Source organism: Brachyistius frenatus, unplaced genomic scaffold, assembly GCF_029030835.1.
Source record: "Brachyistius frenatus isolate BFR_SWC_R1_liver_20210118 unplaced genomic scaffold, ASM2903083v1 Contig_16, whole genome shotgun sequence".
Lineage (NCBI taxonomy): Eukaryota > Metazoa > Chordata > Actinopteri > Embiotocidae > Brachyistius > Brachyistius frenatus.
In genome coordinates, this window is record NW_027210615.1 from 5,276,963 (window position 1) to 5,349,051 (window position 72,089).

At 43.6% G+C, this 72,089-nt stretch overlaps 2 protein-coding genes across 10 annotated transcripts; one reads left to right on the top strand and one right to left on the bottom strand.

Annotated features, from left to right (window-relative positions):
- Positions 1-5,737: 5,737 nt before the first annotated feature.
- LOC138618370 (carbohydrate sulfotransferase 11-like) lies at positions 5,738-20,730 on the top strand. Of its 2 annotated transcripts, none has more exons than XM_069694093.1 (4): positions 5,738-6,285; positions 16,196-16,272; positions 17,115-17,279; positions 18,226-20,730. In XM_069694093.1, exons 1-4 carry the CDS (start codon positions 6,120-6,122, stop codon positions 18,907-18,909), a joined length of 1,092 nt encoding a protein of 363 aa, XP_069550194.1. In that variant the 5' UTR covers positions 5,738-6,119; the 3' UTR covers positions 18,910-20,730. The 2 variants fall into 2 exon arrangements, with proteins under 2 accessions (XP_069550194.1, XP_069550196.1); XM_069694095.1 differs by having other exon boundaries at positions 17,118-17,279.
- Positions 20,731-25,712: 4,982 nt separating this feature from the next.
- LOC138618365 (solute carrier family 41 member 3-like) lies at positions 25,713-57,312 on the bottom strand. 8 transcript variants are annotated; one of them, XM_069694086.1, is made up of 12 exons: positions 50,965-51,049; positions 50,264-50,269; positions 49,270-49,619; positions 39,044-39,151; positions 37,559-37,630; positions 36,611-36,755; positions 35,777-35,923; positions 33,920-34,064; positions 33,511-33,590; positions 29,677-29,811; positions 28,241-28,389; positions 25,713-26,977 (listed from the first exon to the last, which is right to left on the bottom strand). In XM_069694086.1, exons 1-12 carry the CDS (start codon positions 51,032-51,034, stop codon positions 26,804-26,806), a joined length of 1,581 nt encoding a protein of 526 aa, XP_069550187.1. In that variant the 5' UTR covers positions 51,035-51,049; the 3' UTR covers positions 25,713-26,803. The 8 variants fall into 8 exon arrangements, with proteins under 8 accessions (XP_069550187.1, XP_069550179.1, XP_069550184.1 ...); XM_069694078.1 differs by lacking the exons at positions 50,264-50,269; positions 50,965-51,049 and adding an exon at positions 57,215-57,312; XM_069694083.1 differs by lacking the exons at positions 50,264-50,269; positions 50,965-51,049 and adding an exon at positions 56,537-56,555.
- Positions 57,313-72,089: the final 14,777 nt, after the last annotated feature.

Consider the following 72,089-nt stretch of genomic DNA (forward strand, 5'->3'; position numbering starts at 1 on the left):
ATGGTGTTGTTCACCTGAGAAGCTATCTTTCCAGTGCTGAGAGTTCCTCCATCAGTGTACTTCTGCAGCCTCTCCAGCTCCCTCTGTTTATTTTCCCTCGTTGATCTCTTTCAGTGATTTTTGTTTGTCCAACTGTATTTTTGTTTCCTTCAAATCGTTATACAATTGGGTTGCTTTGGATTTTTCAGCCAAGCTGTTGGCCCTCTCCATTTCCAACAGCTCATTCAGTCTTTGGATTTCTTCAAGAAACATAGTGTGCTCCATGAAGTAGTCCTGCTTCTCCTCTCTCATGCCAAACCTGTCAAACCCTGGCTTTGGACTGCTAATTTTTTCTGAGTGAAATCATAGCAATCTTGTTTAGAATTGTAGTTTGTCTCTGGTTTGTATCAGTGGTGGTACTTTTCCACCCAGTGGTGTCACTCACAAGATTGTAGTGATCTGACTGCCTGATCAGCTGAGGCCTTAAAGACCTGGTGATGTCACAGTGCCAATAGAAAGCTCCAGTGCTCCAAAGTTCCTTTTCTTCTTCTTTTCCTTTTTTTGTGTGTGTGCGTTTACATTTAAAATCACCATAGAGGAAGAGAGCAGGCGGGAAACATCAAATTCTCTGGTTGGGTTTAAACCCGGGTCATCAGGCTCACATGTGCAGCAGTGCTGGTTGTATTGATGTTGCCTAGATTAGTGGGTTGTATGGTGAAGCGCTTGAAGACAGGAGATGTGATTATGCGTTATAGGAAACCTGATTTGGACTAAGTATCAAATAACAGCATGCAGTAGGCATTAACAGAGAAGCACAATTGATTGGCAGACAGTGTACAGAGCTGAATGAGGACTGCACTACAAAGTGTCTTTTTTTGCAGTTTATCTAGGCCTACTTGCCTAAATCAAGTATTATAGGCTGGTCTCAGGCTTTTGATTAAATCTTTCAGATTTAAAAACTGACTGAAAATCATGTTGAAGAAATTGTGCCCACATGTTGTGCCGTGTGTTCTAAGGCCCTATTATTGTCTTTCAGTTTTACAGGGGATGTCTCCACACGAGACCAGTCATCCCAGCCCATCCCAATACCACAAACAGAAAACCATACGACGGGATCAAAGGCTGGTAATGACGCTAACCGCTAACTGCAGGTCTTAAAGCACATGCTAGAGGGACAACTGCAAACGTTTACTTTCTTGAACTCCCATCAGTCACTAATTAAATAAATTGTACGACTGTGATTCCTTCCAGCCCGAATGGATTTACCTGCAGTCAGTGCTCTTGCATGTCAAAATCAGCCTTTTTATACAGTTTAATTTCTACTTAAAGATTTCTAAGTGATACAAAAGGTTTGGGCATTTTCTCCGCTCTGATTGAATTTGGAAAAGTGCAAAAAAATGTTACACTATCTTGTTGGCTAAGATGTATTCACATTGTAAGTAAAACAGGATGAAAAAACATGCCGCTATGAAAAGGCTTTCACCTGGAGAAATCTTCATTTCATTTACTGCAGGTCTGTACATGCTGCTGGTGTGACGAATGATACAAAAATGTGAAATACACGCTGGTGAATATTTCACATCACAACAATTCCTACTGGCAGCAAAGCAAATTTGAAACAGTTGTTAAAGACAGGTATAACTATATTTGTGACAGCTAATTCTTCAGAAAAAATGATGAATGCAAAATGGCAAGAACACCTTTTTAAAATCAGAGCAGGTGGTATTAAGGTATTAAGGCGTACCGCTGCAGGTGAAAAACACTGTTGCGAACATATGCTCCTTTTTCTTTTAAACTGACACACAGATGTTTCAACATGATGTACTGTAGTGCATAACAGTCAGTCATGATACTGGCAGCTGGACAAACCAGCAGACAGACGATCTGAGGAAGATATTTTTAGCCAGCCAACACAGATGAAGCTGTGTGCTCTATCTGCTCAATGCGAGCTGTTGAGGTGGCCAACGAATGCTTCCGCATGCCAGCTTCAAGCGCAGCATCTGAAATAATATTCTCCACAGAGGAAACTAGAGCTGTCAAAATAATTGAAATGCAGAATGGTTGATGGGTTTCCTTTATTTGCAGTGCAAAAGTTTCAAATAATCAATCTCCTTACAAAAAAATGAAATGTTGCTTTTTCGCCACAAAATATTTGCATTCTGTGTGAAAGTACTCATGACAAAAACAACTGGTTGAAAACATACATTGACGTGCTAATTGATCACGCAAAAAAGCCCTCCCCGTCGCGTAAAACCCTTCATGTGTGTAACAGCCACAAGTGTATTTATTAGTTCATTTGAATTTTGGGAATATTAGTAATTTAATTTCTGAATTATGCTCATTGTGCAGGAACTAAGATATGTAAAATATATTGAAAGACATTTATGTTAATGATTGACGTTGCCTTTTTTGTGTGATTTAATGGCGTCATGACGGCAGCAGGTGCCAAACAGAGAGCTGCACCGGGCACGGGAGCATATAGTTTTTCTACCGTGACAGAGTATATTATTTTGTGCTTTCAGTTAACGCTTTGCTGCGTAAAATAAAGATAAAAGGAAAAGAGTTCAAAGATCTCTTATCATTCGCGTAAGGAAAGGAAGTTATTTCTGTTATAGAGTTATATTGACAAGACAATTCCAAGCGAAGAAAAATATGAGTTTTAGAAGTTTTGTGAATAATTCATTTTTTTGAAACTCTGAGGTACAGTCTGCAGCAGCGGTTTCTAATCTGTCAATCATGACCCCCCCTTTAGAAACTCAAAATAAAACTTGCTACCCTGAATTGTGATGGCTTGCCTGCATTCAAACAATCTTGTTTCTTCATCACTCTCCATTACATTCACAGCCCTTTTTTCACACCACAGTTTAACTTAAGCACAGGTGGAATGAATTAGATTAACAATGGCTCCATTCAAGCAATTCATGTGGTGCAGCAATTCCATATAATAATGTTATTGGTTAGACCTGTGTTAGAAATGTCAAAACATGTATTTAATGTTAATTTGACTCAACATTTCCCTTGTGGTCAGTTTTGCACTTTTAGACACTAATTTCTCTGCCATATATGAATATGTACAAGCATACAAATTGGATAGCTACAATTTCTGTCTTCTCTAAAGCTTACTAATTAATATCTCCTTTTACGCACATTTGTACACTAGTATAAAAGTACAAAGTACATGTTTCTTACATTTGGATAGAGCCTGGCTAATTGTTTCCCCTGGTTTCAATCTTGTTATCATGTTAAAGTAAACTAGTTGACTAATGTATCTTTCATAATGGAAAATGCAAACTTGCAGTGATTTATATACTATACATGAAATCAACTCGCCAAAATGAATCTGCGTGTGAACACAATCAAAGTACTTTGCAAAATCATGCAAAATGCTAACCAGGCTATTAGCATAAGATAACTGTTTATCTGTTAATCTGTTAATAGCTACATCAACACGGGTAATAAAGAAGAACAATTGTCAATGCATGTGTTACATTTGGTTTAGTAGCACTAGGTAATTGCAAGCTAGGAAAAGCACGAGTTGCAGAGGAAATTTTTGGCCGCTTAGTCACTCTTGAATGAAATCAAAATGAAGGTTCAATGGTTTCCGCAGCACGCAAACAGGCAAAACGCTAACTGGCTATAAGCATCAGGAAGCCTATGACTCAGATATCTGGTAACCTATATATATAGTATATACACTGCCTGTTTGCAAGCATTAGCCTTTGCCCAAAGTACTAGTGAGTGTGCAGGTGATTCGACTCCAACATGTCTAGCTACGAAGAACTCGTCAGTGCCAAGTAGGGAATAGATGGAGCTGTGTGGGTGGTCAATAAACCATGTGCTGGTGACAGTTGTGTGGTAAAAGCTAACATTGGCCCAAACAACCACATAATTTGCCAAGTCGTCCCTAACCATGCCTCTCTCATTCTCAGGTTTGAGATCTGTGTCAAGTGTTTCCAAGGTCTAATGATGGGCATGCGTGTAATTATAGCATTCTCAGATATGGCAGCAAGAGTGGTTATTTTGCTCACACACTGACCTGGCACTTCCTCGGTGTCTCAGTCTCTGCCACGTCTTTAGATAGGTTCAATCCTGCCTTGGAGGTATGCAGTTTTGACTGTATTTTGGAAGAAAAATCCAATGCTGATAATGACATTCAGTAGTAAATGTCATGTTCGTGCACTTCTTTAAAGAAGAAAATAACTGAAGTAGATGGAAACTTTTGATAAAACCATCATGTTCAGTGGCCTCAAGCTCAGTGTTCTGTTTCTTGATAAATTTGCCATCTTCCATTTTAACACGTTCAAATTTGTCTTGTCGTGATTCAAAGCAGCCCAAGAATTCATTGCTGCATTAAAGGAAATAAAGTATTCTCTTGATTCAGTTCAAATTCATTTATATTTTTAAGTCCTTGGGAATCCAATGATCACTGAAGTGCCATGTCATGCAACAGAGCCAAGAAAAACAATTGGAATTGTCAATGTTTTCATATTGACATTTAATGTGTATTTAAGCTTTATCTCGGTCCACTACCAGCTGCCCTGTCAGAGTTACCAAATTACATGTCAATAAAATACAACACTTTCTCTGTTTCACATTAAAGGCCCTTTTACGTTTCAGTAGACAGAAACCCTTTATTTCTGAACAAGGCTTTTATTGTGAAACATTTGCACAGGCGTTGTGCGACTGAAATTGGATAATACAACTTTATATTATCAATCCAGAACAACTGTTGAAAAAGAAAACACCACAGTGGTTACACAATCTTAAAAACAAGCCACATAACCGTCCGGACACCGACATGTGCACTTGTGTGCTTCAACAAATGTGCTACACCCCTGGACCTGGCAGTCATAGTAATCATGTTTCAGAAAAGACTGTAGGGAGAAACTGGGATAAATCTGCATATTGTAGGCTGAAAGTTAAGAAGTCCAGATGGCGAAGTTTGACAATATAATCAATCAAAGAAAGAAAACTCTAATGTAAAGCAGGTGTAAAGGTACTGATCCTTTACATTTTCTGGAATTAATTCACCCATAGCTATCTTTAAGGCTGATGAATTGTTGTGTGTGGGCCCACGTTCTCTCATATCGCATGGCAGTGTACAAAGCAAGAAGAAACTGGGTCAGTACTGCTGCCACATACAGTGACACAACAGAAGCACAATGCTTAATTTCCCTGCAGCTTCTGTGTTTGCAATCTTAAAATTAATATGGGACTGAAAATAAAAAGAGGGACTACAGATATTTGACATTCACAGCAGGCAGCCAAAGCTATTCACATTAGTGTACACACTGTTTGTTTTATATTATTTTGTACTTTCTGGCTCTTTGTGGTAAATGTTTATTCGTCTGGAAGTAGAATGAGACAAAACATATTTATATTTTTCCACCCACCTATTTCATAAAACGTTTTGCCAGCGTCACGTTGTTGTCAGTTGATGTAGGAGATACGCTGTGACTGAATGCTGCCTTAAAGTGCTGCTCGTAAATGCATCTTGTACAGACTGTTATTGAATAAAGTGAATAAAGAGTGGACGCACACACATTTTTGATTTAATGATGTCAAAACATCTTGCTCCTACTGTTTATGCCATAAAGGATACCGGACTAGTAGGCATACATCAAATTGAAAATGCGACTTTTCAGTCGGGCTTTAAATATGCCAGCAGGTTTTGAACGCACCATCACAGTATGGGGGGAGAGGGCGCGTGAGAGAGGAGTGGGTTTGACGTCATGACACGGTGCCCCGTCCATGTTTGGCGAAGAAGTTTGTGTAGCATCGACAAACTCTCGACGCCATACGTGCGGGTAACAAGTAGCGCTCAGACGAAAGCGAGACTTTTAATTCTTTCGTTTTTCGTTTGCTTTCAGACCTGTCACATCAACGTGACAATATTTAATGTTTTACGTAAGGTGCCATTAATATTATAAAGTTAACGTTGTATATTAAAAAAAAAAAAAAAAAAACCCGGTAAAGACCAGAGCGAGCGGTTCTGGATTTGTGCCCCATTAACGTTACATCTGTACTGAGCCGTTGAATAGACCAGCTGTCGTTATCCCTGGATGGACTTTTAGGTCTTTTCGTATGCCGCAATTAATAAATAAGTTCTTTTATTCGGAGTGTCTGGCACCCTCCGCCGGATGGTTTCGTATGAACCGTGTCGAGGCAGCGACGAGGGGTCGGGGGCTCCGCCAGCAGAGCCGGGCTTCAGGATGAAGATGCCCCGAGGAGGACGCCTGTTCTTGGCGACGTGCCTCGGCTCGCTCTTCGTTCTCGTGCTTTACTTTCAGACCATCACCAAACCAGGTAAGACGCCACGCGTATTCTAGATTTCGGAAGAAAGGACAACACGAGCTCAATTGTGATATTATCTAAAAAAAAAAGCTGTTTTGACGTATGCATTGAACAGACACACGGCTATACGTGTACGTCTACAGCTCCGTATTTGGTGGTGGGACTTCTATCACGAATGCTGATAACTTCCTTTAAAAATCTAATTTGTATTTGGGGGGTAATCCAAAATTAAGTAGCCATAAGAATATGACAGAATAAAGGGTATTTCATGACATGAATGTGGCATGGCTGCCGTATATACCTTGACGGTAATAGGTAGGGTGCAGGGGGGGGTCTGGCATGCACTTTGAATCCAACTTTCAGCCTTTCATGTGTTTCATGTACATTTATTGGGCAAACAGTCGTATTCACACACGTTGCAACACTTGCACTGAGCGTCAATGTGCTTGCGTAAAACAGATGGCATGATGAAATGTGAATCGAAAGGAAGTATGAATAAGCTCACTGTGAAAACTGGAGTGTTTTGAAAGCTCCCCCCCCCCCACACACACACCTTTTGGAGACCCCCCACAGTCCTCCTGCTGTAAACCCTCCTCTTACCTCTGCTCTCCTCTGCCTTTTGTTTCCGGACACTGAAAGATAGATTGGCTCCCAGGGGACCGCAGACTCTCAGGAGGAGGGAGTCCGAGGGAAAATATATATAAATAAAAAAAAGAGAAGAGAAGGTGGAGATGATTGATTTGTGCTCACCGCACACACTGAAGCCAAGGGTGGACGAGCATTCGATACGAAAGAATTGCTTTAAATGCGGTTAGTCGAGAGGAGAAGAAGATGGAGAACGAACGTGGCGAAGAGCGGAGGCTGTTGGGTATGAGGAGCAACATCAATCAGTGTCGATTTTTGTTTTGGTTCCAAAAGTATCGAGCTCACCGCCGCCGCACATCTGGCTCCGGATAACGTTGTGCTGCTTTGATGAGATAACGTGTCCGGGCACATCGTCAATCACACCCCAGTTGTTACGTTTTATGGCTTAGGCGTAAAAGATAATGATGGAGAAATAGTTAACAATTAAAAAAGCAACCTTTTTTGGAAATATGAACGTTTTAACAAAAATAATGCACTTGAAATGTCGCCATAACTTAAACCGTTTCGGGGAAGAAAAAAAAAAACCAAACCAAAACTTAAATCACCTTTTATAGCGCTGTCAGTGGCAGACACACAAACCACATGTTGCCAAACCTATAAAGCAGCACACTTCAGCACTCTCGTTGCCCCCCCCCCCACACACACACACACCCCTCCCTCCAACACACACACACACACACACACACACACACACACACACACACACACACACACTCAACTCGCTGCATGTAGCTGTCGCTGCCCGACCGGTTTAGGCTCGTGTGCTTTGAAGCACCAGTAAGCAGCACAAGCCACATGAAAAGTGCTTTGGAGCCACATTAGAGGCGACTAATTCACAGGATGTCAACAAAGACTCGGGGCTTCCTTGATTACTGCGTCTAGTTAATGTGGGTTTCAAACCGACACCAAAGTCTTGTTTCGTTCTTGCGTTGTCCTGACCATTCCCATCTTTTTCTAATTTCTCACTTGTACTGGTTTTTTTTGTTGTTGTTGCTGTTATGGACTGGAAGTGAAAGAAGAAAGAAGGAGTCGGCCCCTGAGAATAACCAGCCGTCCTCCTGGAGTTATCAGATCAGGTGGAACTATATTCTCCGCTAATGTGGCAGACGAGGCAGGAAGATTTCCATTTCGCATGTGTCCAGGAGAAATATCTTGACCATGACCTGATGTCACACCTCAGCCTGGAGGACTATTCAAACTGAGTCGAGAAGGCTTTTTACTTTTAGGTTTAAAACGGTTGTATTTTTTGAACAATTCGTTTTTCCGTCGTGTCTTTTCTTTCATCATTTGCCAGATTTTCATATTTCAGGATATCTGCGCAGATGTTGTCAAAATGAAGTAGCGTGCCGGAGGCGCTTCTGCTTTGTTGCGGGGTTTGAAAACACTCAAATATAAACACATCTGCCGGCTGATCTCTTTGTTTTCTTTGAAACGTCGGCGGGCGTTTACCAGCTTCTGATTATGGCTCCTCAAAGCTTTGCGATCTATGACTTCTTACGCTGTTATCAACTGAAATACATCATTTTATGACCGATGTTCCCGCGCAACTGGAATATCAAGTCAGGAGACATCCTCAAATTAAAATAAATACCAAAAAAAATGCAACATAACGGCTCTCTTCGGTCCCACGTCTACACGTTTGTTAAAACGGGACATTTAATTGAAATATTTCGATCGTAACCTTTTATATAAATGACGTGTTTTATTTGGCTTTTCCACTGATGCTACAGATGTCGCAGCAAAAGGTGCCAAGCGTTATTTTACAAGATGTGTATTTCCCTTCACGTGTGTTTCTGCCCATTTTCGACTCTCACACCAAAGATCAAATGGATACGTGGAAACGCCAAAATAAATATAGAGATCAGACACCCCCCCCCCCCCCCAGAGATGGGATCTACACAGCCGTGTGTTTTGAACACCCGCTCGCCCCGCCGTGCCACATCTGCCAATTAAAGAGCCCGGTTTAAACACTGGACAGGAAGCACGGCGTGCGTTATTGTGAGTGCCTCCATTGTCTGACTTCCTGTGGCAACACCCTGGGTTTGGCGCTCAGGCAAGGAAATACGAGCCTGCCGTTATGAAGCCGTTACTTAAGTCGCGTGCGTCGCTCTATTAGCTGCTAATTCACTTGAGGAATTTCTGGTCGGCGGCACGGAGACGCGTCACCTCACACTTGGTTCGGCGACGCGGGTATTTTAGTCCCGCCCGCACACTTGTCACCAGCGCGGAGCGACGGATCCATTTAGGCCCAAGAGGGAGTTCACCAGACAGCCGGCACCAGTTATTTCCTCCGGCTGACGTTGACATGTGATCATTTACGTGTCGGCTTAATGCCGTGTTTGAGAGCGATTCATAAAACGACGGCGACGACAGCCGGGTTGGAATTGCGGCTTTCGTGCTGTTGAGTTTTAGTCGATTCATTTGAAGTAATCCAGATCTTCGGGTGTGCAAAACCGGACTTTAGGAGACGGTCGCTGCTCGTGGATTGAGAGCGTGAAGTTTTGTAGGATTTCACAAACCGCCACCCAGTAAAGGATCAGTCCATTTCTATTCATGCATCGGTTTACGGTGATTGAATGCAGATCAGTGCGACGTGCCGTGGGTCCAGTTACAGCTGATGGACAAGAGGAAGTCGGCCCCGTAATCACCTCCCCTCTGTTTAGGATTAGACTCAGAACCGCTTCATTTGAACACGGAGTTTGTTTCCAGGAAACTTTTATGCGAGTTTATTTATTAATTTTTGTGTGTGCAATTTATCAACCAAATATGAATTCAATTCCAGAAGTGTGTCCCCATCACTACTTCTCTGGGATTTTGTCCATTTAAAAAAAAAAAAAAAAAAAAAAAAACAACCTCCAGCCAGTGTCAAACCAATTTTTCACGTCCTGTTGAAATTTCCCCGACGTGCTATTTCCAGTCAACCTCTCTCATCAGAAACATCATAATTTGAACGAAAATAGAGACGAACGCTCGGTTCCTTTTTCCTCTCAGACTGTTTTCTTTCATGTGGTTGTATTGACTCAGCAGGGCTGCAGCGCTGTGTGTGTGTGTGTGTGTGTGTGTGTGTGTGTGTGTGTGTGTGTGTGTGTGTGTGTGTGTGTGTGTGTGTGTGTGTGTGTGAGTGTGTGTCACTATGCCAGGTATCTCAGTGTAGAGTGGTGGTGCGTAATGTGGGTAGTTGTCAAGTGCGAACTTGTCAGCATTTAACCCTCTCGAACCCCGAGCAGTTTCTGGCCTCTTTTCTTTTTTTGTCTGCTCCCGTCACAGTTTTACTGACCTCATTTTTCAACGCAGCAGCGAAGTCCCGCACCTCTGTGGAAACACTACAGCCTCCTCGTTTGTGCTCCGGCCGGCGGTTCGGTCAAAAAGCCGTCGAGTTTTTGTCACGTCGGGCGTCTCGGCCGTTCAAAGCTTCCCAACTTGCCCTGAGGAGTGCAGCATTTTGGATTCTTTTTTTTTTTTACAGAATTGTGCTGGGCCGTGCTGAACACTTTATTCTTGGGGGGGGGGGGGATTCGGACAAGTGTTCAGTTGGTGTGATTGGATCTAGGACCGTAGAACATTTGAAAACCCAATTGTTTCTGTTCTTAGTTTCCGGCGACGCTGAGCGGTGCAATTTTGGCAAACGGAGAAAACTCGAGAGAGAGAGAGAGAGAGAGAGAGAGAGGGCGACGCAGCACCTGCCGACACCTGCTGGCTATTTACATCGCCTCTTTCATCGGGACAAATCAAACGTGTAATTGTTTAACGGCGTTCTGTCTTGTAAATCATTAAAGCCTTCTGGCTTCTGCTCCTTCTTGTTTTTTTTTTTTTTTTAAACCGTGAAGATCACAGACTATTTTTGGAAGAAAAGGAAAGAGGAAAAAAAAAAAAAAAAAAGAAGAAGCCCGAAAGCACGAGTGGATTTATGTGCCAAGACGACAGCTCGTCTCTTCTGTACTTCAAGACTCTTCCTCTGACCTTCCTCCCTTCCTTCCTTCCTTCCTTCCTTCCTTCCTTCGTCAGCTGGCAGCGTCACGCTTTCTGCTCCGGGATGAATCGATGCGTTATGAAATCATTTTCACCGGAAGATCGTGAACAATAGAAACGCCGATCACCGGAGAGAGAGAGAGACTTCCAACGCGTTCTGGATTAGTGGCGTTGACGGAGCTGAAGATTCACGAGGTCCGAACGTCCTCGTGCCGAATCACCACCGCAAGAAACACACAAAAAAACAGACCAACCCATGAATTGGACGTGCCGTTTCTAATTATTTGATGTGTGGACGAGCGGAACAGATTGACTCGCGTCAATGTTTTTTTTGTCACGAGGTAGTCGTGTTGAAGACGTTCAGGAAGGACTCCAACCGGTCGAGGCAGATGGCTCCGCCCACCTCTGAGGCAGATGGCTCCGCCCACCTCTGAGGCAGATGGCTCCGCCCACCTCTGAGCCTGGTCCTGTGGGAGGTTTCTTCCTGTTAAGAGGGAGTTTTTCCTTCCCTCTGTTGGAGGTTTTTCTCCCTTAAAGAGGAGTTTTTTTTTTTCCCTCCTAGTTTATGTGGGACTTGTTGAATTGTCGGGTTTCTCTGTATAATATTGTAACGTCTTGCTGTAAGGACTTTAATGTGTTAAGTGTTGTGATTTGGCGCGATATAAATAAAGTTGAATCGAATTGAGTAAAATGCAGCAAAGGTCACCGGACCATCAAGGTCGCCGCATTCATCTTCAACTTCACGTATTTAAGCCCGCGTGAACTCCCCCGCCGGTCGTCCCGAAGCCGTCGGATCCTTCAGGAGACCCAGAGGAGGCGGCGGATACATTTCAGCTCGGCCTCAACTAAGACCTCCCATTTAAAAAAAAAAAAAACGTTTTTTTCACTTTGCGACTCTTTTCCAGTGAAAACGGAGCCGGTGCGTTTCAATGCGTTTCATTTGTAACATCCCCATTTTTCACTTTCGCCGTGAAACCGACTTTTCTGCAGCTCCATCGAAGAGCATCGCCGAGCGCTTTTTCTTCCCACTCGTGGAAACTTCCATCACGTGGAACCTCGTAAAGACAAGACTTTCTCTTCAAGTGTAATTAAGTGCAGTTAAACCGCTTTTGAGTTTTTTTTTTTTTTTTTTTTTTTGCCTTATTAATGCCACGTAATCCTTTGTGCTGGCTCAGTCACAGAGGGGAAGAGGCTCTTCAGAAAGAAAAAAAGGGAAGCTCACTGCCATCACAGATTTGTCAAAATGAAAGAAAAAAAAAAAAAAAAAGAAGGTTCTTTTGGACGTATTGGGACCTCGCAAACATTTTTTGTTTCTAGGAAGCCGTATCTCCGAGGAGTCATGAGACAGCGCGGTCGAGTTGTGACGCTGCAGACTCGTCCAGGCCGACTAGAGAGACTCGTTCGGTGCTCGGCTTCAGGTTGAACACGGCTCTGGTCGCGTGTAAATAACACCGCGGCCTCGTCTGCTCTTCAACCGTCACTTCCTGTCTCTTAAGAGGAAGTGGCGGTTATCTGGCGCATGTGATGATAACACGCTACACAGGAAAAGATGCGGTTGGTGACGACCCCCCCCCCCCCCCCCCTCCCCCGGTGTGTACTTTTCCACTAACGAGAGACGAACGTTGCAGAAGCTCGGAGGAGCGTTCCTCCGTTCTGCTTCGAAGACGGATTCAATTAAAGGAATTAAAAGAGGACTTCTAGATCGGCTGCTGCTGCTGCTGGTGCGATGCCGGCAGACGTGGAGCCGTTTCTATATATTTGAGGTTCTTGTCGATCTACAAAATCAAAATCGCGTGTCGGAGGAACATTTTCATAAAACGGAGCGAGACGCAAACCAAACTCTCCAAACCAAAGCGGACACAATTCACAGCAAATGAAACGCTCGCGTGTTCGGAGACGGTGTCCAGACAACACATAATACATGTCGTACATGTCTACATACGTTCTAACGCCTCGAAGGCCGGGTCGAGGTTGGAACCAAGACTGAAGGGCTTCGCCGGCCTCCTCCTCCTCCTCCTCCTCCTCCTCCTCGGTGTGCTTCGGTACGGTGGCGCGTCGATTATTCTGCTGAAAGTAGAACCGAGGCTGATGGGAATATTATCCGTTCTTCCGACGTTTGGTCAAAGTTTCTAACGGTGGCAGATGTTGACAGATGTGGCATTTCATGCATCGGTGTCTAGTTCACTGGTCCGGTGAAACGTCGGATGGAAGGAAAGAAGGAAGTCGGTAAGATTCATGAACATTTGAAGGTAATTAAGCTTCTGGTTGTTGACGCTTCCTGGACCGGTCCGATGCGGCAGACGGGCTGACCCAAGCGTTAGTCTGGCTAAGATAGTAAATCATTGGACCCGACAGAAGAACTTTTTTTGAATTCCAAAGCGATTTGTTGAATCGAGCACGCAGGCCGAAGAGGGTCAAGGGATGTTCTTCAAAAGTGCTCCAAAAATAGAAACTACTTCTTTGTTCTTTTACGAAATCTCCACATAAGGGAAGTCATTCCCCAGATAGGGACGTGAAACCAAGAAACGTCCTGCGCTTTCGGGCCGAGAGGGTTCCCGGCGTGCCGCTGAGGATGAAGCGGACGTAGATAGCGGAGAGATGGATGGACGGACGGACGGACGTGTCGTCTCGGGTGAAGCCCCCACTGGATATTAAATGGTTTGTTGGATGTAGCTTTAAATGGATCAACACGGTGTAACTCGGCCTTAAAGCAGAAAGAAAATGAAGAAATTCAAGTAGCGGCTGCTTTTTGTTCATCTAACGGCCTCTTTTGAATCTGCTGACTAATCAAAAAAAAAAAAAAATATATATATATATATATCTATATATTTCTGCAAGGAACGTTCCAGAGAAACAGAAAGTGATTCACAAGATCATGAGTGTGAAGGGAGAAGGAACCAGGGCGCGGTTTCTACCTCACCAGTTCCCCTTTCCGTCCATTTGCAGCTGGAGCGTGTGAATCATTACAAGCCGGTTGAAGAAAACGTCTCCTCGGAGCTTTTAAACAGGCCGCCCGTCGCTCGCAGCCTCGACACGCCTTTCGGGTTTCAGGGCTGAAAACGGCGACGCCCCTTGCCGTTGACACCTCCTCCTCCCGCTTCCCGTCGTCCTCCCCGTGATAGCGGCGCGACTGAAACGCTCTTAATGGTTCCGCTCCGTCGCGTCGCTTGGAGCGCTTACGAACGAGCCCATAAACCGATACTGTTATCGGAGTGTTTCCTGTCCCGCTTCCCGGCTTCCTGAGGACGTGTCCTGTGTTTGCAAGAGAGCTCATCTGCTCCCAGAGCTTCCACGCACCACTCATTATGTTCACCGACACTCAGGCGGCCTCGCGTCGACGCCTGCGTTGCTGTCGGGGTGGCCGTTTCAAGCGCGAGCAGTATTCCAAATGCGCGCGTAGCTACTCGATTATCATAATTCATATGAATTATTCATAATTATTTGACGTGCCGGCTTGCGTGTCGCCCGCAGAGTTTGAACTGCAGCTCCTCTTCATTTGTGCGAGGGGAAGAGTTCCGATCAGAACTTCTACGGTCGCACGGACTAATTATTTGTAATTTTTTTAATATTACAACGACTATTTGAATATTCCAAAATCATGTCCCATCCCTTTGTATGTTTCAGACATGTGGGCCGCCAGCTGTTTCTGTGCCCCCCCCCCCCCCCACCACCACCTCTACAGGAACTCATTGCAACTCTGGTTCAGCGCGAGCTGCACAAAACGTTGTTGCCATACGCACGCATGTACTTTATTACACAAACAAGCATACGTAAGATGATGTGAGTTTTGTTCGGGGGCCCGAAGACGTCGCGTCTAAATGGACACAGTAAAGCTTTCACGCCAGACTGAGATGCCGGTCTGCCGTGTGCAGATGACTCTCCCAGAGGAAGTCTGGGATTTGGATGACTCATGTGAGCTCACGCAGAGACGAGGGAACAGGGAGAGGCTGCATCACCGCCGTCTCTCTCTGTCTCACCGTGCGTCTCCGTCTCACCGTCCGTCCGTCCCAGGTCCTCCCCGCTACATGCACGCTAACTGCACACTCACCAACTGCTACTAACTACTTCTCCTTTTTTGCGGGGTTTTTTTTCTGCTTCCTCAAAATGGCAGGAAACCGTTCTGATTCGCATCTTTATTTTCATCTGTATTATTGTTCACCAGCAGTTTGTACGTTTCTGATAATACTGAAGTCCCAAGCTGAGATTCATTAAATACGGCTGCTGTTTTAGAGCAGCGCAAGCTCCGTTTTATTTGGCTGTTGACGTGAATTCAGCAGGAGAGGAATTGCTGACTGATATTCTTCCCACACGACGGTACATGAGGTTTTTTTGTTTTTTTTGTGTGTCATGGATCCGTAGGTCGTTCTTTCGAGCGGTTTCCCTCGTGCTAATCTACGTTGGACCGCACTCGTCTCTCCGTCCCACTGTGCAGCAGCCCCGCGCGTCGTTTAGCAAACCGGTGGGACGGGGAGGGGGAAAGGGGGGGGGGCGGAAAGAGAAGACAGATGTGTCGCCGGAGGAGGAAGGAGCGACGGCAACGAGGTCTCCGCGCTCACATTTCAACTTTGAACTGCCTCCGGCGGTTCTGTCGCCGCCGAGCAGCGTTCAAACCGACGGCGAGTCGAACGTCTGCCGGTTCGGTGTCCGGTCGCGGCGCGGCGCGTCGGGCGTTCTCCGAATCAGCTCCGTTTCGTTCCGTCCAGTAAATTGGCAGCGGAGACGATAAGCGCCTTCCTTGAAGAGTGAAAGCAGAAAAGGGGCGAGAGGTCGGAGAACAATGCTGGAGTAGAAGAGACTGAACGAGGAGTTGCACAAGAGTTCCAGGCAGAGTTTGGAGGGAACACGCTGTTCTTATGGAATCCATAAATGAAAGGAGGGAACCCGTCACCACTCAACCAGACCACAGCAGCGCTGCAAAAGTTGGCTCCGGATGACTTTCCTCTATAACTCCGTTTGGACATCTTTTAAAGTGTAATTTACACCTCTGCAAATATCAGAGGCGTTATAAAAACAACAACAACAACAACAACAACAACAGTCGTGACCTACATACAGACTTTATTAGAAATAACAGAGTGCTGCGGCTCGACTTAAATCAGCGTTGACAAAGTCAACAAAGCACACGCGGTGGAAAGTTATAGGACATGTAACACGCAACATGTTACAGATTTACATTTGTGTGTGTGTGTGTGTGTGTGTGTGTGTGTGTGTGTGTGTGTTGTCCATTTCACCGTGGAAAGGTGGGGACATAACAGGAAGGTCTTTTTTGAATCATGTGGATTTCAATTGTTTCTCTGTCGATCTGCAGAAGCTGGTTTGAAGACGGGCAGCCAGCCGGGGAAAAGCAGGAGGAGTCCTCTGCAGACGCTCTACAATGGAGACCAGGTGAGGACACACACACACACACACACACACACACACACACACACACACACACACACACACACACACACACACAGACACAGACACAGCTGCAGAGATAATAGCATATTGCCTCTCAATTCTTGCGACATCAACCTTTAACTTAATGTGTCTTTTGTTCGGAGATGTTTGGTTGGTAATGTTCGTACCTCTGCGGACGCGTCCTGCTGCTCAACACCACGTTTACTTCAAGGTGTAGTTTGATCATTGACATGATGTTGCAGCATCTCTCCAGTAAAAGACGCGGGACGTTAAATGTAAAGTGTTATTCTCGCATTCCTCAGGAAACCGTGCCTCCCGTTTACCGCACTCAGTGAACGCACCGCACCCGGTTTCTTCCGTCTGAACAGCTGCAGTGAGAAAAGAGAGCACTTTTTGGCAGGTGTTCAGGAACAAGCTGCAGCTTCCTCAGACACCTTCATTTGGAAAATCCTGTGACGCCGGTTGCCCCGCCCCCTTTCCTCCACGTAGCCAAGATGGCGACCGTTTAGGGTGGAAAGCGTCCGATGTTTCGCGCTTCTTTTCTGGGGCGTTCTGAACCTGATCACCGGCTGTCTTCACGACGCTCACTGTCACATTCATAATATTAACGCCGTCGAACAGCTCTTTTTGTAAACCAGAAAAAAAGAAAATCTGAACTTTTAAACGCGTTTTTTTTAAGTGAAATATTTGACAGGCGACATTAAAAGCTTTTCAGAACAGCTTCAGCTTTGCCCAGCGGCGCTGTTTAAGAAAACAAACAAACAAACGTGTTTACGTTTCTTCTTTCGTCTGGTCCTTTTCAATCCGTCGTCCTCGTCCCAAAGCAGCCGGAGCTGCTGGCAGCTCAGAGTTCCCTCCGAGGCCGCCGGGAGCTGCTGGAGGAGGCGTGTCTGAGCCACACCAAGAAGCGCCGCGTGCTGTCGCCCGACGACCTCAAACACCTCATCGTGGACGACAAACACAGCCTCATCTACTGCTACGTACCAAAGGTGGGTCAGCTGGAAACTCCAGAGCGCAGGGTGGGATGTGTGTGTGTGTGTGTCAGGTTGAGGTGAACTAGAGGGGTAATAATAATACACTTTATTTGTACAGCACACCTTTCATACAAGAAGTGCAGCTCAAAGAGCTTCACAGCAGAAGAATTACATGCAGCGTTTCACATAAAAAACGAAATCAAGGAACATTTAAAACCATAGAAAATAAATGACATAAAAAGCATGAAAAGAAACCCGGATGAAATGCGTAAGAAAGAGATAAATCGCATAAAACCAAGGAACTTGATTTGGGTCGTTCTAAAAGCGACGGTTGCAGCTAAAAGCGAATTCGGTTGATTTCAACGGAGCCGACGTGTCAAAACGTGACAAACGCCGTCGTTCACCATCAGAGTCGGAACGGTTCCTTTTCAAACGCGAGACGTGAACGGAACCATTTAAATGGCTTCGTCAAATCAATGGAACTCGTTTACGTTCCATCACTTTTTGCTGACTTTTCAGATTTTTTTTTTTTTTTTTTTTTTTTTAAACCGAGCGATAACGCAGAACAGTTGTGACGTTTACAGACGTGAGCAGGTGTTTACAGATGTGAGCTCGGCAGTGCGAACCTCCCAACAGCTGGCCGGGCGATACGACGGGCCGGAGGAGAATCCAAAACAAAGCTCGCTGCAAAAAATGAATGTCCGGACGTTATTCTGTACGGAGGCTGTTTATTGAAAAGACGACATTCAGATGTAAACTGCTTTGATCGCCACCTGTTTTGAATAGATTCTGATTTTCAGCAGCAGCGCGGCTGAAAGAAGACGTATTTCCTCCAGAACCAGAATCTCACTCCTGTCGAGAAACGAGACGATTCGGTCAGTCCGGGTCGAAACTGTTTTCTTTTACCCTCCTCATTCCACGTGCCTGTGCTTCACCCCCCACCCCCCCTCCTCCCCCGCAGGTCGCCTGCACCAACTGGAAGCGCGTCCTCATGGTGCTGACCGGCGACGGCCGCTACACCGACCCGCTCTCCATCCCGGCCAACGAGGCCCACGTGGCGGGGAACCTCCGGGCGCTCTCCGAGCTCTCCGTCCCCGAGATCAACCGCCGCCTCCGCGGCTACCTCAAGTTCGTGTTCGTGCGGGAGCCCTTCGAGCGCCTGGTGTCGGCCTACCGCAACAAGTTCACGCGCAGCTACAACACCGCCTTCCACAAGCGCTACGGCACCAAGATCGTCCGCCGGCACCGGGCCGACCCCGAGCCCGAGGCCCTGGAGAAGGGCGACGACGTGTCCTTCCAGGAGTTCGTCCAGTACCTGGTGGACCCGCGGACGCAGCGCGAGGAGCCCTTCAACGAGCACTGGGAGCGCGTCCACTCGCTCTGCCACCCGTGCCTCATCCACTACGACGTGGTCGGCAAGTACGAGACGCTGGAGCCCGACGCTCGGGCCGTGCTCAGCGTGGCCGGCGTGGAGGGGTCGCTGCGCTTCCCCGCGTCCGGCAAGAGCACGCGGACCGACGGCAACATGGCGGCGCGCTTCTTCAAGCACATCAGTCCCTTCTACCAGAAGAAACTGTTCAACCTGTATCGGATGGACTTCCTGCTCTTCAACTACTCCACGCCGGAGTATCTCAGGACTCGATGAGCGGCGGAGAAACCGGGATCCACGTCGGGTGTTTTTTTTTTTTTTTTTCTGCCCCTTCGCGGACTTTTCCGGCGGTGGTACTTTTGCACTTTTTTATTTTTTTGGGGGGTCGCCATGGACGCGGCGTGCTTCGTCTCCGCCCGCGAGATGTCCGTCGCGGGCGCAGACTTGTCTCTCTGACAAACCCCCCCCCCCCCAACCTGCCGGCTGTGGGGAGTGACTTCATTTTCTGGTTTCAGTGCAGAACTTTTGAAAAAGGAAACCGAAATTCCGCCTGACGAAAAGACGGACGGACGGACGGCGTGCTCCGTAATCCACCGAGCATCTGTCTCGGTTGTTTTCCAGCGTGACGTCGACGCCTCGTCTCGCCTCGTCTCGGTGTCTTTTATAAAACTGCTCCCGTCCGTATTTATTTCCTTTCCTCGACAGAATATGGCTTCGTCCAGACGTGGCTTCGACTTCCCTCTTTTAGGTTTAGCGGTCGTCGAGCTGCTCAGACGTCGCCCGACCGGCGTCCCTTCGGTGCCCACTACAGTCCAAAGAAAACCAAAATCCTCTCGTGGCTTCTTTTCTTTTTTCCTGATGTCTAATGAGCCATAAATGAAAGAGTCACTTGAGAGGAGCGGGCTCTCCTCTCGCAGGCCGATGTGCTGACTGTGAAACTGAACGCAGCACATCGTTTTCAGAGCCACCTACAGTACAGTTTCTCCGGAAGGCCTTTTATTTATGTCCGTCGGTGCATTAAGTATTTATTGTTATGGAGACGTGTCGCGGCGAGGACCCGAGCCAAAATGAATTGTCCGGGAGAGGAACGAGGAGGTCGGTATTCTTTCCGAGAGGACGGCTGCTTTGCCTTGGAAAGTTACTCGCTCGTCTCGGCCTCTTTGCACACGGACCGGTGCCAAACGGCAAAAGAATCCGACCCCCCCCCCCCCCCTCTCTCTCACACACACACACAACACACACACACACACACACACACACACACACACACACACACACACACACACCCGTCCTGCTCACGAACGCATCCGTCGCCGCCGCTCGCTCACAGGAGCGACTTCTTTTCCGGGGAAACTCGCCGTCACTCCCTCATTCCAGTGGAAGCTGTTTGCCGTCGCCCGTCTATCGCCGTCTGTGTGGAGCTCCGGGCAGGTAGGCTGAGCAAACAACCGCACGGCTGCGGTCGGAGCGCCCCCCCTCCCCCTCAACCCCCCCCCCCCCCGACCCCTCTCCCCTTCCCTCCTCCCCCGATCAGAGCTCCCCTTTGTTAAGAGTCCGGGCGGGCGCACGAAGGGTTAATCCACCTCCAGTCGTCAGCACTGCAGCGGCCTTGTTCGGCGAATGTGACGGGATTCATGCAACGGAAAAAAAAGAAAGGGGGGGGGAAAAAAAAAAAACCGGGGGGCTCATTACAGGGAAAATGTTTATTAACGGGCCGCCCCGTCCTCCTCTAAAGGGAAACTCCAGCGGTTGTACACATCACAGGGCATTCCTGCTGCAGGTGTGAAAGGAGCTTTCAAGGCTTTCCTGCCCAAATCTCTTCATCCGTCTGCGGCGGAGTTGCATTGTGGGTAATGTGGACACCGGGCTTAGCGTGCACCGCTAAATCATTCAAGTGTCACTTTAAATAGTTCAAGTTGCTGTGCATTAAAAAAAAACAAAAAAAACTTGTCTTTTAAAACGGGAAGAGGAGAGCAAACTGTTCTACAGGAATTCATTTTGTTTGTGTGGGTTGTCACTTTTATCTGTGAACAAGATTTAAAGAAAGAATACGCGTGTGAATAAGAGAGACTTGGAAGTTGTTGCCAAAGAAAGAAAAGAATCATTTCTCCACTTCAATGTCTTTTCGGTAAACGAGGCAGAGCTCAACACGACGGGTCGTACTGCAGGAGCGGCGCCGCAGAACAGAAGTCACGGCTCTTCACGTTTCCCGCGGCAACGGATCCCTTTTTCCAGCCCGAGCTGTTTATCGGGATACAAATGTGTCCTGTTTGATGGGAAGCGTGTCGAAGTGGGATTGACCTGCGCCTGACGGCGGTGCGCGTGAAGACGTGTTAATCAGGAAACCGTTCCATTTCATCTCTTTGTGTCTCATGTAAAACGTATGTCATGCTTTGAAAAGTGCAATATCAGTGTTAGTTTGGGTAATTTCTTCATTCTTTATAAGCGACTTTTCCCTTTCTTCAAGCCTCGCATATTTAATTGTTTCCGTCGCAGGTGTTTTGTCGATTTAAAGCTTTTCCTGTGTAGCGTTGTTGTAATTTAAGACTTCGTTTGCGAGAAGCCGCGACTTGCCGATCGCAGCGTTTGTTTGTTCTTCCTCCCGGCTCAACGACGCGCCGCACAAAACGTGCGCTTGTTTTTTTGTTTTTTTTTTTCCATAGAAAATACAAAAACTCAAAAAAAAAAAAGAGGGATTAAAGAGATCTTCATCTCTTGACGCTGCCGGTCAAAGATCTTCAGCTCTTCTCTGTGGAACTGCTCCTTCGGGAAGATCGGCGGCTCGGTGAGTCGTCGTGAACTAATGAACAAACCCGGAAGAGTCTCATGCACGTGTGCCACAAAACTGTGAATGTGATAACTGAAGTGCACTTGAAGTTTCAGCAAATACAAATATCCCAACAGCAGCACCGAGTCTGTCTGTGTGTGTGTGTGTGTGTGTGTGTGTGTGTGTGTGTGTGTGTGTGCGTGTGCGTCAGTCACGTTGACGTCTCTTTTAACATCTGGATACCGAAACCTGATCTGAAGAAGAGAAACGTCGACAATGTTGAAGGATGATTCTCCTTCATTTAAACCTGCACTATACAATATCGAATTAAAGGGATAGCTATTCATAATAATAATAATAATAATAATAATAAACTTGATTTGTATGGCACCTTTCATACAAGAACTGCAGCTCAGAGCTTCACAGCAAGAGAATGACATGGTGTATCACAAAAAAACGTATAAGGGAGCATTTCAAAATATAGAAAAGAAATGAGATAAAACATAAAAAGCATAAGAAACGGATACAATTGAATACAAGTCGACTTGATTTGCATCGTTTCTAAAGGATTCAATTTATTCAAGTTGTGTTTTATTGAGGTGGTCGTCTATAGAACTTGTGTGTGTGTGTGTGTGTGTGTGTGTGTATATATATATATAAAAATAACTGCAGCAGCTGCAGCAGCTCAGCTGTGTTCTGCTGTGGACCGGATCAGCAACAAAAACTGTTTTGGTTCTTTTTGCCACCTAAAAAGTTGTCATGAAAAAGTGTCCTGTGTATTTATAACACGGGTTCTCAACAGGGCGGGGCCATTTGGAGCGGGTCGCAGATGTGTCGAGGGAAAACCAGTCCAACTTTTATTTTGGGGTCTGCAGAATCTCTGCGGCGGCACTTTTGTTTTGAAGGACGTGTGTTTCCAGGACGCAGCGGCGCGTGTTCAGTTCCCACAGAGACCGTAACGTAGAAGTGGACGTAACGTCCGGGTCTGAAAAATGAGGCCGATCTTAAATTTTGGTTTTGCTGGCAAAAAAAAAAACTCTCCTTCTCATCAGTTTTCTCGCGGTCTATCTAAAAATAATTTGGTCGTTCATTAGAAAGGAAGCCACAGAACAAGTGGGGCGGGGGCGGGTCTGTTTGATTGACAAGGCCTGCGGTGCAGTCAGGTTACAGCCAGCGGTGGGCGGGACGTAGTATCGTCCGGGTTCCAATCAGATTCCCCCGAGCTCGTCCAAATATGGTCACTTCCTGCTCCAAACCGCTCCGAACTAGCAAAGTCATCAAAAAATCATCATCAGATCACTTGATGAAAAACACGTTTTTATTTAACGGCTGGGGTTGCACTTTTTACGGCTTATTTTATGTACTTAACAGCGCATGAGGACGTAATGCACTTAATTCTTATAAAACACATTTTAAAAACGTATAATAAAATGAAATGTGCGCCGAGGTTGGACAAGTTACGAACCGCTTATCCAGAACATCGTCACCACATGATCTTCCCCTCAGACATCCTCTCTTCAAACGCTCCAGATTTCCTTCAATTAAAAACAACAATTTGACCCCACCGAACACAGCAGTTTCCAAACCACCTGCGCCTTCACGTTTTACTTTGTTTATGTTATTGAACGCAAATTGTGGCGTTCGTTTGGATTTGAACCGACAACCAAAGTCTCCCCCACCGTCGCCATACGAGCCCGAACACGTTAACTGCAGCTTCACCGGTTGACGGAGGAATAAAACCTTGAAGAGGGCGTTTCTGGTCAGACATACAAACGATTCAACCGGTTCATAATTTAACATTTTGAAAAGTTGCTGTTGTTTTTTTTGTTTTAGTTGTTTGTTTTTTTAGGTGATTATAAAATCCTCCAAATACAGAAGAGAAAACACATTTTGAAGCTTTGGCGATAGACGCAAGCTGTGATCATGGAAAGCGACCAAGCTTCGTGTCAAGTAACACAGACTTCATTACTCTGTTGGTTTTTATTAAAATATAATTCATAGCCACAAAAAAAAAAAAAAAAAATCACACAAACACTCAAGAAACGTTTTTTTGTGTTTTTGACTCCACACTTCGTCTCTGCGCACACACAAGACGTAACACGTGTCTGGAAGCTCGGGTGACAGTGAACGCAGCACAATTAGAAAATAAAGGCATTTTAAAAAGGCCCTAAAGTCATAATGTGGCAGTGTTGACGTTGGACGTACAGTACAAAGTTTGGCCTACAGGTAGCTGAAGAGAAAAGACCGTTGCAACGTTAAAATGAAGCCTATTTAAGACATTGTTCTACACGTTATTTTAGTTACGACACGTTTGACAGTTTTGTTTTCAAGGCAACTCCAGACGTCTTCATGAAACAAAAGTGCAAGCTCGCGGTCCGATATTTCACCTTCACACTCTTCCCGTACCGGTTAACAGAGCTGGACGATAAACCACATTCACTAAAGGATGAATTCCATGCTTTGGGAAAAGTGCTTTTTTTAATTTGTTTTTTTTTCCCCACCCCACTTAAAGATAAGCTAGCAGGTTCATCGCAGTAGTTAGTGAAACAGTTTGGGGTTATTCCACGTTGAAAAAAGTTCCCTCCGTAGGAACCTCTCAATCGTACGAATTGGAGCATGTTATGTCGACAGGAATTTCGGCGTATGATATCCATTTCATTGCCAAGTCAAAGTTTTCACTTGTAATCTGTTGTCTAAAGATTACGCCATCGTTCTGTCAGTTGTTATAGACGAACCCCAGTTTAACGTCAGCCCGTGGGAGACGGCTTCTACAAATAATAATCATAATAATCATAATAATAGGGACCAACATCAGATTTTTTTTTTTATATTGTCCTTATGCGATTATTTGGAGTGAACCACTTGGAGTTTTAGTTACTTGTATTTTTGGGGGAAATTTCAATGGGACTTTCCTGGCAATAAGATGAATAAACATATCCCCCCCCCCCAAAAAAAACAAACAACAACAACCTGAACTTCTCCTTTAAATGACCATCATTATGCATTTCCTATATAGAGCCCTCATCGACAATTCAAATCATTTTTGTGACTTCTAGCGATCTCAAACTTTTACCGTACGAGAATTCAGAAGTCCGGTTTACAGTTTAACCAGCATAAACGTCAGAAGTACACGCGGACGATAATAACCCAGCTGATTTGAGCTGTTGCCGTCCGGCCCGCCGAGTCGAGACAACACGGCCGGCGTCTCTCAGCATCACGGTGAACGCACTTGCAGATCTCCTTCGGTGAGCTCCAGCGAAACGAACTGCGACTCGAGTAGTTCATCCCTTTCTATCCGTGTCACCGTGTCACAGCAGAAGCTGTCAGCAAAGCGCCGGTGACGCCGACGTGCCGTGTGGAAATGGGAGGTTTTTCTTAAAAAGACGAGTACGAGAAGCAACAGCAGCAGCAGCAACGACCCCCCGCGTCGTAATGAGCGCGTTGAGACAACACGCTGGTGTTCCAGTAGTCTCTCTGACATGTCGAGTAAATCTCTGAGAAGAAACTTCAATCGTGAGACATGTACCGTAGCGAGGACGTGGTTGTTATTAGTAGTCTGTTACAGCCTCTCAAATACTTTTGTAGTTTTTTTTTATCTCGATGCTCAATGAGTGAATAGTGTCAGTGTGCTCACACGTCACTCGGGACACGACGCCGGGGTCGAAGGTGAGTTGGGAATCGTTCGGAGGCTGAGCTCCACAAAAAACAACAACACGGAAACAAAATGTGTGCGTCTGAAACGACGTAACAACAACAACAACAACAACAACGACAACAAAAGTGCTTTTGCTTCCCGTCTGAACGCGCCTTCGACTGTAATCCGTCCTTTGATGAGGTCTGATGGTTCTGATCAACGTCCTCATGAACGGTAAGGCTCGGAGAACCTCCGCTAAAGGGACCGGTAGTGTCAAGGAGGGACGGATCCCCTGCAGCTGGAGGACACCCAACAGTCCAGCCCGGGCTGATGGATGAGAACTACTGGGACTGCTGTTTTCTTTTGTTTTTGAACACCGGGCGGCAGCAAAATAACACACGATAAATACAAATATTGCAAAAATATTTGTGGGACTCTGAAGGTTGCTTTAAGCGGCGGTGGGCGAGGACACATCGTCAGGCTTCAGTGTTGTGGAACGCAGTTGGTGAAGTGAAGGGGGGGGGGGCGGTACGGGAGGAGATACAACGTTTAATAAGTGAGCTTTAGAGGTGCTGGGAGGCAGAACTGTTCCTGCTACCAGCCTTCTTGGAAAGCTCAGTTTTATGTCTAAATATGAATACCATTCATATTTAGACATTTTTATTTAACCTGGTAAACAAAAACAAATAACTAAAGTCCATTTCCCACAACATTCAACAATTGCTCTCACAAAAGGGTTTTATTTAACTAGTCACGAGAAACGGGTCGTCCCGTGTGCGCGGAAGCTGCCGCGATGGACCAACAAAGTCGGGACCGTGAACACCAACACGTTTGGAGACGTCAAGAACGTCCCTCCATCAAACGGTCTTTGTGGTCAGTCCCGTTTTGCTCTTCGCCTCATTTTGCTGAAATATTCCTTATTTTTCTCCAACTCTTCCACTTGGATCCCACCAGTCACCTCCGTCTGTCTCAGGATCGGGAAAATAAAAACAAAGTCTAAACATGAATTAGCGGGAAACGCAATGAAAACGGAGGATTTTGGTGATCGGACTCTCAGAGGTACGTTCTGTGGATTGGAGAAGATTTCCATGAGACGATAAAACATTCGATGTATTCAACCTGATGTGAACAGCAACATCTGTACCGTTCACGCTAAATGAGTAATGAAGATGCCAAATGGTTTGGCCTGCCATATATCGGACAGTTCCAGTTAAGTGAACAACACACTGTACTGTATCTGTCCTCCAGCATGTCCTCCAGCATGTCCTCCAGCCCACTGAAACAGGCCGCTGGCAGTCTTTTTGTTCACCAACAAACAGGTGAAATGTTCACAGTAAAGGCCGTTTGAAAAGAAAAAAAACAAAAACCTGAACTACTTCACTGATGTGCTGTCATGTTGACTTGCTTTGATGAGCTGCTACAAACCCGTCTGACGAGCTCAGCGGAGTGCAGAGGGACCAAATTTGCAGGGAAACTAAACGACAGACATTTTTGCCCTGAAATGAAAAGGACTGGATTGGCTGTTGAGCTGAACTCGGACGTTCGCCCGGATGAACGGGTGTAAATGGGTGGGTGTCACCTGCGCCGCCTCTCCACCAGCGTGAAGGTTTGACTTTGTGAAAGAGACTAACCCCTCGGTGTGAACTGGCCTCGTGACGAAGATCAGAAAATGCTTTATTCTCCAATCAAAAGCATTTCTGTCAATGCAACAGCATTGGTGCAGTAGGGCAGTGGCTGGCGGAGAGTTCAGGGCTCGGCGGGGAAAACCATTATAGACTCAGGCTCTGAACCAATGAGACGCAGCGGAAGCAGAGGGCCAAGAAGCCGGTGCCCAGCAGGTCCCCCAGGGCGGTCAGGTAGGGGATGGAGAAGTTGTCAGGGTCCAGACTCCGTCTCCACATCGAACGGACGATGAGGTCGGCGAGATAAAGAAGGATAGCCACCTGAAGAGAGACGGCAAAGTCGTGGATAGGAAATCAATACGAGGAACAGAGTGAGCATCAAAACACAGTGAAGGACTTGAACCCTGCGGGGGGGGGAGGAGGTAGAAAAGCGGACAGAAAATGGAAACAGTTGACATTAGCAAAGAGGGATTAAATAGATAAAACATTATCCAAGGACAAAAAGATGAAATAGTTCACGTAAGATAAACGTCATGGACAAAAGGATAAACTAGCTAACGAGTGAATGTCATGTACAAATGAATAAAACAAAAAAACGTTTGAAATAGTTCATGTGAGCTAAAAGTCATCAACAAATGGGTGGAAGTGGTGACAATTCACGGATGAATTGCTGAAACAGCAAATAGTGATGAATTCACAATGGAAATCGATGAAAGTGGTTAAAACTGAAGTGAAGTGAGATCAGTAGAACAGCGAGATAAAAGGAACGGATGCATTGGTTGATGTCGACGTCAGCGAAAACAGTTCAAACCTCCATATTTGAGAAACAATTCAAGGACAGCAGCAAAAAAAAAAAAAAATAATAATAATGGAAAGAAAAGACGCTTGGAACGAATAGCTGCAAAGTCTCACGTGTTTGGTTAACCGGTTCAAATCGACCAAACTAAAAAGCGTTGCAGAAACAGTTGAAATAGTTCAGTCGAAGCAGTGTGCTCTTTTATCACATCATCTCAGTCCGAGCGGCGAAATCATTCAGTCAGTCCAAGACTTTTCTGGACTCGAATACGACATCTGATTATTTGCGACCGAGATTGCCAAACATTCGTTGACTCGGTACCAAAGGACACGACGTGTAATTCTGTGCAATAATACCGTCTCGTATTCTTACCGTCAAACGCGATTTAACGAGTCTCAGGTTTTTACAAACACATAACGGCCGAGAAGATGTTACGAAAAGGAGGTCAGAAAGGCGACGGGCGTACGTTTGGTTCTGGAACGAATCTTCATCTCAGCCGGCTGCTCAAATACCAACAGCTGGCACCGGGTCATTTCACAGTTAGGTAACAGGCGGTACCGGCCATTTTTATCCCACCGTACAAAGTCTCGCGACGGACCTCCCGACGGCCGGTTTTCACGGTTGTGTGAGACTTCAGGGCCGACCGCCGGCCAGTGTGAGTTGGTGAGAAACCTTCTCCGGCGTTAAGTCGCGCTGACGGGGAAAATCCAAAGCATTTCTTCTTCTTCTTCTTCCTCCGCTTCCCGGGGAAGCGTGGGGCAACCTGTGCGCGCGGAGCCGAGTCCTACCTGGAGCAGAGCGGCAGACAGGTAGCAGACGGTGAAGGCTATCGTGATGGGAGCCTCCTCTCCCTGCAGCAGAGAGATGGCGTAGAGGAACACCAGGTGACCGGGGATGACCAGCATCAGCAGCACCCGCGCTGACCTGGAGTTCACCCCTGGGAGACGCACACAACACAGACAAGGCCGTCATCCCTTCAGTTCGCTGCATTTTGATGCCGTTATATGAAATAGTCAGTCTGCGCCTGGATTTCCCTGTTAACTGTCATGTCTGATGGTTTTTTTTTTTTTTTTTTTGCATCTTTAAAATCAGCCAAAGTTCAGTTTTCCCTCTTTTCATCACCGGCGTTTAGACTTCATCTGCTCGTGTGCTATCTTCATGGAATATCTAAACCAGAAAGGTAAAGATCTCCTGCTAACTCCAAACTATTATGTCAACAAAGATGACGGCAATGCTGCCGTATTGTATTTTCTTCCGAACCGTCAACTATCAAAATGGCTACCAACGGTTGTCCAGTTACACAACCCAGACGGTTTTGATCAACACACGAGCAATTTTATTTGGGGGGGGAGGGAGGGGAGGGGGGGTGGGTTATGTTTCCAGTCACCTGACCAATGTAAGCCCAGTATTCACTCTCCTTGTAGCTCTGTTTTGGTCTAAAAAGTACTTGAGAAAAATGTCTGGCTCTTGAGCTGCTCAAACGCTTCAACGCTTCCTCCAGGTCCGTAAAGTTCACCGGTCTGCCGGTGTCTCCTGTTCGGTTTAGTAGCATACGGAGGGTTTGTCGAGTTCCCTGCTGAAAAACAGTTGTTTCGCTGCAGAAAATGAAACAAACAAAAAAAAGAAGATCCGAGACCCGACAGGTGATCCAATCACGAAAGTTGTGGGCGCTAAATTCAAAACCATGAGCTCGAAGATCCAAAAATGCTCCGTCGGTCGGAGAGGAGCTGCAGACGGGGATCGTTGTCTGTGGGTTTGTCTTCGCAAATGGAACATTTTCACGTCGCTCACAGTCATTTGATCCTGTGGTAATATATCAATATTGACTAAATGGTAAATAGCAAATTGTCTGCACTAACAAAACGTTTTCACCAAATTATTCATCCGCACCCCAGCGGTGACGGAGCTGCCGTGCACGGTGCTCGCCCGCCACCGGCAGCGACTTCGGGTTCAGTGTCTCGCCCAAGGACGCTTCGGCATGTTGGCTGGAGGACACATGCCGCCCCGACTAAAGCAGCTTCAGAGGCGAAGTAGACTATGGCCGTGTGTTATGAACGCACAACGTTGAAGAGGAATACCTTTGCACCAGAAACTGCTTACAGTTTTTTTTTTTTCTTTGAACAACTGCTTTTGGAGAATTTCCATTTAATCGGCGCGGTTCAAACGCCTTCGATGTTGTGTTAGCCCGATGACCAAGCTGTGCCTCCAAACAAGCCGGTGTTACCTGAGGAGAGGAAGGTGATGCAGGGATTGGGCCAATGCTGCCTCATCTTGTAGGGCAGCACGCCCGGGATGCTCCAAAAGTGCAGATAGGTCGAAATCCTGCTGGCCTGGATGGCGACCAAGTTACCACCCACTCCTACACGCGGGGACAAAAGACAAGAGGACGGAATGAGCAACGGTACTTTTGCAGTCGTGAATTGCCACTTTATTTCAACCCAAAAAAAAACATCAGCATGCGTTGCGTGTCCTGTAAAGCCTCAGCAAATGGGAGACCGGAGCTGTTATTGATTTTGTGTCTTCATGATCAGCTGAAACACAAAGTTCTTTCCCAGAAGGGACGATAAACACGGGTTTATAATCAGTAACGCTTAATCGGTTTCGTCATCGCTTGCGCCCAATTTAGGCCAACCGATGACACATCGACGGCTCGGCCGCGTTATTGAAGAGTCCGTCTAGATAATAGGGCGCCGGTCAAAGCAGCTGAACCCTGAAGAGAGGAGTCACGGCAACTGAAGAAATAAGAGAGATGACTCCAAACGAAAGCTCCACCCGGTACCTAAGATAGTAAAGAGAGCAGCCACGTCTACGTACGGAAAGAAACTGGAGCGCCTGCAGCTATAAGGTTCTGACGGGGAAATGTAACCGGTTGTGCAAAAATCATTATTTCTCAAAGTCTGGCAGATAACTTGATTCTTGAGAGTCTGTGTCGAGATGCCTGAGCCGCTTGGTAAGTCATTATCAGATTTTTTTGAAATGTGTTCCAGATGCACATTTGCCCAACAGTGATATGATTTTATTCTTTCCTTCTGCTGCAAGCCGAGATGATTTTGTTCGCTTCCTCGAAGCCACATTTCTGTGGAGTGCAAAACAACTTTATTTATTATTTTTTTCCCCCCAGAAAGATCCCACATCCATTTCATTTCGGTGTTGACAAAGTATCTGTGTCTAATTCAGTTACATCAAACACCTCCAAGTGTTTAACGCAAAAAAAAAATAAAAGAACAAAAAAAAAAAATTGGGCACAGATGTTCTTTTGTGAGATGGAAAATACTGGAGGGGGGGAGGAGGGGGGGGACTATGAATAAAACATAATATTGGTTTTATATGAAAAGCCAGTGAGGGAAGAAAAATGGGAAATTCAAACCAGACCGGCAAGTTTAGAATTTGAGCAGAAAGTGGCGCAAAGAGAGAGGAAGAGAAGGAGGATTAAGAATCCGTGGTGAAGATGGGTCGAAACAAACAGAACCAGTCACAGTGAGAGTGCGTGGTTTTTAAAGGCCCTGTCAGCTGTGCCAGGACGCCGGGTGCGCACCATTAGTGGTTTATATCGACTTCTCTGCTTTACTCAGTGGACCTCTGCATGCAACGTCACCTCGCAGCCAAACCGCTTCATCTGAAGGCAGCTTCTTCTCCGACTCCACTTCTCTCGCGTCTCGCTGCATTTTTCACCACTCATCATTCGCAAACGGCATTACGTGGAGAAAATCAGCACTCTGTGTACAAAGTGACTCCAAACCTTCGGACGTTGTTTTGTTTTCTGATTTCTACGGCTGATCGGGGCTTCCTCACGGAGGAGAGGGACGCATGCGAGTCCAACAAGTCTTATTAAACTGGGGTTTCAGGATGGGTCAGTTTACAAAACCATTTCAAAATGCTGCTTTCGCTCCCCTTTTCTCCTTCCCTCTGTTCCTGATTAGTTCTTCTGCTCCATTTAGTCCTGCCTTTAGGGCTGGCAGTGAATCACTAACGGAGCGAGTCGATCGCTCTTCTTTTACTTGGACTTCATGGGACGTTTGACACATCATCTGACACCACGGCGCCCTTTAAACGGACCATCACGTGTTACCGAAGCAGTTCTGCTGCATTTGCACCAGTGTAATGGCTCAAAAAAAAAAAAAAAAACGTGATGACATTCGTTTCATTGTTTGGTAAGCTCTCTTGATTGATGTTGCTCCGATTTCCATCTGGAGGGTTTCAGTACTTTTTAGACACAACAGCTGAATCAGCTTCTTTGACAACTCAAATATAACTATAGAGCTAATTAAGCTACACCTTATTTTAGAACATGAATCCTGTCGAAGGGATGTTAGATGTGCTCTCGATGGCTACAGACCAGCAAAACGTTTGCATCCTCATCAACTAATGACCAAATTAGAAACAAGTGACATCCTTCTTTTAATGCAGTGTAGAATAAATCAGTCCCAGTTTAAGGATAATATGGACAAACTAAAGGGACAGGGATTAGTTTTTATTCTTTATCGTTTGCATTTTCAAACAATGAGGGAGACATTTCATTGTCACAAGAGGACAACTTTTGTGGATGAGGAATACTCAATGTGAAAACTATACAATCTCAAATTCTGAGTTTAGCTGCTGCTGCTGCTGCTGCTGAATTGTAAACTCCCCCCAAAATCCAAAAAGGACCAGGACAGATTCGCTAAAGTTAGCCTCAACTTGAATGCTCTACGTGCTCTGGAACCAGTAATCACACTAAATAGAGTCACGTTGAACACTTCTTGGCTGCAGCGGTAACTTCGATTAGATCACTACTGCAGGTGGTAAGTTGCACATGCTGTTTGCAGCTAAGCATGTGGAGAAATCAACATCTTGACGAGACTTTGCAGTGCTTTAGTACAATCACTCGGCTATTATTGGACAATGACTTTTTGATTTATTGTTATCCATTGACCTTTTAAAACAAATTACAGCAACCAGGCTGGATTGAGCATTGCATTGGATGCATTTGCAGTAGTTTGTAGCGTTGATGTCACATCTCAACTTCTCCTGTTGAGATTCTCTAACTTTGAAGTGAAGAGTGATCATCGTGGCAGATGACGCTTCATTTCATGACGTCGGTGCATCTGAAAAAGCTGCTGCTGCTTCTTAAAACCTTCCCGTGGTTTTAGAGCTTCATTGGCAGAACCAGTTGGCAGCTCTGCACCTTTGAGCCCACAGACTTCAACTCGTATATACTTTAATATTTGAGCCAAAGACTTTCCGATGCGTCGCATATGAATGTCGACTGGTTTCCTGCCTTTCAGACAACCGCTGGTTTCAGTTCATTTCACGAAAGCAATTAAAATAATTTTGAAAGAAAAACGTAAGCCGCTCCAGATAGTTCATCACGCCCGGTCCTCGCTGGTGCGGCTGAGTGCCGTCGTCATTTTTTGTCCAGACTAAAAATGTGTCTTTAGCACCAAAGAGTCATTAAGTATTTACAGTTGGTAATAAATACCTGGTCAGAATAAAAGTCCTGATCTGATTTAATAATAAATTTGACAATTTCAGACATCGCCCAAAATGTGCGGCCTGTGCCTTTAAATCTAACCAGAACGTCGGAGACAGCAGCAGGTTGAAATGCATGTTGTTAGTTTAAATGACATGCTGAAAACCAGCCAATCACACGTTGAGCACACGGTACGCTGTCTGTCGATGTTAGTGTCGCGTTGACTTTTACCTGCCTCGCTGTTGTTTTTTTTAACAGCCCAAACTCATTTTTGGTATTTTCACTCGGATGAATACGTGCTTTTGTGTTTAGTTGCTGCACCTCGTTAAAAAAAAAAAAAAAGCTGCCACGATCACCACGTGCTTCAGATCTCATCTTTACAGGTTCTGGCCTCGGCTGTCTCGGCTGCAGAGGCGTCGCTTTGAGCTTTCGAGTCGGCTGAATCGCTCCGACTCCTTCACCTTCAACTTCCTTCCGCCGCGGTGAGGGCGGAGGAGTCTCCGTGCGTCAGCCGACTTTTAAAGCTCGGATCCGGACTCCACCGCGAACAGCTGCACGGTGCTGTTCAGGTGATGACAGCGTGCGGCCGTGATCGATCGATCGGCTTACCGTTAATGACGGGCGTGAAGACGGCCATCCCCTGAAAGTTGGGGTCGCTCACTGTTTTGTCCAGTATGAGGCCTCCGAAACTGGAAATCGCAAACACAGAGAGAACCAGAAGAGCAGCTGTTTACCGTGTATGTACACTCTGTTTATCAGGTCGCCTGCTGGAGCTCAAGATCTCTTTTCCGAGAAAGTTTTGTTTGTGCATTGCCTCGTATATCTCGGCACATTCACACCTGCAAATCCGTCCAACAGCGTAAAACACGTACGTCGCAGAACCCAGAAGATACTCACTCATAAATAAAGTGCTCTACAGCGCTACCTCTAACTGTTCTCTTTATGTTATTTTGTTTTACTCAGTCGGGTTGATAAACGCAGTTTGAAGAAACTAAACGACGTCAGTTTGCGTGTATACCTGCTGATGGACATGGCCACTATAACAGGCTGCCACCCTGAGCGGAGGACCTCTCTGATCTGGGGACTCTGTCGGGCCACGACCACCCAGAGAGGGATCATAGCGAGGAACACCAGGATCACCAGGGGGGACAGGTACCATACATCTGTGGGAGAGGAACAGACATGAATGGTTATCGTGGTTATATTGATGGTCACCAAAGTGTAAATAAAACACAGCTGTGCTTTCAAAAAAAATGATTTATGAGCAGTAGCAGTAATTTCACATTTCCACTGCATGGCGGTATTATTCATCATGACTCAAGTCTATTCCTGCTCCTGCTTTTTTACATTTTTTTATTATTAATAATAATAATAATACGTGGATAGTACCTGGTACTTTTTTTTGGAATCAGATACGCTAAGGTTCCAATCAAGCCGATATGAAAACACTGCAGAGCGCCACACGGTGCATCCTGCAAAACCATGCCGCGGTCACTTCAGGAAAGGCGCACATTCACACATTCGTCTTGTTTATTGGCTGACAAAAGGTCCAGCAAGTGCGTGTGTCATGTTGAAGACGACGACGCAGCAGTTTCATGCAGGGTCACTATGACAGCCAGCTACATGTGTGTGTCTGCAGTGGAAGAGGAAACCCAGAGAACCTGGTAACACAAGTGTAGCCAATGAAAGACGGTAATAGCACCGACAGCAATACCTGACAGATACTTAATATATCCTTAATATAAGGACAAAGACATGATAACTTCAAAAAGTTACACACAAAATTCGGTATTTATGGTTGTGATATTTTTCATCCACCATGTTTTCAGTATAGTTTTTGTCGATTTCAAGCTTTGGATATTTATGTCTTCTTAAAGGAGGTAAACTACCTTAACTGTATTTAACAACGTGTATTTAGAGCAGCTAAAAAACACTGCACTAAAGCACACACACACACACACACACACACACACACACACACACACACACACACACACACACACACACACACACACACACACACACACACACACACACACACACACACACACACACACACACACACACACACACACTGATGAGCTGTCTGGAAAAAGAAATCCTGAATTTTGCTGCCATCTTGTGGAATAAACTCAAAAAAAGTAACTTGATTATGGTAAAGTTCCCCCTCCCCCTTGATTTTAAGACTGATTTTATTTTCATAAAATAAAACATAAACAAAACAAAAAATTTAATGAGAAAAAGGGAAAATGAAATAGAAAAAAAAAGGTGTACAAAACAAAGAAAACAAGAAAGAAAATTCATAAAGCCACATGAGTCAAGTTGAAGAATTGATCGCTCGCGTAGTTTCTGTTCTTTCTTTTGCAGATGTCCCGTCATGGAGCTGCATGTCTCTGTCCTGCGCTTGTCGTCTCCACCAACAGTTCTTCTCTTTTATCTCTGTGCTGTCCTTTTCTCTCTCTGCTCTCCTCTCACCCCAACCGGTCGAGGCAGATGGCCGCCCACCTCTGAGCCCGGTTCTGTCGGAGGTTTCTTCCTGTTCAGAGGGAGTTTTTCTTCCCTCTGTTGGAGTTTTTTCCCTCCTAGTTTATGTGGGAATTGTTGAATTGTTGGGTTTCTCTGTATAATATTATAAAGTTCTGCTGTAAGGACTTTAATGTGTTAACTGCCATGAAATAACCCGTGTTGTGATTTGGCGCTATGTAAATAAAATTGAATTGAATTGAATTGAATTGAATTGTGACATGTCACTCACCATGATTACATCATTATGTCACCTTAACAGAAGCTGGTAAACTAGGTGAACTTTTGTCCGACCTGTGTATTTGGATCTGGCTGTAACCCCCCCCCCCCCCCCCCCCCCGGCTTTCCTCACCTTTATATTCGTAGAGCGTGCTGCCGACCCCAGCCAGCAGGGACAGAGTGATCAGATCCCCCAGACTGGCAGCGATGGGGGTGGCTACGTTGTCGGGGTTGATCCCCACCTTCCTGGAGCCGATGATCACTCCAATCATAACCAGGCCTGCAGGAGGAGAATGGAGGGAAACGGAGGCGAGAATGAAGACAAACAGAATGAGAAATCAGGGTGTCTCCACTTTCAACCGGGTATTTGAAAAGGTCGAATGCAGTTGGAGCAGATTCAGCGTCTTCTGAGAGAAAACCTTCATCGGGTTTACGAGACAACAGAATGCTGACAAAAGCTTTCTGGGAGAATGTGTCTTTCTTTCCACTTATGCAGACAATTTAAAAATATATATATATATCAGGCAGCCACTCAGAGTGACAGCTCACTGGAAAACAGAAGAGAAGACTGCATGTAGAACACAGCAAAAAAACAACAACAAAAAATAACATATAAATCAGAAAAACAAATCTACAGAGAAACAGAAATGTCAGCGTGGAGAGTCTGGATTAAGATTTCTCCCTGCTGAGACATAACTCAAAAAAACAGAAATCAAGGCACTTTTGTTCCCCCCCACGCATCACTCCATCTTAACACACAAAAATGGATGGTAATCATAAATTCTGGATTTTATAGTAATCACAAGTTGAGACAGGGTGATGCAGGTGCTGCAAATCAAAAGCTGCTGGGTTTCTATGGTTTCATGCTGGCTTGTGTGATGTGAAATCAATCACGAAATTCTAGAACAGATGTTTGACTGTATTCGGGCTGCCATGCAAACCAATAACAATATCCACGGTTGCCAACCTAAAGACAGAGCCGCTACGAAGGCGGTGGTGATGCTGCTGGCGCACAGGACGGCCGCCTGATCCAGCTCGACACCTCCTCGAGAGATTGCCCCTAAACAGACGGCTGCCACGGCTGCGAGGAAGCCCACCACCGTGGCCTGAACCTGAAGAGCGGAAAAAAACAACCAAAAACAGACGTGAGACTCCATCACAGCACAGCAGTGAGTTTAACGCGCAGTGACATCGATGTAGGGATCTTTTCCCGCGTGAACAATTTCTTGTTGGTTTTGTTTTCACCTAAGAATTGACTTGAAAAAAGTATTTATTTAAAACAAATTGCCAGCTGACTAATAAATGAATTGATTAATCATCTAATTGTTTCAGCTCTAATAAAATAGACTGTACGTGTGATTGTTTTGACGTTTTTTGTTTTGTTTTCTGTACAATTGAAATGTTGCATCATCTTTTTGTCGATTGGGAACAGTTTTGAAATGAATACTTTATTCGTACAGTAGATCTGCACTGAGTGAGCGCACCCTTCATTAGTGAGGTTCCGTCCTTTCACGATTTTGTACATCTGCTATGATTTCTGATTTGATCCTACTACTCGTGGATGATCCCAGTGTGTCGCGAATATTTGATGTTTTTTGCCATTCTTCACACGATTCTTTCCAGCTGCTCTTTGCCGGCAGGGATTTCAAATACTCCAAAGCTGCTTTATTGGATTCGCTTCTTTTATTCTTTAAAAATCCTTGCATGGTCGGTGCAACGCGTTTGGGATCACTGTCATGTCTTGTAATTCCTCTGCTGACAAGCTTTTTGAACAGTCGTCTGTTCATGTAGTACTCCGGTATATAAACTTGCATCCGTAGTTCCATCTACAGCTTTCACACTCGTGCAGACCCGTACCAGCACGCGTCCACCTTCACCCACGATGCAGATTCACAGTACACACACAGTCCGTTACCTGTATAAGTGCCAGATTGCTGCACACCATGGTCCACTGTTTACTGGGGTCGTCCATTTGTCCTGTGTTGGCCTAAAAGCATAGAGATGTTATTATATCATTATAAGGCGAAGGCAGTTTCAATTGTTCAACCTATATAGGTCTGACTAAATGAAGTGTTTTAGTTGTAATCACCCCCTGGTAAGACACGTTAGTTGATAGTTTAAAAAAAAAAAAAAAAAGTCTTCCCAAAGGAGACAGTAGGTCTGAGCTGAATGGTCTCAGGAAATAATGATCAAGGTCCCACTGAGGCTCCACTGGTCAAAGAATCCTTTTTTTTTTTTTTTTGTCTTATCACGCTATAAATTACAGGCTACAAATTATAATTGGGTATAAATGCATGAGAGGTATCTGTGGAATAGCTACCAGCTACCTCCCAGTAGGTGCGAGGCAAAAAGAGCAGCGAGGAAGCGAGTAGCATATTTGCATTTAAGAGAGACACGGTTATAAATCCGACTGCAGGTGCGTTTTAAATCACCCAGTACAGTCTGGGTGCCAACAGACATGTTTGTCCCTGTGCAGTAGCGCCACCATGAGGTCAGGCCTTCCGCTGGACACCGAAGCAGCTTTACTGTTCCTCAGTATGTTGTTGGTTGGCACACACATGACCGTTTATAGCTAAACACTGTGTAAAGATACTACCTTCTCCACAGCCTCGCCTTACGTTTTGATCCGCAGCAGTAAACGACATATTTTTTTAGCCCTCCGATATCTGTCCTCATTTGACCCCTTTTCACCAACATGAACAACAACACCGTACAATGAACTACAATCTGCCCTTACCCTCTTATTCCCTAACCTCTTGTGTTCTTCCCTTGTAGTTTCAGTTTAGTTCCTGTACGGCTACCAAGTATTTATTTCTTACACCATGTTTAATAAATAAGTACACTGTCATGTTAATGTGTGGGCTTTAATCCAAAGTGTTAGCAGATTTTGTTTCCACACACTTTTTTTTTTATTAAACACAAAACATTACAAAACTCTCTTGACAGATTTGAACATTGAAGAAGGTCAGTAGAGTGTAATTATAACCTCTAAAACAGGACGCCAAAACTGTGATAATCAGACCCTGACAGACTGTAAAAAAAATAAAAAAGCTCAAATATTGTGCCAACCTCAAAATCACAAGTACTACAACAAGATGTCGCTGTTATTCTGAATAATTCAAGTTGTTACATTGTGCATGGTCATTCCTTTTCTTACTTTATGAAGCAAACAAACCTGCCTTTCTGCAGACTGATAATTGAACCGATGGGGTGGACAGCTAAACAATAAATATATAGTATATGACATATCACAGTCATAATACTCATAGGTAGTAGTAACATGTAGTAATACTAGTTATCAGTAACACATGTGACATTGCATAAGGATCATACAATATTGAAAATGTGAAGATGTTTATGCTTATGCTATAAATAAAATGTAACTGTTGGTTCTTCTTACAGCAGTGGAGAGACGAGCGGCCAGGGTCATCTCCAGGTTTCCTTTGAGTCCAACCAGAGCAGGAACCAGAATGAAAATCTCTGTGATCACCTTGAACACCTCCCAGTGCTGGAACACACACACACACACACACACACACACACACACACACACACACACACACACACACACACACACACACACACACACACACACACACACACACACACACACAGGACCGTTATAGAGTGCTGCACGAAAACATAAAGACTAAGATCCTAATTAAGACTGACATTTACATCCTAAGAAAAGAAAGAAAAGCTCAGTGTCATCTCCACCTCCGCAGATGCACCCTCTGAACCTTGTCCCTGGCTGATGCTGTTAAATAAGACCATGGCATATTCTCGACTAACCCACTAGCCTACTTTCCGCATCTCTGAGCATCTTCAGACACCACGCCACACTGCACAGGTTCAGAGGGTTTGGAAGACGTACAGTTCACAGAGTTTGCTTCGTGTTTTCTCACTACAGCCCCCCGTTGGCACGTCCAAGACGGATCGAATCTATAAATAGATGACCATAAAAAAAGAACAAGGCGCGTCTTGCCAAGAGCCGAGTGATGTGGAGCGGCGACAGGCGGGGAGGCAGAGATTTACAGAGGAGAGGAGGGACACTCAGAGCAGGGCGGGAATGTGACGGAGAGACAAACCAAGCATGAGAGAAGAAGTTACGTTATATAGTCACAGCAATGACAGAAACGGACCAACACAGAAACGCATTGGAATATAAGCTATTATAGAGGCCACATCAAGAAATGATGTATTTTTTTATGGTTGGCGTGCAAAATCGTGTACTTGTTTGGCCAGAAAGCCCGTGAACACTGTAGAAACTATTGTGTTTTCAGTAAATGTGTCCTTGCATGAACTTTGAAAAGATGAATTCATGCGGCAAATATAGCTGCTTTTAAAGTGCAGTAAGAACGAAAACCGAGATATGCCTCTTAGCTAGCCTGCTCAGCTAAAATTAAGGAATAAAACGTTCAGGAATAGGTGAAACAGAAATTACTGAGTATCTTTTTCTTTTCTTTTCTTTTTTTTTTTTTACTTAAGCTTGTCCTTTGACATAAAAAAGATATAGACAGAGTCTAAGGGAAACTGGAACCTCTGTGTTCTGTTGTGACAATGGAAAATCCAACCTCAACAAAACAATGTAGTGGGTTCACTGCATTTGACTGGACCAAAGCTGGTACTTCACAAAAAAACACCAACAAGACAAAAAAACAAGAGAATGTCGTAGTTTATTCAAGACGTCTGGTATCAGAGGCCCTGAATCTACATGACATCCTGTGAAGCACAGGATCAAATTGAATTCAGGGATACTGGAGTCCATCAGCCCGCTTAGTTCTGAGATGGTTTAAGAGAGCATAAATACAATTTAAAGTTAGACAAATGACATCGAACGACAGCACTGATGGATATGGAAGGAGCAAACTAACAGGAAGTTCATTTCAATGGTCTCCATTGTTCTACAATACTAGCATAATAAACTTCACATACATACAATATATGCCGAATGCCTGCTCAACCAAGAAATGAATGTTATGTTGAAGAATAACTTACACCATTATCTGCTGTGCACTTGGGCTTCAGCTCCACCCGCCAACATTAATACAATCGATGAGATCACATGTGCATCCTGAATTGTTTATAGAGGTGAAGAGAGTGAAGGGGGAGTGAAGCCATGAGGCCATGAGGGAGGGCAGAGGCATGACTAAGAGCGTAGTGAACAGCAGAGGTGTACTCATGTATGTGTGTGTCTATTTATACACACTCCTGTCTGGTTCTGGACTGGTGGGCCTCGCTGATGGCCCATCATACAGGGAGGCTATCTTGGGACTTGACCCACTTCTGCTGCTTGCCACTCCAGAGCATGTTGAGCCACCAACACAGCTAAACACAGTTCTACTCAAGACCTCTCAGGAGAACAAAATGTTTATAATATTTCCTTCGTCGATACAAATATTGATACTACACTCACTGGCGACATCATCATTATGTTTTCAGAACTTCCCACACACACAAGCATTCAATATGTTGTGATCGCACTACTGTAGGAGATATTGTCTTTGACTGCATCTCTGTAAAACAGAATCTTCTTCTTACGTAGACATCAACGTTTTTTTTCAACGTCTCCTTCTCTGGCCTTTGTCTTTTTTCTTTCTTTCTCTGTCTGAACCACTTATTGAATTAAGTGTCCACTTTCATCTCCTCTCCTCTCCTCTCTCTCCTACATCTAAATCAGATTTACAAAGGTCAGAAAGGTGGATGTTACGCAAAGCTCCATCAGTTGATTAGAATACAGCACTGTCAACAGGGGAGCAGGAGTGTTAAGACTACGCAGGCATAAAGTAGCAGCTCATGTTTCCATCCATCCCTCAGTCCACTGAAACATCCCTCCCTCCACCCGTTAATCCACCTGGCCGTCAGTCTGTTTTTGAGGAACTCTATCTTCCCTCCGCCTGAGCAATAATTACTAAATTCTGCCTCTTCCCACAAATTTAACTATTTCTTTCTGGTCTCTAGAAATCAAATGTGCCTGACTGTGAGGGCAGCCAAAGAGATATAAAAAGGTAGACAAATCTGACTGGCAAATATCCAATATTTAATCAAAGGCCAATGTCAGTCTGACCCTAACTTCTGCTGGTTGAGATGAAATGACGCCAGCTGAGACTATTATCACCCGAGCAGCGGGTAAAGTTGATCGCTGCTTCTCACTCTGCTGTATAGACATCCTTCATACATCAGTACGGTGTACATGCCCACCTACATCAAAACCACTCATTCATGGCACAATGAGAAACTGTTTGTCGAAGGTCAATCCTCTGAACCACTCAGCATCTCAACCTCAGTGCTTCTTTTATACCGAGTGAAATGTTTCTGAGTATCAAAAACTGTCCAGGACAAAATGCAAGCATAGAGCACTTGCAATGATACCTTTCCTTTTTTTTATTCTTTAAACCAGATACTGTCATAATCAAATCAAAATCCGTCCAATTTGTTTCATCTTGTTCTTGTTTGTCTGTTCTGTTTCAGAAGGAATCACGTCCACTTGGGATGATGATTTACATCCAGCACCAACATGCTGTGCCACAACAGGAACTAGCGACCCTTTTGAGCAGCACTTACTCAGATAGATAGATAGATGGATAGATGGATAGATCTATACTTTATACTTTATTAATCCCACAAGCGGAATTTAAAAAAAAAGGATATCAAAGTTAGGTCCAACTAATGTTTGCCTTTGTATTAGTCACAGTCACCACATTTTCCAAGCCCTATGTAAGTATTTTTGTTTTCTAACACAAACCATACCAGTTTATTGTTCATTTGCTGTAATAACCACATTATCTCCATACCCTTGGCATACACTAGTTACCGTGCATAGATTATGCACAAAGTAAGAATTGTTAAACGCTAACATTAATGTAAAAACTATCACTAATTAGCTGAGATTGCACAGAATCACTGAATAACAGTGGTTTTGGAAGGTTATACTGAACAACTTCTGTTGTTGAATGAAACTAGTACAAACTAGTTTGTAGGCCTATTTGCTAAAGTAAGGTATCAAAATAAGTCTTATCTCTGTATTAATACTGATCGTAAGGCAGTAGTGTGGACCGACGACTAAGTCGTTTATGATAGACAAAGACGTTTTTCTTAGATTTTCATACTTGTATGAGATCCATAACGATGCCAGCGGACACCATTCCAAGTCCTGACACCAGGTACGGCACGATAACCTGCGCGGCAATGAGCCAGGAGCTCTCCGGTAGGAATCCATGCTCTGATCGAGTCAGCTTCCACGTCACGCCACGTAACTTCTTGCCCTGGTAACGCAGCTCCAGCTCCAGACGAGTCACCGCCATGTTGAATGAGGGTTTACTTTAAGTAGTATAAGTTCAACGTATAGTTAGCCCATGGTAAGAGTGACTTCAAAACACAGCTGATATGTCAAAAAAAGAAAAGAAAATTTCCCCGGTCAAAGAAGTAAGCAGGGTGAATGCTGGAGAGGAAATCAATCAATCAATCTGGTTGTCTTTGGTTTAAAAAAGGCTAAGGTCAAATATTAATCAATCTTGGAAGAAGTATATTTGACCTTTGAAGAAAAGAGCGGCTGCCGTGTCTTCAGATGCTGAAAAGTCCAGAGGTAGTCAAGGAAGTAAGACACCAGTCACGTTTCTGTTTCTTCCTATTAATGATCTTTTTTTCTAACGCAGAGGTTAAAAGCTAAAGGCTTTACTTCTAACTTTGATGCCAATGGAGCGCGGCATCTTTGGCCCAGTGGTGAGTCAGCAGGGATGAGGTATCCATTTTTTCAGAACCGCTGGGGAACACGATCATTAACACCGTTTTTGATTAATAGGCCACGGTGCTCTACAAAATCCTAGTTTGTCTTGCCTCCTGCCTTTTTCAAAGTAAAAATACAGGTTTAGTTAACGATTTAAAATAAAGACGAGAAGGATGACTGACATCCAAACACAGGTTAAAGAGAATGGACTCGGATAGTTCATATTTCAAGGAGTCCTGATAAAGTCCCGTTGCTCTGAACCCCTCCAGAATCAATTAGATTCAGTTCAAAAGTCCTTTCAGTTGAGTTTAAGGTTTGATGACTGTGGTCCTCAATCCATTTAATCCCGGTCTGAAATCCACCTGACTTGACAGCTGTATCCTGCAAATGACAGCAATGACAGCTGAATGACTGACTGGAGCAAGAAGAGGAGGGACAGTCCAAAAAGTCTCGAGACCTAGGAGCAGCAGGAAGCTCTTGAGTCATTGCCACTGCAGCCCATGTTCTCTTTAGTCAGACTAACAATAAGGGTGAAGAGGGAAAACGAAAAAAGAGGTCCAGGATTTCAATAAGAGATCCACTGACGAGATGCAGCGGCCGACTTCTGGCAGGCTGAAAGTGTTGTTCCTTTCCTCCTGTCAGCGTCAGGGTAGTCCTGCTCCCTCCACTCAGCTCTGCTGTGACGTAGCAGGAAAAGAGGCAGGGCTGTCTGCACCGTGCAAACTCACGAGGGAAACGACCGGCTTACTGCCTCGCACTCCCCCTCTCGCCATTTCTTGCTGCGTGTCTTCCTCTCATCCTCCCTCCCTCTGACCATGTGACATCGCTCCATCTGCATCTGATGGTCTCGCTGCGTTTTTCTAATGTCATGACTCATTCTTTTTATCCGTCCGTTCCCCCCCCGTCTCTACCTTCAGTCCGTATTTGCACCGTGATCCTGTAATGCATCTCCTTGTTCTGTAACGCTGTAACCTGGAAGACCAAACCAACACATTCTGTGCCGTACATCACCTCCCTGGTTTCAATCGGCTCAACTGATCTAAAGATCGCAAAGCACTTTTAAGGTCATTGCAATCTACAAATTGCTTTTCTCTTCAGCCTTTTCTCTCACAATGCTGTCACTTTCTCTGCTGAATGGTGGTACTTGTTACCATTTTCCTTTTAATTACGATTTGAACTTTACTATTAAAGGTTTTTTGCAAATTAACTGATCTGATTTTTCGTTTTCATTCAAGCATTAAGTAGAACTCGGTTCACAAGACTGAACGCTTCAACATTTTAATGAATTATTTCTGTCAACATCAACATTAAAGTTTGTGTTAACCAAATCACTAAAGGTGAAGCTGTAACTCATCAGGATCACCAAAGACTACAGCAATTTATTATGTCATAAAGCATGGGGACGCACAGGAGACAAAGAATAGCCACAATCAAAGCAGCGGGGGCTGAAATATGGTGACTTTTAGTCATTTCCTGAGATGCAACACAATAGGCTCGTTTGTCCAGACCCCCTGATGATATCAACTCCACCGGTAAAATCTGTGACGTGACCCTTAAAAAAACGCAACATGATACGATAATTCTGGTTTTGGTGTAATTAAACAGTTCAGGCTGAGAATGATGGTGCAACGTAACTAAGCTGCCATAACTGCGAACCCAAATAACCCTGAAATATTTCTATCTCATGCTCATTAACATTGTCTGCCCTGCTGTTTGTAGACACGTCATTAGTGAAAGACTTTCCACTCGCGACTAATCGTGAGCAATATCCCCGTCAGCTGGTGCGACGAGTGATGTGTTCACTTACTGTTGTACTTACTGGAGTACTGATAAGTGTTAGTGACTATGAATCTCAGCAAAGTAATATGAATCAGAGATGTGTTCTGGGATTTCCACACTGTGCAAACAAAAACTATAAATGTCAAAATCTAAAACATGAGGTGGTGATTTGAATGGACAGACTAATATATTTTCACCTGCCAATCACGTACACCACACCGACTGCTCTGTGCTGTTATGACCTAAAAGGAGAAACCTACCTGCTAAATTTAATCAACTTTATTTCAGCTCATTCTTACGTTTGTATTCTGTGGAGCGTGCCAGCAAAGGATTAACCAATGACAGCTAATAACCAGTGTCTGTACATCGATCTGTTGCATCTTTTGAGGATTAAATGCCACTTGCACAATTCTATCTGTTGGAATTCCTCGATTAAGTAATGTGTCACATGATTGCAATGCAAGGAATCAATCAAGTTTGTTGATTGGTAATACGAGTAAAGTTTAAGTTCTAGACCTATCGGGCTAATTTAAGACCGTGTCTGCAGTATGTTAGGCGGGCTCAATTTTGTAATGCTCTTTTGGCGCAAAATTGACGCGCACACAAACCAGGCGTTTCCGTGTGTTGTTGCAAATACCTTGGTTATCATAAAAAAAAATCATAATAAAAAAAACTCTCCTCATACTGGACATGTGCACACGAGCAAGCTAGCCACTGAAAACCACCGAGGAAGAAAATGGATTCTATTTGGGTTTCCACTGGGGCTTCCTGTCAGTTAAACTCGTATCTTGCAAACCGATTAGAACAATTAAAATGACAGAAAGGTTTCAGCTAGAACTCCATCGCGGAACAATCGGAAGCCAAACTTCAGGTTTCTAACAAGTACGTATTCCACAAAGCGCTATTGTCTCCCTCTTCTGTTGTTTCTCTTGGTACCGCCACCATGTGCTCGGTCAGCAACACAACACAAACCTCCGATTTCCCATAACGACCTGCGACACTCAGCCAACGCTTTCAGAGTCACGACTGACAAAAAAGGAACGTGTTCATGGATTTAATGACAAAATGTGGACATGAGTAAATTTCCCTTGAAAAATCCAATGACAAGGAGGATAGTGATGGTGTCAATACATCTAAGAAAAATATGTAGACTCAACTATTTAAAGTAACGACCGATAACTCTTCCCGTGCTCTTCACTGAGGCGGCACAGTGGTGCAGTGGTTAGCACGGTCGCCTCGCAGCAGCCTTTCTGTGCGGAGTTTGCGTGTTCTCCCTGTTGTTACGACTATGGGGTTTGTGTACGTGTTTTGTTTCCGTATGAATGAGAGTTGCAGCCGGTGTGGTGTTTGTATGCAAATGAGTGTACAGCTGCACAAGCCGGATTGGTGGAAGGCATCCCTGGCAGATGATGATGATTGGTCCCTGGCAGATGATGATGATTGGTCCCTGGCAGATGATGATGATTGGTCCCTGGCAGATGACGTCCACTGCTTCAGGCCAACCCTGACGTCGCTCCAGGCAGGAGGATTTCCCCCCCAGACTCCAACCTGCCACACGCACCTTGTGAATTCTGACATTGCGTACCTTTAGTGGTGAAGCTGGTAGGGGTGAGCTGCCATTCGTGTTGACTGTTTTCCCCTGTGTTTGGTTTGGTTAGGAAGGTAAGCTTTTGTGATTTTGGTTTGGATAGGTTAGAAGATTATGTTCATAAGATAGTTTTGTTTTGTTTGTTGTTTTGGCCTTGGCTCACCCCGAAGGCATTTTTAGTTCATAGTCTCTGTGTATTATTTAATTGTATCAATACATTGTTAAAGTGCCTGAAAACACTTCCCGTAATCATGTGGCTGCTTGGGACCTGGGGGAAAAAACGGGGCTACAAATTGACACCCATGTTATGTCTCGGCCAGCCCTGGACGGGGCATAACACTGTGCCTGCGTGGGTTCTCTCCGGGTACTCCGGCTTCCTCCCACCATCCAAAAACATGAACCTCAGGTTAATTGATGGTTCTACAAAATTGCCCTTAGTTGTGAATGAGCGCGCGAATGGTCTTTGTTTCTGTCTGTTTCTGTGTTGGACCTGTGATGGACTGGCAACCTGTCCAGGATGGACCCTGCCTTCGCCCTAAGTGAGCTGGGATAGTCCTCCTGTGACCCTGTTCAGGATAAAGCGGGTATAGATAATGGATGGATGCTCTTCCCTCATTTGAGAAGAGTGGACGCAACCAAACTTGATGCGCACGTTAATTGAATCATGCTAGCAATAAAACAGCAATAAGGACGGGTTACTGTCAAGTGTGAGATTTGGTTTTGTTTCTCGGTAAAATGACAATTAACACCAATTCACACAGAAGCTCCCCGTAAACCGCAAAACACGAATGTTCCAGTGAGACTGATATTAGCTGGTAATCTTAGCTTCTCAGCTTAAGTGGTCATATGTCATCACCATCGACGAACCACTGGGTAACACAAACAATGTATTTCTCTTTCTTTCTCTCACCTACACACTCTTCTCATTTATCATGTTGTAACATAATAGAACATCTACAGCACCATGTGGGAGGATCATCTTCCCGCATGGTGCTGTAGATGTTCTATTATGTTACAACGGTCCGTTCTAACGGTTTTGGAAAACATTTGTTTGTATCCAACATTCACATCCAGTTAAAGACACCTTCGGGTCTCTTTTTACCGCCACAATCTCAATTTACAGAAGACGTCACAGGTGCAAATTATTTTGGCGTAAAGACACACGAGTACAGTTTAGTACTTCGGGAGTGATTCAAGGCCCCCGTGCCGATTTCAATCCAACAAATAATATTACGGGTGCGTCAAAGATATATTTGCATAACTGTTGTGTGATGCAGCCTAAGTTTGGTAAAAGTGAAAGCCATAACTTGGAAGGAAATAATAAACCACCAGAGTAAAAAAAAAAAATGTAAAAAAAAAAGCCAGTTGGCACAATTGGGATTCAACGTGTAACAGTTAAGATGAAAGTTACAGGTGTGACAGGAGATAACATAAGCTACAGTAACAATCCTAATTGCTGATGGCGTAGCGCTCTCGTCTTTATCGTCGTTCCATTCACAGAGACTACTCTGCATGTCCTTGTCTGTCTGCTGCGCGTTGGGACGCAGCTAATCATCCTCCATCAGACGCAGGAGGGTAACAGATACTGTAGACTGGCGTGTGGAAGAAATACTGATGAGCAACAGATGAGTGAAGGGAATAAGCCATATAAGGATAGACGTGCGATTATCAGCACCGAGGGGGAAGAGAGAGGAAGTAAAGCACACAGCCGTGCGTCTGATTTCCCTCAGCCCAGCCCAGCCAGGGACGCCTGACACAAGATAAAGACACCACTATTCTAAACAGACACACACACACACACACACACACACACACACACACACACACACACACACACACACACACACACACACACACACACACACACACACACACACACAAAGTGGTATCTTCTTCAATTTAAAAAGAAGAAACGCACAAACTCACTCGCATATTCCTCTAATATACAATCTGCTAGAGGTCTTTTAGAGGTCGATGTAATAATGACAGTTTGGAACAGGAAAAATCCATTAGTCGATTAATCAGCCAAAATACTCCCCCAACCGCCTGCCTCATTGTATTATTCTTTATCGACTTTTTTACAAATTGGATAACCATTGAACCAGATATACTTTTAATTTCAAAATGTACGGATTCATTTTCCATCAAAATCAACAGGAATTATAAAGATGATACTGCGGTTCTTTTCTTAAGATTGCTGTTGCGATGAAATCTTCCAGATAAAGTTTCTTTAAGCTCAAAAAAAACAAATGGTTATCAGCACAGGAGCTTTCTATATTTTGGGCAAAACAAAATACCAAAAGACTGCATAATTCAGAAGACGCAACTCACATCAGAGAAGCTACAATAATAATCTTCTTCAAAAAGGTATTCCCGCAGCATCACCAGGAGTTTGTGATGTTGTCGTGCATAATGTGCTTCACTAATGCTTTTAATCTACACAATCGGATACAGTTAGTGGTGGTATGTATCCATAAAGTAGGTCTGCCAATAACATGTGTGTGATATCACTGTTAGAACCGTGTGCACTCACCTGTATGCCATCCAGCACCATGCCAGCCATCACCATGCCCATCCCGGCCAGCAGGTAGGGAAACAGCACCTGAAGACAGATCGCTGCGGCCGACTCCTCCTCCACTTTGGCAGCAGGCACTTTGGTCCTCTCCTCCACGGGCTTTTTTGGAGGAGGCTGGAGGACGGGGGGTAAGAGGAGGTCATCCTGTCCGTCTAAGGTGCCTCCCAGGTGGGCACCAGGACTACCACCGGGGCTCTTCCCCTTGGCCTTGGACCTTTTGTTCTTTTTTCTCTGGCGGGTCTGTTGTGGCGGTTTGTCCTCACCGGGCATGATGGCGGTGGTGGCTGTGACGAGCGCGTCTGTAGTGACTTCATTTGGGGGGTACAGAAAACAACCGGACGTAATTTGGGTTAGGTTTTGTTTCATCACAATCCTTTGTGAATCCTTTGTGAAGTGGCAGAAAGCAGTGAAAGGTTATGAGACAAAAACAAATCGGGATACACGTCAACAAAATATTTTCATCGCTTGCAGTAAATTGCTCACATTGATTCAAAAAACGAAAAAAATAAATATATATATATATATATATATATATGTTTTTCTTTAACCTCCAGTGAGCTATTGCCTTTTTACTTCGAATTCAGTCAAATTAAAACTATTTTCCTTGCCACCTTGCTTCAACTTGCACCGCTGGTATATAACACTTACAAAGGTGAAGCTTCAACATGACGGCGTATGTGGATTTGTATTAATATTACCTTCACTGTTGTTTTAGCATGAAAAAATTTGCTTTAGTTAGGAAGCAAACAGGAAAGCCAGCAAGTCCCACTCGATTACTATACATATTAAATACACACCATTTTGAGAGGTACAAATTGGGAATAGATAATGAATGAAATGTGTGCTAAAACCCTACAAAAGTTTTTTTTTTTACAAAGTTTGGAATTATTACAGCAATTTACTGGAGGCTAACGTCTTCTGTGGAGTTTTCTTTCTTTTTTTTTTTGGACACAAACGTCTGTATTTTGAAGTTACTGCAGTTTTGCTTTGCAGGTCTGTCTCTGTCCCAGTCCTCACAAATATGCAAAGAATCATGCAAAGAGCCGAGCTGCCCTGCAAAGTTTGAACCTTAACAACAAGCCCTGCTGTTTGCAAACAACAGACATTAGTTCCGCTCAGTTCAAAAGCACAAATCACGTCCCTACTCTTTTGACAGGTGAGCACCATCTTATTTTCTACAATTCAGAAGGCTGCGAAACATTTAACGAAACTATCTGTATAAACTGCGTTTACATTATCTACGCAACGTTTGTAATCATCAAAAACAAATAAATACAATGTGTATCCAGCGTGTAAACAAAAACGTTGTGCTACAGAGCAGGAAGTGAGTTCACCTGGTGGGACGTGTTGAGGTTTGTAAAGTCGGACTCTACGACCTACAACCCACAACTATTGTGTGGTTACGTTTCATGGGTAAACGTCATAAGAGTCCTTCCTCCGCCTCGTTCCTCCTCCGTGACCGCATTAACAAACTCCGACTAAACATCCGCATTGTTGCCATTTCACGCTGTTGATCTTAACGAGCATCTGTTTACGCGTCTGACAGTTTTTGTCCGATTTATTCAATGCAGATCACATTCAGACGGGCAGATGGAAAGAGAGTAACGTTCGGCTGCTGACGCTTAAAAAGAGAAATTAAAAGATGAATGATACACACGCGGTCCCGGTGAGGTCCCGGTGAGGTCCCGAAATGTCGGAATTCATCTGCAGCTCCCAGAATCATGAAATGCGCAAGTGTAAAAAAAAAAAAAAAAAAAATCCTCTGTTGACATCGTTCCCTCACCGGGAGCTGCCATGTGTACATCCCATAATGCAACTGCTCCGGTAACCACGGTTACACAACTCGGCGCTTTCTGATTGGATAAAGACTGGAGTAAAATAGGGGCGGGGCTATAAGTAGATCTGCTTGTAGCCCCGCCCCCTATGGAGACAAGGAACAGCTGTTCAAATTAGGAAAGTCATTTATAGCTTTTGTGAATGTATTTCAGTGTTACATGCCTTTTATGTGCAGTGTTTTTCACTCTAACAATATAAACTAAGAAGAGGGGGTCCATGTCTTTTCAGGTCAGAGACCAGAGTTTTATATTTTAAAGCAGTATTGTACTGTGACACACTCAAATATCAATTCAAATTGAATATTTTTTTCTGGGGATTGCTGGGAGTCAGTGGGACCTGACATGAAAACACACACTCAAGAAATCACAAGAAAAAAAAGAAAAAAACACTTTTAAATTTGAGGCCTTTATAACTATAACTGTACACTGCATAGCCATTGCTGCTGCTATAGTCTATGGCAAGCATTGCTAATAATGAAGACACATGCTCAATCAAAACATTCATTAATTCATGGTTGAAACACACTTTACTGCTGTCAATATAAGGACACAAACAACAACATTACCCGTTATAAAAAAAATACACATAGAGCAGATTATTTTCTCTATAGAAACTAAGAGTAGAATTATCGTCCTTACCTTTGTCTCCAGCTAAAGCTTGTGAGAATGAGACGGTGCGCAGCTGAGGTGAACGCAAGCTGCCAAGTATAACTGCCTGCTATGTTCTGTGTATGTGTTTGAGTGTAAATGTGTAACTATATTAAGGTTATGTGTAAGTTCCACTTTCTGTTTGCTCGTGCATTTTTGTATATATGTTAGTACATGAAGGTCTGTGTGTGAGTGTGTCCAGTGTAGGAGCCAGTGCGCCTGCATCATAGGGCAGCGAAGTCTTGAATTTCATGGCATTGGCAGATAAGGATATCCCCCTCCTGTTTCTTTCCATCTCTGGCAGGCTGGCTGACAGCAGCATGGCAGGGACGCCATTTTCACCAAGTCATTCATTAAAAGAATAAACTTTACAGCAGGCTCATCGTGATTTGTGGCTTCACTCACTTCTCACTCAGGATTTCATGAATTCCAACAAGAACGTCAGACCTTCATTACAGCTGAGCAGCAGGTGACCTATTCAAAACCATTTTAAAGACCAGGATACCAAAAATTAATCATTGCTCGATCTCAATTTGTGCATGTTTCAAGAAATGTTACACTGGTTTTCCACTTACCTTCATTATAAAGAAATAGATGATTGTGCTCATGTAGTTTACATAGCTTCTCTTTAGTAGGCAATATGAAACTATTAAAATACTAAAAGTGTGAGTTCTGGATTTGTGTCATGGCTGTTCAGTTAGGCAAGTCTTATTTGTGGCTGTCAACTAACCTGCACGGGTAACATAGAACAACTTGGTGATCTTTTCACTGTTGCTTGCAATATGACACCAGGCCATGTGCATGCTTGTGGCATTCAATGGTTATGTCATCGTCATGCTGTTAATGCGCTAGTGGTTAGCGTCTAAATAGAATCCTCACTTGCGTATTTCACTCATGTGGATGAGTGAGAATGTCTTCTTCTATATGAAAAAAATAAAACGTATCAGATATCTAGCTGCAGCTGAATGTTCATAACTTTACCAGGACTGTAGTAGTAAAGTTCCATCGTGTCTCACTGTTGAGAAGAAGCCAAATAACTTTTAATGTAGTAAGGCAATACGCTTTTTATAAAGACACCTTGAAGTCTATTACTCTGTTTTGGAAAGTATTTAGAGCCATTCAAAGTGTCCAAAAAAGTCATGTTGTAGATAAAATTGTCAATTTAAATGTAATAATGAAAAAAAAAATTGCAGAACTTTCTGCAAATTTATTTAAAAAATAAAAGTTGGAATCTGTCATTTACCAAAGTGTTTGGATCCTAAATTCAGTACTTTGTGGAAGCCCCACTGGCAGCAGCCAAGCTGGATGGAAAGCAGGTGTGACCTGCCATATTATGGTCTCTCCGCAAATGTTCTGCTGGGTTAGGAAGCAAACATGACCAAATTTATGAGGCTGAAGTTAAAAATCTGCACGTAGTATTTTAATATTTTGTCAGGTTGTATTTTGTGTATTTGTAAAAATTCTTTCTATGCATTAACATTGCTTGGTATTTGTGTATTGATTGGAACATGCATGTGTACACCAGTGTACACAGAGTGTGTCCAGGATTATGGCTGCTGGTGTCTTTGTTTTTACACTCTGGAGCAGGTTTTCTTCAAGGAGCATTCTGTATTTGGCTGCAATCGTCCTTCCCTCAGTTCTGACTATCGCCTACCTGTCTACCTATCGCTGCTGATGAGAAACACTCCCATACCATGAGGCTGCCACCGCCATGTTTTACTGTAGGAATGGTATTTATCATTTAACAGAGCTTGCTCTTCAGCAGATATAGTGTTGTGAGTTTTTTCATCAGACTAAAGAATATTTTCCTGATCTCTCAAGAGTTCTTCAGACAGTATTTGGCAAACTCCAAGCAGGCTGTCGTACGACTTGTACATCAGAGTCTTGTTCTTCTCCTCATAAAGGCTTGACGAATAAAGGCCTACTAACATGGTCGCCTTTCTGGGCAGTTCATCTCTGAATAGGACTTCAGAAGTTCAGTTAGAGGGCTGTTGGGTTCATCATAACCTCCCTGACTAAGGCTATTCTTGCTTGGTCACTCAGCCTGGCTTGATGGCCAACTCTATGAAGAGTCAGGGTTGTGACAAGCCTTTTGGAGTATTCTGAGTATATTGTATGTTTGCACACATAACATCATATCCTGTTTCATAAACATCGAGACAGCCTAATCCTGTGTAAAAAAAAAAACACGTCACCCAGAAACAAAAAAAAGTCAAGGGTTTAACATCGATACTGAAAGAACTATATGTGAGATATAGCCTCCCAAGGTGCAGACCCCAAAGCCCCAGAACAGAAAGGCCAGAATGCAGTTTACAAAATTGAACAAAGAAACCAGGACAGTTCTAGTTTCAAAGTTCTGTGGACCGATGAAACAGAATTTAACCTCAGTCCAATTGCTGGAAAAAGGAAAGTGTGGAGAATAAAAGGAACATCTCATGATCCAAAGCACCACCTCATTTGTCAAACTGGCTGCCAGTAATAATTATTGCCAGTTCTATTAGGATACATGGAGAGGTATACAGTACTTTTGTGTCTGCTCATACTTAACCACGTGCATCAAAACTGATTGGACATTTCACACTGCATTTATATACAGTGAAGGTCTGTCAGAACATCACCCATCCCCCCCCCCCACGAAACGTTAAATATGATGACTTTTTCTAACTTCATGTGTATCCGTCTTTTGAACCCCTAAACTTTGGTCGCTATGCTAACAGGGCTATATCTCACACACACACACACACACACACACACACACACACACACACACACACACACACACACACACACACACACACACACACACACACACACACACACACACACACACACACACACACACACACACACACACACAATAATGTAAACCTTCTCACATTAAAAGTCAGAATAAGCACTTTAATCTAGTATGCATTATTATATTAGGAATTAGGAAAATATCTTTCTGACTGTACATAATGAAGAGCTTCACAAACTACAGTGTACTCCTCACTAAACATGACACTTTTTTCTGTTAAGACTTTGTTTATTGAGAATTTCATTTACCCAACAAATGAATCCAACTCCTTCTATTCTGTTCTATTCTGCTGCTGCCATTTCACCACCTGCTGGCAGCACTGAATGTTTCCTTAATCTCATTTACTGACATTACACAACTTCACCACTAGGTGGCAGCATGGATTAAGGAGAAAGAAAAAAACCCCTAAAAGGTCCAGTTCATTACATTTTGGACATTCTAAAATAGGTAACAGCCTGGCAAAAATCTCACTCCCTTGCAACATTATACTGAAGCTAAAAGCAGACCCCTGAGGAGAGACTTTGTGTTTATGAGTACTCTTGAACTCTTTAGGTCTGCTGCTAACTGTTGCAATCAAAACAGGGAGGCTTGTAAAAATGTTCAACATATTAGACTTGACAAGTATGAAGAGCAATTTTCCAAGATGTTGAAAAAAAACCTTTCAGGTGCAGTAAGTCTTGGTGGTGGTATCACCTACATGGTGGTCTGTCAGGATGATGTGTCTGTAACAGGCCTTAAGTCCACGTCTTATTTGAGTTTATAGTAACATGATCCACGTTATAGTTATGGATTCCTTTATCCCTCTATTCAGAGGTGGAAAGCCCCTGGAGGTTATAGAAATCTGGTTTACAGTCCCTCACTGTTTGTTTTCAACCTATATTAAGTATAATCAAAACCAGGATTGCCTGGCACTATATGTCCATATATGTTCTGTCTTTTTTGTGCTTTTTTTGTGTGTGTAGTATGTTTCGTGGTGTTCTTTGGCTTCACTTCACCGGGGCTGTGGGAGCCCTGGCATTTTCAGCACCTCATTAACGCCTTCATGCAGACATGATACACAGGCATGTGCAATCTAATACATATTTATAAAGATACCGTCCATATGCTCTCTCTCACACACACACACACACACAACAAGAACAAAAGGGATTCAGCTCCATTTAAAAAGCATTTTTCTTTTTCAATGCCGCATCGTTGACATCTTCTCCCGTATTTTTTTAAAAGAGTTTTTCTGTAATATCACTGCACAAGTGCTCAGCTGTGTCATAGTCACATTCATGAGTGTGTGAAAAAAAACAACAATATAACATGCATAACCTTTTGCAAATGCAGGTGCTTGATTGAGTTAATAGCACATCCCATAACTGTAAAGTAAATCTTCTTTAGGTCACACAGGTATTTTATATCTGTATTCTGTAGTTTCCCTCAAACAAAATGGAGAAACAGTGGTAAAAAGCAAACTGTACTGTCAGCTGGTTGCTGAGATTGCCTTGCTGAAAAAGAAATGTACCCACTTTTTCCTATTTGCTAAAAAAAAAAAAAAAAAAAAATCTGTTTTTATTTACCTTAAAATAATCTAACATGCTCATCAGTAATAGTTAAATATAGCTATTTTAAAGTAAATTATGTCTGATTGATGTAAAAACTCAGGAGTGGTTTCAGGGGTTTTCTTCTTAAATCATACAAAGTCTAACTGACCTATTTCAAGAGATTTCATCGTTACAAAACAACAAGAGGAAACTGTTTTGTATATACCACAGCAGATCTATACCATTTAACCGCATTGTTTATTGCACCCAGATCAAGCCAAATTCAGCAAGAGAAAGTTTCATGTGACGGGTTGGTCACAAATCAGCCATGCAGCCAAGTGTAGTTCAAGAAATAAAGGGGATCACGCTGCTGCCACCATCTGTTTTGTGAGTGATATAACAGCTTCTCCACAAACCTCTGGTTTTCAACGAACACTCAACTGCACCAAGCTGGAGTTCTCAGATTAACACTTGGTGCAGACTTAGCCACAGGTTCTGGAAAAGGGGGTAAAAAAGATGGCCTTTTAGTCTGGGGAAGGGCCAACACCGAGTTTATTGTGGGCATGGTCTATGGTTCTGAAGGGAGCTTTGTCCAGGTGGACAAAATAACACTGATGATGTCATTAGAGTTATCTCAGCTGGAGTTTGGAGGCCAACAATATCTCCTGCTTCACACATCAGAGAATCAGAGAGAGGGTGAATCAAAAAAGATGTTCCTAAACTGTGTTACCAGAGTTTAAATGCAATGTTTTTAGAGCTTGACTAATACTAAAAACACAAATCAAGATATCTCTGCCTAAGATTGGAAGTATTTTAAAATCACTGAAGGGCTTCAACTTCCTCTAAGCGCTGGCGGTGGAGTGCTGGTTCCAATCCACCACACCAGCACTTTATATAGGCTACTACTGTATGTGGAGTGAGGCTCCATACAAATGTTATAATATTCAATGTGAGTGATAGTGGGTCCGTTTCACTGTGTTGAGGAATCATGAGCACAAAGCAGTTGATTTAGCTCTGATAATTACATAACCTCCCAGAAGCGTGTTGACTTTGTTCAGTGTGGACAGTGAGCATTGCACTATATCTATACATACCCCCAGACCACGCTGCTGCCTCCGTGGAATCCGGAATCCGGGATTTTGGACAGTGAGCATGGTAGTCCATGTAGTGTTTTAGAAGTTGCTGTCGACTAAGGAGCTTTGGTGCTTGTGTGATGATAAGCGCAGCGGTTGACAGATAGCTATGTGCTTCCAGAGTCTCTGGCCTGTGTGGTGGAAACTATCATGGAAACTTGTAATGTTGCTATAAATAAATGTCTCTGTCCTCTGTTGCCAGCCATGCTATCAGCAATTCAATCAGTCTGTGGTCTTTCTGTGTTCTTTTGTGTCTTTCTCATTACCAGTTTGACTATTTATTGGTTTGTTGCATACTTGCACGTCTTTAAGCTGTCTGTCAAGCTGAAAGAGGGCTAAATGTTTTTTTTTTTTTTTAACCCAGCGGTGAATATCCTTTAATAGCTACATACTGCCACATAAGAGGAAAGTATGAGCTGTAGGGACACACTGCATCTGAAGTGGGTAGATATATGAAGGTGAAGCCTTCAGCAAGGACATATTAGTAAAGCGTCTCTGTTTCCCTGTGGTGTACCTCTGGTTTACCTTGGAGCACCTGTTGCTGGTCACACCAGCAGCTGTTGGCCTTGTGATACTCCCACTTCATCCACCCCGTCACCCTCTCTCTCCCTGTACGCACGCACGCACACACGTGCTCACACACACACACACACACACACACACACACACACACACACACACACACACACACACACACACACACACACACACACACACACACACACACACACACACACACACACACACACACACACACACACACGCACACACACACACACACAAGCCACTATATTCCACCCCAACATTGCAACACCCCCTCGACCATTACCATTTGAGATGAGAACTGTCCTCTGTTAACCCCCTAAATCTGTGTGTGTGTGTGTGTGTGTGTGTGTGTGTGTGTGTGTGTGTGTGTGTGTGTGGACTGTGAAACACATCAGAAGCTTCACAATTTAGAGAATAACTAATTTGTCCATCTCAGAACTGATTTATTTTACACTTGAACAAGTTAAAATAACTGAGATCTGTACATCATACTCAATTTTAAGCTCATAATTGGATACTGCTTCAACTTTGATCTGTCTGGAGCAATAGTTTTTTAATAATCACCTCACTCTCTGTATAATTTAAATCCTAATGCAATAGATGCTGGGATTATACTGTTAAACTGACAACCAACCACAGTCAAACAAATTCTGGATTAAGGGTAAAATAAAAAAGCCTCGTGTTCAGGCACTCTGTGCAGGTGCGTCATAGCCTAGTTAACTAATACAGCTACAATAGTATGGTTCATTAAGGAGGGACTTTGTTTGGCTGGAGAGAGAGCAGAAGACGGAGCTGGAGAGTGTATGTTTCATGCCAAAAAATATAACATGGTATGTTTCAGAAAAAAATGTGTTTGCTATTTAGGGATCCAAGCAGCACATAGCTGCACAGAACCCTCTTGTCTTTGTTCCAGATATTATCATTCCGCTTTCACTTATTTGTCTGCGCTAAAAGTGAGGCTCTCACTACTCAGGCACAAAACATGACACTAAATGACCCAACGGTGGCGCTGTAACAATCAACGATATGTTTATGCAGTTGTCTCAAAAACGGCATAGGCTAGAGTCAAAATATTTTTACTATTTGAATCTGTGAATGTATCTGGTTCTATGCTCTAATACACTTCTCCTTAAAAAACTTCAACATCCCTTATAATAACAAAGCTACAATTTTAGCATTTTCGCTATCCAAAATTAAACTTTTTTTTTATTTCAGGACATCCTTGAGGCAAAACTTTGGCTAACTGCAACCTATGGTCAATTAAGAAGTCTCTCACTGTACTTGTTAAAATATGCAAAATCATTTGGCATGTATAACTCCACAAATATTTATTCAAATGCCACCAAAACTGACACAGACATTCTTTTGAATGACGCAATATCATTTTCAAAGGGGTTCAGTTTGGTCAAATGGTGAGTGCGCAGTGATATTCAATATCTCCCTGTAATTTGTACTGCATGGATAACATTTTTTATTTCCCCAAACATTTGATCAAATTTAACCAACAATGTAATCTCCATTAGCAGTACAAGGTGGGATTAGAACCATCAATCCTTAACAAGGTGGCATCTTTACCTGTTGAGCTAAACTGCTTATTGTCTGACCCACTGGGAAGCTGCAGCTACGGTCAGGTGTGACCTACCTTTTCCAGCGGAAAGCAAACTGTTTGACTCTTTCTACCTGTGACTGAAGGTGAAGTGAATCCTCGTCATTACAAACCTCCATCTGCCTCCACCTCCTCCTCTGCACGATTGCAGTGCTGGACTCTGTGTGAACTCTGTTTCCTGTAACACTTTCTATGGCAGTGCTTGTTCCTCACTGCTGAGGATAGCCCAGTGGTTTACGAACATCTCTTCAGAGCAGGAAATGAGGACGGGAAGTCAAGTCCTGCTGAAGGTAGGAGCTGCGAATTTAAAATCAAACTAAAAATACAAAATGCACACACACTAACTCCCAAAATAATAAAAACAAATCATTTCAAAACCAAATAAGACAAAAAACAAACAAAAAGAGAAGCCACAACAGAAACTTAAAAACAAATGGGTGAAAATCAGGTGTGTGCATGGGGATGTTCACAGTTATCCCATAATGTCAGTGGAAATTAGGTACATGGGGAAAAAGCATAAAGTAAAAGTTGCGGTTAGCTCCCGCTTTACACACCCCTTAATCTTGGGTACAGATTGGCCCGGGTTTCATAAATTAATGGAGTAGTGTAACCAGTGGAGACTCCACCGGTTCCCGGATTACATTCCATGGAGGATTTTCCACTTGAGCAGTCTCGTGATGATACTCTATGCTTTGCCTTTGACCAAATGATAAAAATTGATGGTCCGTTAGTGCGCCCTAACGCAGCATAGTCATGTCCGCACTTTTCAGTGATTAGGGACAGACTGTATAGAGTGAGTTGTGACACTCAGACAGGGCAGGAAAACACCCAGTTGTTGGTGCTGAACAGCCGCCGGGAAATTATTTTCCAAGCGGCTCACTATAACACAACTATAAAAACACTGGACCGGATAATGACCCAATTTTATTGGCTGGGTATCTGGGGCGATGTTCACTTTCGGTGTGCATCCTGCCCGGAGTGTCAACTGGTAAACCAACCGACCATTTAGAGGGCGCCTTTGCATCCTCTGCCATTAATGGAGGTCCCATTTGAACGAATTGGCATGATCCTCTTTTGTTTGCAGTGCGGGAGGCTCTCCAGGACTCCACGGGATTTTCTCCTTTTGAGCTGCTGTTTGGCAGGAAACCACGGGGGGTGCTCGACCTGCTTAAAGAAAACTGGGAGGAAGGTCCGAGCCCCGGTAAAAATGAAATTCAAAACGTCCTGGAACTGCGAGCAAAACTCCACACACTGGGATGGATGTCACATGCAAATTTGCTCCAGGCCCAGGAACGTCAACAACGGCTGTACAACAGAGGAGACAAGCTGAGGCAATTCACACTGGGAGAAAAGGTACTTGTATTGCTTCCTTCTTCCAGCTAGAAACTCCTTCAAACTTCAAGAGGCAAGGGCCCTTTGTGGTCACACCACACAGCGAGTAGGGGACTTCGACTATGAGGTGGTGCGTTCTGACGGGGGTGGAGCTACACAGATTTACCACCTCAACCTCCTGAAAGCCTGGAGAGAGGTGGAGTCTGTTTCTCTGGTGTCCACGGTATCCGAGAGAGAGGAGTTGGGGCCAGAGGTTCCAAAGTCCACCAGTCCTGCCTCGCTCCCTTTCGACACCCATCTCTCCGGGACCCAGAGAACAGACGTTGCCCGGTTGGAGCAGCAGTTTGCTGACGTGTTCTCTCTCCTGCCAGGACGCACAAACCTCAAAGTTCACCAAATTGACACTCCTCCGGGCGTGACGGTGCGGTCGCAACCCTACAGGTTACCTGAACACAAAAGAAACGTTGTTCAGAGGGAATTGTCTGCTATGCTGGAAATGGGAGTAATAGAAGAGTCCAGCAGTGCCTGGTGTAGCCCCATTGTTCTTGTAGTCAAGAAGGATGAATCTATACGGTTCTGTGTGGACTATCGCAGGGTGAATGATGTGTCACGATTTGATGCGTACCCAATGCCCCGGTCAACAAACTCCTGGACCGACTGGGCACGGTGTGTTTCTTTACGACACTGGATTTAACCAAGGGCTTCTGGCAGATTCCTCTCTCACCAGAATCCAAGGAAAAAAGGGCCTTCTCCATTCTATTTGGGTTACACCAATTTACCACACTTCCCTTTGGGTTGTTCGGTGCCCCAGACACTTTCCAACGCCTCATGGACCGGGTGCTGCGTCCGCATGCTGCGTATGCTGCCGCCAACCTGGATGATGTTATCATCCACAGCCAGAACCTCCTGGGGTGGGTTAGGCCGGATGGCTCCCTGACCTAAGTCGGGCGGTGGGGGTATGTGGTAGTGGGGCATGATTTGGCTCAGCTGCAGGAGGGACAGAGTGGGGAAGTGGTTCAGGGAACGGTGCCGGGAAGAGGCTTAATTAGCCCAGCTGGACTCGATCACGGATCGTCTCTCTCCCCATATAAACCAGTGATACACCGGAGGGAGGGCAGAAGACAAGGAGGGAAGGACAGGCAGAGAGGACAGATTGTGGTGGAGCAGAACGTGTGGTAAAATAAAACCCATTGAACTGCAGTGGTCTGTGTGATTTGTGCAACAGGAGACCCATCGTAGTAACGGACATTCGTATACAAGTTGCAAGTTACAGCTCATGACTCTGCTTCTTCCGTTTTTTCCTGTTTTTCCATCAGCTCACTCCAATCGCGTTGAACTATCTTCACTCAGCTGACTGCTTTCAGTGAGAATATAATCGAAGCCTGAATGCATATTTCAAGGTGGACTGTTTGCATGAATCACCCAGCTTCCCACTGTCAGTTTATTTAATGAAATCATAAAACCAGACTAATGATCTAAAACCCCCTTTCACCCTCCCCCACCACACAGACACATTATTTGCTGAATAAAATACAAAGTGCAGAGTCTACATCAAAATATGCATTCAGCCATACACTATATTCTCACTGAAAGCGCTCAGTTGAGTGATATTTCTTAAGGAGGAGTGAGCGAGCCGAAAAAAGGAAAACAAACCAGCAGAAGCAGAGTGATGAGCTGTAACTTGCAACTCATCCAGTAAGAGCAAAGTTCTCGGAATAATTCGGCTGAAGATATTTGATACAAACCTGATTAAAAGAGCTGATGCCAGAAATGAACAAGAGTAGTGAGTATTTAACTCCTGCAGATGCTAGACACTGACAGAGCGTGTGTCTGAGTAGCAAAGTGGGGAAAGCGAGGCTCTGTGTGTAGATGTGTACACACAGCTAATGTCTGTTAGAAGCCTTCATCAACACGGATATTGACACAATTACTCGGATGATACTCTTGCTTGGCAAACGTCTATTATCCGAACTGGATACTCATTTTAACTGAGTACTGGTCTCATCCCTACTTTACTAGATGTTTACCTTCTCAGTTTACCGTGGTTTCACCTGCTGAATTTGGATAGTGTTCTGGCTGGACAATTTAAAAATCAGACCTGATGGTTGCGCTTGTTGAAGAGTGATTAAAATGAATTGTAGGTGTCATTAAAATGTAAACTACTGAATGAAATGTCAATCAATAAAATAATTCTTAGTATTTGACTAAAAAGCAAAAATGTCATGCTCGTGGTGGTGCTAAAGAAAAAACAAACCTATCAAACGAATATGCATTACTCAAATACTAACAGAAAACAAAAACAGATGCCCAAATTTATAATGTGCTCTCAATTTTTATTTTTGGGGTTTCTGCAAGACAATATTTTGGCTTTTTTTTTTTTTTCACATTTCGTTTGAAAGGTGGAAACATAGACCTTCAGGTTTTCTCAGAAAAAAGTTCGATTTTGTTTTATTAGTCTTAGTTTTGATAATCTATCTCACAATCCTTACTTCTACAGTGTCACACTCCCTGTCATATATATGTCACATGGCTACCAGTGGCAGACTATACCAGACATATCTGGTCCCAGTCTGCATGCCTGTAGGTGCCTCCAGTCCGGTATGTGCATGTACATGAGCAGTGGGTACTGTGTGTGTGTGTGTGTGTGTGTGTGTGTGTGTGTGTGTGTGTGTGTGTGTGTCAGCTTTCACTGAACGACTTCAGATGGCCCATCTGTTGATGTGTTGCTGTCGTGCGTCTACGCTGTGAAAGTGACTTGCTGCATAATCCTGCTGACGTTTACAGGATGACGGATGACTGTAGCAAGGCTGCAGGTAAAATAACTTTTATTAATGATCCAAAACAGACTTTTACTAATGTGCAAATTCATTAAAATGTATATTTGTGTAAGGCTCAAAATAAAAATAAAAAAAACTATGTGATTACATTGTATCCTGTGATAATATTTCTGCATGTTTTAGATCTCCCCACAGATTTTCACAAATGTTTAAGTCAGATAACTGAGCTAACCATTCCAAAAGCTTCATTTTTGTCTTTTGAAGTAGTTTAAAGTAGTAGTTCACCTTAGGGGACTGCATGACAACTGCATCCCAAGATTTAGTGGAATCCATTATTCCCTCTTTCTGTGCAGTGGTCCAATCCCTGGTCCGTCCTGTCCACACTCATCATTCAAAACCTCCCTTTGAAGTTCCAACAAGTCGATTAAGTTCTAATGAATTAATTCAGGTTTGAAACTTTACAAGCAGAAGGATGTCACTTTTTGAACGTCTGCAATATTATAAATAGCTTGCAATTACCAATCTTTTTGCAAGTGCAAAGAGGGTTCAAGTGGCATGACTGCAGCTTGGAGTTCAAGCATCGGTCAAACAGGCTTGTGCTCAGCATTTTGGGAACGTGTGTAATGGGATGGGGTCTTAGGTTGCTCAGTGCACCAGGCTCAAAGTGTCGAGGTCAGCCTGGTTGTGTGAGAAGGGTCAACTGACATGTCCCGCTGCAGGGAATGGGTTACTGAATGGGCCTACCAGGCACAGGCCCAGGGGGCCCAAGCAGTCAGAAGGCTGCTGTCCCAGAGCTTCCCCGGTGACTGTAACAACTCGTAACATTTCTTGTTACCAACAGACACAAAGGGATGAAAAATGAAAGTGTAAAATCATCAAAAAGAGACTCAGAACAACCAGCAAGGGACAGAAGACAACTATAAAAGTATGGAAGCGTGAGGGATCCTTTACATGTCAGTATCCAGGGGCCCATTGTATCATAATCCAACCGTGGTGAGTGCAGGGTAGTTCGTCAGGGTTATTCTGCCCACACATAAACACATATGTTTTGTTTTACTCTGATTCACTGCTTTCCTTTACTTTCTCTCTGCCCCTTTCTTATTTTCTCCTCTTCTCGTGAATAACATAACAGTAGCGGGTGTTGCCAGTTCTTTTCTTGCTCCACTTGAATATCTGATAAATATTACATTGGGGAAGAAATAAGGATTTATGGTTAAATCAGAATTTAAAAATATGAAATATCTGATTACAGTTTCTCATTATTTTTTAGGTTTGACAGCAACAGCAAAAGAAAAAGTCACTAACAATACCAATTGCATTGTGTCATCACTTGTGAATAAAGAACATGATGCATTCAAGCCTCTTCATAAAAGCAGCTTTCTGTCGCACTGAGGTCATGCTTTGCTGAGTGTGTGTGTGTGTGTGTGTGTGTGTGTGTGTGTGTGTGTGTGTGTGTGCATGTGTGATTTATTTCTACACACTGTCACTTTAAATCTCATTGGCTTCACCAGTTGTCAAACTCTGCCACGAACACACAGGTGCAGAGACACCAGCTCATGTTGCTTACACGTCACTGATTCATCTCACCCTGTAGTGTCATCATTACTGCTGTTGTTACTAATTTTACTGACACTGCTATTGATACTGATCTCTAAAATGATCACTATTTGAACAACAACTGCACCTCCTATTTGTACTAATTCATATTTATTTGTTTACATTTTTGTGTACCTTTGACAAAAATGTACTTTAGTTTCAGCGGCATTTTATCCATTTATTCATTTGCTTAGTTTTAGTCAGCAAAAGCTAGACAATTTATCTTGGTTTTGGTCTGTTAGTTTCATTTTTGTCATGCATTGTTTGTTTTGTCTTCAAAGTATTCTGAGGCTTCAGCTGACTTCCTCTGATTTGTAGTGGTAGCTACAGGTGTTGCTCTGGGCCGTGCTTTGTGAAATTTTCAACATGCAAGCTGCGACTGGTAACAAGGGTTCATTCTCATTTTCGACATCATACTTGCAAACCCTGTAGGGGCATGGAGAGAGGACTGCAGAACTTGACTGTCATTTGTGAAATTGGATGATGACTATGCAGAATCCGGGCATAAGTAGTGATCTTACAATACTAAGGTTAACACAGTGTCTCAGTAATACAACAAACTGACTCTGGGGCATAAAAGCAGTTTAACACAGCCATCACACAAACACAATTAGTGAAACAAGGTACGAAACAAGTTGGCATCTATTTAGATTTTTAAAACAAAGAGGGCATAAAAATGCTGTTTTCTGCCTCTTAAAGAATTGTAATTAAATTGTATTTATATAGTGTCAAATCATAACACAACAGGTTATTCCAGGGCACTTAACACTGCAATGTCCTTATAACAGAACTGTACAACATCATACAGAGGAACCCAGCAATTCAACAATCTCCACATAAGCAGCCAGGAGTAAAAGTTCATATAATGAAATGAGGTTTTGTTGAGTGAGTTAATGGGCCAACCTGAACGTGTAAGTGTACTTACTGGCTATAACCAAGTAACAGTAATGATGGCAATCACTCATATTTTGAACATCATTTTATGTTGGACATGCATTCAAATATGAGTTTAACCATTTATATTAGGCTTTTTTGTTATTGTGCAAAACACTAACATTTAATCAGAAATAAATTGTCAGTGGGATGATGTCTCAAAAGGTTTGTAAGGTCTGCGCAGGTAACGGTAATATCAGTAGAAATGTGTGTTGTCATTGTGATGGACACTGAGATGGATTAGTCTTTAGTCCAGCTAGTGATTATGTGGTACAGGCCTCAGTTCAGTGGCTCCGTTGACTGTGTTTGATCCAACGGCTGCTCTGAACTTTGAATGTCTGGATTATCAGTCAAATTCCAAAATATTGATTTTGGATTAAGGCCACCAAAGAGAGCAGGCAGAGTGTCCTGACCTGATGGTTAAGGTCCACCCAACAAAACTGCATTGTGCATGGTTTAGTTCCTGGCCAGGGGAGTCTTGTTGCATGTTGTATTCTCTCTTCACACAGCTCCACCCTCTGTGTCAAAAGTAAAGGAATAATGGCAAACAAAACCAACAAATAAAATTACTTATAGATGAATGGATGGATGGATGGACAGACTGATATATAAAAGGCAGATAAACTAAATAAACTACCAATAAAAAGTGAATTGTGGGCTGAAAACTAAAAAGGATTACCAAATACAAAAAGGAGAGACATTCCCTTAATATCCTTGAAGTCCTCTGACTTTTAGCTTTTTTATTAATACAGGAAGCATCAAACATGCTAACGCGAAACAAAAAGAAGATGAATAGATTCTGAATCAAACATGAGGTGACTAACAGCCATTATTAATACTCTCACCAGATATAAAGAGCAGAGTAAAAGTAACGTAACATTGTATGCACAGCTCTTGATTTTGTGAGCGCAGTGTTGGCTTGTCTCTTTAGAAATGTCAGTTTTTGTGGTTTGTGCCAGTGACCTTGTTCAATTTCCAGCAGAACTGGTTTCATTTTTAAATATTTCTGTTTTGTAAAGCAGATGATACATTTTACCATTAAGTGTCAAATCTTGAAGGAAACCATTATCAATGTGTTGACACAAATTGATAAAAGTCATAGTTTTTTTTTTTCCAAATCTTACTACTTACTCATTTCAGTTTAGATTTTTGTCATGAAAAAAGGTTGCTGATCTATATGCTTGACAATAATAATAACAATACAACAAAATACTACAGACTGATAATGATAAGAACGTGTTATCTGTATGCTTCTAGGCCCTGCTGGCACATGACAGTTCAGGAAGATTGATAACAAGCAGCAGTGCTCTTATATAATGAAGTGAGCAGAGCCTTTGATTCCACCCACAGGCCCAGCTGCCTGCTGTGAGCAAAGGGAAGCAGGCCAGAGAGCAGGCAAGGTTGTAAAACAGAGCAGAGGCAAAAAAAACAACAACCAACCCTCTGTGACTCTGACAAAACAACAGTGACAGCTGTGTATCACTTACTGTTTGTGTTTTTATGTTGTTGGAATGTCATAACCATATTTAACTACCCAAACTGTCTGTACTCCAACACTGCTGGTGGCATCTGTAATTGTTGCTTTCTCCCTTCTAGCCCTGAAATCACTTCCACATCAGCTCACCATAAACTTTTATTTTTCTGCCTCATTCTACAACTGATCCAAGACATGAAGTATTTCCTTCTGGTGTCTTCATCCAAAGCCAAATCAAGGAGGAATAAACACATTTTATATTGTTTGCTGGTTTGTCTGTTTGCTGACTGGTCACGACAAGCACACAAAACCAACTGGTAACGTAACCGTCGTCTGTCCTCAGGGAGTCTAGCCACTGGGCTTCCCCAGTGCCCACATACACACCACAGACCACCAGGAAATAAGGTGGGTCAGAAGGTTCAACTCTCACAAATACTAAGTGGTGTTTACAAATCTATCTTTTCTGTGCGTGCTTTGCTTTGAGTGTGAAAGTGCGACCTTGAGTGAGACTTGCTGCCCACGTCTGTTGTTTGTTTGGAAATCAGCTTGTTTGACTTCAAGCATGAGTGCACACAATGACGCAAACGAATGTCACTGGACCGCTTTTTACTTCTCTGCCGTGACTCACATTTTGGAAAACCTTCAAAGCAAATGGGTCTGATGGGAAGAAAGAGGAAAGGAGAGACAGCACAAGCACCTTTTATTACGTGTATAGGAGTAAAATATTGTTTTTACCAGCGGCATTCAAAGCTCCAACCAGCATGTCCTTGCAGTGTTACTTAATGTAACCAGTCAACAATCATGTTATCTAACACAGATAATAAAACAGATCTGTGCAGTGGATTCAAAACTTTACTCAGACTACACCAACACAAATGTTTGGAATAGCAGCAGTACTGCAGACCAGAGATACACCAATCAATATCATTGTGATATCAGCCTTTTATTTAACTATTGATTTATGCCCATTTATAGGATACACACTTCATTCATTTATACTGTATTGTTTATACATTTAAATGAATTCAGATGCATGCTATCCAAAAGCATAATGCTGCTGCTGCTTTTTACATTAAGCAGGGTTTAGCAAAGATGATGGTATTCATCAAAATCCACTCAGTATTTGAAGAAAAAGTCCCTATGGACGCTGTTAATGCGCAATGTGTATCAAGGCCATTGTATCCCAAAAGAGATGTGGTTGTAATGTTCACCTGCTTTTATGGAGCATCACAAAATTCCATTCTTTGCATTTGTAATCTTGTGGACAGAAAGCTGGAAACCTGGAGAAATAAAAGCTGTTATCGACAAGACCAGACACCACTATAAGCAATTGATTTGTTTAAAATCCTGACCCTTGAGCTGCTCTTTATACCGTAGATGTTTATCATAGTTGCATTCTTCCCAGCATGCACTACAAGATTCTTCATCATTGAAGATAAAAATGTATTCCCACTTATTTTAGCTGTGTTTTCCAACAACTCTTGGGATATGTCTGGCTTTTTGGCTGCTAAACAATCCACAATGTTCTCCAGCCGGCCATTTCATCTTTGCAAGCAAGAGTTCACTTGGTTTAACAGATAATTTCCTGAAAACAGCAGCCTGCTGTATCTGGAAATGACTAATAAAAGTAGAGAGATTGAACCAAAACCATAAAATCCAAACAATGCACTGGAAGACATTAAAACGTCTTTAGATCATGGAAATCATATAGTCCAGTAATAATTCTGTGTTCATCATTATGAGCAGCACTTTTTACATCACACAGAATGAATGTGTCAAAAATATAGACCATTTCTTCTCATTGATTGATTGATTGATTGATGACCCCGATGAGGTCACATTACAAGGAATGAACAGACATTGCAGGGTGAGTGATTTTTGTAGATAAGATTTTACAGTGTGTGGTTTTGTGACATGAATACACAGCTGGGGAAATAGTTGCTATCTTCTGAAAAAATGTTGGACAGAGTGGGTGAATATTAAAATCCCAAACTGTTACTATTAAAAATATGTTAGTCATATTAGGTCTAAATCTTCCCAAGTTCAAATATGTATTCTTCTGGTGACCATGACCGCCTGGTCATCTGTCATTCATTCACATCTACCACATGCTATTATTTATGCTCCTCAAAATATCCCACTGTAAAGGAAAACCACTTATCATTCACATTTCAATCCTGTATGACAAGGACACTTCGCCAAGAGGCCTTAAAGAGGTTATGTAACTTTTTAATGGAAAAAAAAAGCATTTTTCTTTTTACAAAAAATAAACACAGTTGAATTAAATTCGTTGCTTGTGTGGCAAAACTTCCATAGGCTCACTCTCAAGGGTAACCACACTATTAACTTTTGCTAATAACCTTTCTCTCAGAATATTAAATACTAGTAGAGTGGAGATTACTGTAGGAGGTGTGGCCTCATGGCTGCATTGCGTGTAATGTGGAGGGCATGGCTGTATAAAGACAGCTGGATAACGTTGTTGACAGAACATCTCCAACTGCAAACAACATTGGTTTGAACTCTTCCCATTATTATTTTTTAGTCCATGGAGGTTTCATGATTGCAAAATTTGTGTCTCCGATCCAGGTCTTCTTAGTACCTATTTGGAGGATGATTCAGAAGTCACGGGGAGACTGACTGACCACTGATCAGTAGAGCACGGTATGATTCTCGTTAAGTCAGTTTTGGTTGGTTATATTTTTGGTCACTCGTGTGAAAGGAGCATTTTTTTTTTTTTAAATGATCCCAGGTATAAAACTCCCTCCACAGTCATGTAATCATTTACTAGGGTGGATTAAACAGTTCTGAGATACACGTGTTTGTGAGCAGTGGTCCGTGTGCATTTGTGATTCCTACATGGACCTGAAACTTCAACAAAGAGCGCACATCAAAGTTTTGTTACGTTGTTGGGGAACAGAGGAAAGTAGTATTAGGCAAAATCCAGTGAGTGCAGGTGGTGGGAAGCTTTAATTGTTTTGTTGATGGCAAGAAACTATAAGAAATTGATTATGTTGCAGCACCCTAGTGCAATCGTACCAAAACTCAGGTTCAAATATTTTCTGTCCGACGCCTTAGAACTTCACAGTAGAGCTCAGTTTTAAAAGTCTGACCCACAAAATTCAGTGCACAACCCTGCGAATGGAAAAGAAAACCCACCCGGCTGTGCTCCTGATTTGACACACCTTTGGTTTTGTAAAGTGATGCTCTATCCCTCTGAAAACACAAATTCCTTTAAAAAGATCGCTGCCACATGATGCATTTCAAGTGTCTATTTCCCAACACTAACACAACATTTCATGTGCACCCTCTGCTCATGTTCATGGTGGCATGACAAATGTGCACTTACCAGTGATTACAAAGACAACCCTAACTCAATTTTGATCAGGCAACTTGTAGCTTCTCTGTGCACATCACTGTAGTGCACTTCATTTGCGCGTAACAGTAGCAGTCCTTGAACTTTTTGATCCCCCCTCATAATGTAGTTATGTAGCGTACAGTCTGTGTCATTTGCCTTCACATTTTAATGAAGGGTTGTTTAAGTGTTAAACACAGCACTTGTGGTAACCCTCCCGCACACAAACACAAACATACACATACACACATTCCCCGACATATAAAAACTCCATTCCCATAAGGGATCCTCTTTGAATCTAATCCGCCAGAGATGTGCTGGATGTGATTTTCTCATCCCACTGAGGTTCTGGAACGTGATGTGGGATCATTTTACTGAATGAAGGGTTTCTCTTGGAAATGTCCAGGGCTGGTCTGACATTCATATAACAGTTGGGTAAATTAACTGGAGAAAACACACACACACACGCGCACGTGCACACACACACACACACACACACACACACACACACACACACACACACACACACACACACACACACACACACACACACACACACACGCACGCACGCACGCACGCACGCACACAAATGCGGAGAATAATCCGACCACAAAAGGAACTGTAACACTAACCAGGAAATCTTGGATGATGATGACAGTTTCTGGAAAACACATTTTCTGACTGGCCATGCATCTTACATAATTATCCCACAGAACTATTGTGTATTGTAATAAGCATCACCTTGAGTGAATGAGTGACTTAAACAACACATTAACTCTCTGGCTGCGTTCCTTATTGACTTTAAGCAGGCAAGCAGAGCCTCATGGTTTTCAGCCAAGTACAGCCTAATCACTCTTATAATTGGTCCGAACCATCAAAAGTGGATAATAAAACAGTCAGCTCACAGGCCACGCTCACTTTCTCTCACTCTCAGACACACTCAGATAAGTGAGCTACATACACAAACACACACCCTGCCATGCACAGACGCAAGTGTTCTGCATATGGTTGCATAAGCATGCACACAAACACACAGTGTCTCTCTCTCTCTGCTGGATTCGTAACATGTGGTAGTGTTTAAAACGCTGTCTTCAGGACAGAAGTCAGACACATTTTACACTCATGCAGTTCTCTGTGCATGTCTGTGTGTTTCTACCTCTCTCTTCTGCCTTAGATGCTCTACCCTGAAGTCCTCACAAGGTCTCAATTTCTCTACATTC

Excerpts from the sequence above, each read along its gene's own strand:
- LOC138618370 (XM_069694093.1), top strand. The coding sequence starts at position 6,120 with ATGGTTTCGTATGAACCGTGTCGAGGCAGCGACGAGGGGTCGGGGGCT. Across the intron at positions 6,286-16,195 it reads TCAGACCATCACCAAACCAG|AAGCTGGTTTGAAGACGGGC; the intron begins GTAAGACGCCAC and ends GTCGATCTGCAG. Across the intron at positions 17,280-18,225 it reads TCTACTGCTACGTACCAAAG|GTCGCCTGCACCAACTGGAA; the intron begins GTGGGTCAGCTG and ends CCTCCCCCGCAG.
- LOC138618365 (XM_069694086.1), bottom strand. The coding sequence starts at position 51,034 with ATGATTCTGGGAGCTGCAGATGAATTCCGACATTTCGGGACCTCACCG. Across the intron at positions 39,152-49,269 it reads TGGTGCTGGATGGCATACAG|CACTGGGAGGTGTTCAAGGT; the intron begins GTGAGTGCACAC and ends TGTGTGTTCCAG. Across the intron at positions 36,756-37,558 it reads GCAATCTGGCACTTATACAG|GTTCAGGCCACGGTGGTGGG; the intron begins GTAACGGACTGT and ends TCCGCTCTTCAG.